General features: G+C 38.3%; 11 protein-coding genes across 13 annotated transcripts in view; all 11 read right to left on the bottom strand.

Moving 5' to 3' along the window:
• Positions 1-384, bottom strand: part of LOC141763049 (uncharacterized) — a 6558-nt gene extending 6174 nt beyond the window's left edge. Inside the window, exon 1 of one of the 2 annotated variants that reach the window (XM_074627295.1) lies at positions 322-384. In XM_074627295.1, the coding sequence (XP_074483396.1) occupies positions 322-376 (55 nt within the window). In that variant the 5' untranslated portion in view covers positions 377-384. The remainder of the gene's footprint in view (positions 1-321) is intronic. The other variant, XM_074627296.1, reaches the window with a different exon arrangement.
• Positions 385-1923: 1539 nt separating this feature from the next.
• On the bottom strand, positions 1924-4380 carry LOC141763325 (uncharacterized). Its single transcript, XM_074627895.1, has 6 exons — positions 4319-4380; positions 3747-4085; positions 3394-3666; positions 3086-3185; positions 2832-2894; positions 1924-2056 (listed from the first exon to the last, which is right to left on the bottom strand). Exons 1-6 carry the CDS (start codon positions 4371-4373, stop codon positions 1924-1926), a joined length of 963 nt encoding a protein of 320 aa, XP_074483996.1. The 5' UTR covers positions 4374-4380.
• Positions 4381-10436: 6056 nt separating this feature from the next.
• Positions 10437-16193, bottom strand: LOC141763324 (uncharacterized). The gene is made up of 11 exons (XM_074627894.1): positions 16139-16193; positions 15568-15906; positions 15215-15487; positions 14907-15006; positions 14653-14715; positions 13807-13877; positions 11095-11433; positions 10936-11012; positions 10740-10788; positions 10639-10668; positions 10437-10531 (listed from the first exon to the last, which is right to left on the bottom strand). Exons 1-11 carry the CDS (start codon positions 16191-16193, stop codon positions 10437-10439), a joined length of 1491 nt encoding a protein of 496 aa, XP_074483995.1.
• A 2529-nt stretch (positions 16194-18722) lies between these two features.
• LOC141763052 (OX-2 membrane glycoprotein-like) lies at positions 18723-21519 on the bottom strand. The gene is made up of 6 exons (XM_074627298.1): positions 21425-21519; positions 20854-21192; positions 20493-20765; positions 20193-20286; positions 19917-19979; positions 18723-19787 (listed from the first exon to the last, which is right to left on the bottom strand). Exons 1-5 carry the CDS (start codon positions 21477-21479, stop codon positions 19955-19957), a joined length of 786 nt encoding a protein of 261 aa, XP_074483399.1. The 5' UTR covers positions 21480-21519; the 3' UTR covers positions 18723-19787; positions 19917-19954.
• Positions 21520-26064: 4545 nt separating this feature from the next.
• Positions 26065-29684, bottom strand: LOC141763323 (uncharacterized). The gene is made up of 6 exons (XM_074627893.1): positions 29630-29684; positions 29070-29408; positions 28712-28981; positions 28404-28500; positions 26267-26670; positions 26065-26069 (listed from the first exon to the last, which is right to left on the bottom strand). Exons 1-6 carry the CDS (start codon positions 29682-29684, stop codon positions 26065-26067), a joined length of 1170 nt encoding a protein of 389 aa, XP_074483994.1.
• A 2726-nt stretch (positions 29685-32410) lies between these two features.
• Positions 32411-33893, bottom strand: LOC141763322 (OX-2 membrane glycoprotein-like). The gene is made up of 3 exons (XM_074627891.1): positions 33839-33893; positions 32798-33136; positions 32411-32709 (listed from the first exon to the last, which is right to left on the bottom strand). Exons 1-3 carry the CDS (start codon positions 33891-33893, stop codon positions 32411-32413), a joined length of 693 nt encoding a protein of 230 aa, XP_074483992.1.
• A 1554-nt stretch (positions 33894-35447) lies between these two features.
• Positions 35448-37896, bottom strand: LOC141763321 (uncharacterized). Its single transcript, XM_074627890.1, has 6 exons — positions 37842-37896; positions 37271-37609; positions 36918-37190; positions 36610-36709; positions 36356-36418; positions 35448-35580 (listed from the first exon to the last, which is right to left on the bottom strand). The coding sequence occupies exons 1-6, from the start codon at positions 37894-37896 to the stop codon at positions 35448-35450; spliced, it is 963 nt and encodes a 320-aa protein (XP_074483991.1).
• A 2529-nt stretch (positions 37897-40425) lies between these two features.
• LOC141762787 (OX-2 membrane glycoprotein-like) lies at positions 40426-43222 on the bottom strand. Its single transcript, XM_074626848.1, has 6 exons — positions 43128-43222; positions 42557-42895; positions 42196-42468; positions 41896-41989; positions 41620-41682; positions 40426-41490 (listed from the first exon to the last, which is right to left on the bottom strand). The coding sequence occupies exons 1-5, from the start codon at positions 43180-43182 to the stop codon at positions 41658-41660; spliced, it is 786 nt and encodes a 261-aa protein (XP_074482949.1). The 5' UTR covers positions 43183-43222; the 3' UTR covers positions 40426-41490; positions 41620-41657.
• Positions 43223-45750: 2528 nt separating this feature from the next.
• On the bottom strand, positions 45751-52095 carry LOC141763320 (uncharacterized). The gene is made up of 11 exons (XM_074627889.1): positions 52041-52095; positions 51485-51823; positions 51124-51396; positions 50850-50937; positions 50598-50660; positions 49759-49829; positions 47539-47877; positions 47179-47451; positions 47081-47107; positions 46883-46970; positions 45751-45844 (listed from the first exon to the last, which is right to left on the bottom strand). The coding sequence occupies exons 1-11, from the start codon at positions 52093-52095 to the stop codon at positions 45751-45753; spliced, it is 1710 nt and encodes a 569-aa protein (XP_074483990.1).
• Positions 52096-58094: 5999 nt separating this feature from the next.
• LOC141762786 (OX-2 membrane glycoprotein-like) lies at positions 58095-60842 on the bottom strand. 2 transcript variants are annotated; one of them, XM_074626847.1, is made up of 6 exons: positions 60758-60842; positions 60198-60536; positions 59837-60109; positions 59539-59629; positions 59294-59356; positions 58095-58495 (listed from the first exon to the last, which is right to left on the bottom strand). In XM_074626847.1, the coding sequence occupies exons 1-5, from the start codon at positions 60813-60815 to the stop codon at positions 59320-59322; spliced, it is 798 nt and encodes a 265-aa protein (XP_074482948.1). In that variant the 5' UTR covers positions 60816-60842; the 3' UTR covers positions 58095-58495; positions 59294-59319. The 2 variants fall into 2 exon arrangements, with proteins under 2 accessions (XP_074482948.1, XP_074482947.1); XM_074626846.1 differs by lacking the exon at positions 58095-58495 and adding an exon at positions 58722-59188.
• Positions 60843-65694: 4852 nt separating this feature from the next.
• Positions 65695-67788, bottom strand: LOC141763318 (uncharacterized). Its single transcript, XM_074627888.1, has 6 exons — positions 67734-67788; positions 67178-67516; positions 66817-67089; positions 66509-66608; positions 66255-66317; positions 65695-65830 (listed from the first exon to the last, which is right to left on the bottom strand). Exons 1-6 carry the CDS (start codon positions 67786-67788, stop codon positions 65695-65697), a joined length of 966 nt encoding a protein of 321 aa, XP_074483989.1.
• Positions 67789-68966: the final 1178 nt, after the last annotated feature.

Below are 68966 nucleotides of genomic sequence, written 5' to 3'. Positions count from 1 at the left end.
CTTACAGAACTGACATAATAAAGACATGTAGTGAACATAAATGATAACATTAAAACATCATTGCTTTATTAACCAAACAAATATAAATTAATATGTGTAACGAATCAGAGAATAAATGATTAAAACACATCAACTATACTACTATGATATAAATAATGAATTAACCAATGCAAAATCATTAGCCACCCAAACGATGCGTAATTACGCAGCAACAACAGACTAAACATGCAGGAATCACACAGCTGTGCTTTCAGATTATCAGAATTATATATGACATAATGGCTAGACCTTTATAACATTGCTGTATCATCTCTTTCTCACCTTTCTGAAAGACTCCCAACACACAAAGGAAATGTAAGACTGCACGGTGCGCCATCCTGATACTGTACTGAATCTACCGCCAAATCTACAGAAAGTGAAAGTATCTGTACAACCAGGCCGTGGACCAATCAGGGAGAAGGAAGGACACCTCAACCAAATGAATCATTAACAGACTGCTGTTCAGCTACTCAGTACACTGAACTACTGATTCAAATCAACAGTTGTCTAATATCATGGCAAAGATGATAATTACAACCACAGGCTATGAGCTATTAAAGTCCAGGTTTATAAATGAATTAAAATGCATGAATGTAGGTCTATCATTGACATGAACAGGTGCCACATGCACATTTAAAGAGGTAACTTTCCCAATCAAAACAGGAGGGATAAATCCTGCCTACATGTGTGTTGACTCAGCAGAGATCACATTAAATGAGAAAAAGTTGATCTACAGGAGAACAGATTAAATATCTGAAAGCACTACAGAATACCTGAGAGCCTTACTGCATTATATTCCATTATATTTTGTCACTTGCCACCTGAATTTTGTGTTTTCCTTTACATAAATAAGATACATATCCACCATAAAAGGATGCAGATGTGCACGAGACATTTTCGCCACAGCTGGTTCAGTCCCAGAGGACAGATGTTATGTTATTTATTCTCATAATCATGTCAATTATGTGGATGTAAATCTTTCTCTTGCAACGTTTAACACATGAAAGTCATAAAACAATTAATTGATAAAACATTATAGTAACACATATAACAACTTAACCCAAAAATAAATATTAAAAAATATTCTAGTCAGGGACACTAAGAAAAATATCAACTGCTTCAGAAATATTTATTAAAAAAATAGAACAAGTTTAATATTTTGTGGCAAAGTTACAAGTCAATTAACGCATACATGGATTTAAAGTTAAGTCGCTGACACAGATATGAGTTCATGATGAGGGAACAAAACTACTATAAAAAAAAGCATATCTTCACCATTAAAAGTTATAAAAAATAATTTAGATATGTTGACATTCCTGGATTAAGTAAACCAACTAGTACCATTTCAAGATATTCCAAATCAAGTTTGCTGCAACTAAAAGACATGAAACTTACCAGCTGACAGATGAAAGTCCACAAAGACAAAGTGAGCTCCCTGTGCTTGAGGTGCTCTCTGTGCTACAGGTAATGTGAGACTGGAGCAGGAGAATCCATGCTTCAGAGATTTAACTACGACTGAACTGTTTCCAGTTTCCTGCTGCTGACTTTCAGCCCCTGATCTGTCTGAACAGCCTCAACTCTACTGCAGTACATGAGAGGAAAGCAGGACCTCTAGTGGCCATGTTGTGCACCTGCTGCTAAAAATATGCAGCAGACATTCAATGCAAACTCTGTTAAAAAACAAAAAGCAGAAGCAGAAAATGTATGTATATAAAGACGTACAAAACAAAGGATTCTTCATCTGGATGCAACAGTGAATTAAAACTATCACCTAAATTATATTTCAAGATCAAAACTACTGATCTGCTGGAATCAATGAACTGGTGCAGACATGTTCTCTGTGTTGGGGCATTAACAGTCTTATGGGTTATTCTGTGGTACTAATTAGTTAACTGAGTTGAAAGATAACTTTCTTCCTTTCAGAGATGATGGTTTTGGGTGGTTACGGTTTTTATCTTTCTCAGTAGACGTCTGTAGCCGCAGCTCGTTCTCTTCCTTCTTTAAAGGTGTTTTGAACCTTCAGATAAAAAACAAGATATTAGTGAGTTTCCAAATCATTCAGAACAACAGTGATGTGGATAAACATGCAGACTGTGAATACACAATGTATCGTAAGTTGGTAGCCTGGTTCACCTCCAACATCTCCCATTTGATCAGTGATTCCTCCAATTCAGTCTGATTATCAAGCTAGTTGGTAGGTAGGAAAGTGAAGCCCCCAAATAGACAGAGTGAAGACGGATTAAAGAGGACCTATTGTGCTCAGTTTCAGGTGCATACTGTATTTTGGGTTTCTACTAGTACATGTTTACATATTTTAAAGTTAAAAAAACTCTTTATTTTTCTCATACCGGCTGTGATGCAGCACCTCTTTTCACCCTCTGTCTGAAACGCTCTGTTTGAGCTCCCACCCTCCCAAAAAGCCCAGTCTGCTCTGATTGGTCAGCTGGTCCACTCTGTTGTGATTGGTCAACCGGACCAAACTCTTCAGAATCTGCTCCAGCTCCGTATTAACTTGCTTTGTTTGAGGGCGTGCCAAACTAGCAGTTATGCAAACGTGTTACTTAGTGACATCACCACGTTACAGAAGAAAAGTTGGGGCTTCAAACAAGGTGTTTCAGGCAGCTCAGGAGCAGAGTTTCTCTCTTTGGCGTGGACTTTGGGCTTTATAACTTTGCAGATATTTTACATGCACAAAAAACTATATAACACACTAAAGTAAAAAGCACAAAAGCATAATAGGTCCTCTTTAAATCATTTTTGCAAAGAAGTGAAAAATGAATAAATTGACTCACTCATGAGTGTCTTTGATTAATTGTTGTGGTGTCTTGTTCTCCTCAGAGTCCCTGTCTGACCGACTGAAGGATTTAAGAAAAGTCAAAGATTAATTTGTGGGTTTTGTCTGAAAAGATCTCAATCAATCATGAGCATAATAACTGTGAGACAGCGATATTATAACAAGACAGGTGTTCAGTGCTTCTTAAAGTGAAAAACATAGGTGCCAGTACTCTCTTATTCACATGTTTCACAGTAATAAGGTTATAATTACCGGTTCCGATGTTTCCGTATAAGCATGGCGATGACGACTGCAGCAACAACACAAACATAGGCCACAACCACGGACAACACGATGATCATGTTGGTGAAATCTGAAAGAAAAGAGGGAAATTAGTGACACTCATTCATAAAGCAACTACAGATCAAATGGTGTTATCGATCTGAGACCACCTAAAGGTAAAATTATAGAAATCCTCACTGTTATTAGATCCAGATTCCGCATCAAAACCTGGAAAATAAAAACAACAGACATGAGCTATAGTGTATTTATGAATCAGGATGTTTGGAAGTGTTTCTCACCATCATCAGACGACTGTTTGACCTCAGGAATCATCATAGACACCTCTATCTGAGGACCAGAGAGCACTCTCACTGCACATCCAACCTGTGTGCTTTTGCCATGGAGACCAGACAGCCCAGCTGTAGTGGTGACAGTGACTGTGCCGTTGGTGTTGGTGACGCTGGTAGAGTTGTAGTGAGGGACAGTCAGTGTTACTGTGGGAGCAGGTCGAGCTGTGGCTGAGCAGGACACAACTGTTGATTCTGTGACGTGAAGAAAGGGTCCATGCAGCTCTGCAAAGATAAAATATGATAAAACATTACAGAGAAGACAGAGTTATAGATATGTCTCTAATAAGACAACAGGTTCTCACCATACAGCTGCAGGCAGGTTGTAGCAATGAGAGCACCTTCAGAGAAGGTGTTAAACAAACAGCGATAGCACCCTTCATCCTCCTCCATCACCCTCCTGATAACTATGGAGCTGTTCTGCAGTCCAGCATATCTAAACTCCAGTTTACTTTCAAAACCAGCATTCACTCTTTCACCAAATCGTTCACTGTAAGTAGCCATGTTCTTCTCCCCCTCTGGTAAAATCTTCTGCCATGTGACTTGCAGAACATCTCTAGATTGCATCAGGCAACAGTTTAAGCAGGCTTCGTCTCCTACAGCTGCCTCCACAGTGTGCTGGGTTTCTATCAGAGCTGTTAGACCTGCAGGAGATGACAGCACACATTGTGTTAGGATGTATTTTTCTCTTTGCAAAATATGATATAAATAATGATTTAACCAATGCAAAATCATTAGCCACCGAAATGATGCATAATTACACAGCAACAACAGACTAAACATGCAGGAATCACACAGCTATGCTTTCAGATTATCAGAATAATAAATGACATAACGGCTAGACCTTTATAACATTGCTGTATCATCTCTTTCTCACCTTTCTGAAAGACTCCCAACACACAAAGGAAATGTATAACTGCACGGTGCGCCATCCTGATACTGTACTGAATCTACCGCCAAAACTACATAAAGGGAAAGTTTGAATAAAGTCTTCCTCCCTGTAATGATACATCCAGGCAGCAGACCAATCAGGGAGAAGGAAGGACACCTCAATCAATCAATCATTAACAGACTGCTGTTCAGCTACTCAGTACACTGAACTAATGATTCAACAGTTGTTTCTAATATCCTGGAAGATATATAGCTAAATTATTAGTCTGTATTTATCCATTAGGTGTTATTAATTCTAAGGTCTCAGGTCTTTCTGACAGGTGAAGAGGAAGATAAAAGGTTTATGTACACTAGTCTCATATATTTTCACATATATATTTTGGAAGGAAGATGGACTTTGTTTCTGTGTCCCATGATGTATATTTACAGATAATTAAATGGTCCTATAACTATCGATATGTATACATACACATATAATGTATATACACATATAGATACATACATATAAACACATATACTGTATACATATATATAAACATATATACATATATATATAAATAAATATATATACATATATACACACACTTATATGTTATTATATAGTTACATATATACATATAAACACATATAAGTGCTGTAATGATACAATATGTGACAGGGACTGCATCAGTTCACAACTTCTCCTCAGACTACTGTGAGGGAAACATAAAATAACAATTTTAAATAAATGCAAAATAAACTAAATATGCTCTGCCTCACATGTCAATGCAATTACAGGGTAAACACAGTGACTCCACGCATGTACACACACAACATTAGAAGAGTAACGACACACACATTAGTTTTATGCAAATCCCACAAGAAACTACATTACCCATAATGCCACGGGTCAGGAGGCGCAACTCTTAAACCAGCGGCGGCACTTCAAACGAACACAGTAGGCAACAATGCGATGCTAACTCTGCAGTAACTTTAAAACACCTTGCAGTACAGACTTCCACTTTATACATTACAACTGTCTTCTATCATTCTTTCAGAATATAGTCACGGTATCGTGAATTAACACTGAAATGACATTTAGAAACGTGATTCTCCGTCAACATAACTGTTTCTGTATCAGGTCCAAACACACACTGACAGACACCTTCTCACATCTCGCATGTACCACAGTTCAACTGAGGGGTTCAACAATGAAAATACCAACATACTTATATGAAAATAAAGGATAGATTATATATTACCCCTTTTGTTTGTGTTGACAACAATCTCACGACATTGTTAAGATTAATCTAGCATAATCATTCAATATTAAATAAAATTGTAAGAGTACTAGAAATCCGTACCCCCCTCTCATCATTGGCAAATGGAATATCCCCTTTTTGAGACAATACCATTTCACACAGTTTAAGGGGAGTTAAAGTTAGCTGGAATACCAAAACACACCATTACATATATAAAACAAACAAAAACATGTAGTGAACAAAAGTTAAATCACTTATAACATTAAAACATCATTGCTTTAATAACCAAACAAGTACAAATTAATATATGGAACGAATCAGAGAATAAATTATTAAAAACACATCAACTAATAGTAACACACATACAGTAGAATCTTTACTACAGTTAATGTGCATCAGAGGTTCATTGAGAAATAAATAACTTGAGAACACAAACATCAAACATTAAAGCGCAAAGAAAAGTGCAACACATTTATATATTATGTCTATTTTGTAATATATTGTGAAGAAATTATCACTACATATGTAGCTAGATATAAATATGCTGGATTTGGAATAAAACAATCACCTGATTGCTTCACACAACTTTCACAATAAATTAATTCATAAGTAGATTTAAACATATTTAAATTTTTAGTACAGGTCACTGATACAGATATATGAGTTTATTATAAGAGTATTCTAAAAAAAAAAGTGCATGTTATTATCAGTAAAACATTTATATCTTCATAGACAGGTCCTGGAGAGTTTCAACATAAAAAGTTAGACAAACTAATTTAGATATGTTGACATTCCTGGATTAAGTAAACCAACTAGTACCATTTCATGTTATTCCAAATCAAGTTTGCTGCAACTAAAAGACATCAAATTTACCAGCTGACAGATGAAAGTCCACAAAGACAAAGTGAGCTCCCTGTGCTCTCTGTGCTACAGGTAATGTGAGACTGGAGCAGGAGAACTGAACTGTTTCCAGTTTCCTGCTGCTGATTTTCAGCCCCTGATCTGTCTGAACAGCCTCAACTCTCCTGCAGTACATGAGAGGAAAGCAGGACCTCTAGTGGTCATGTTGTGCACCTGCTGCTAAAAATATTCAGCAGACATTCAATGCAAACTCTGTTAGTGTTTCAACTCCTACTCTATATTCTTTTATCTTCATATGAAGTTTATATTCTAAGTATAAAGAGCAGCAGCAGAAAATGTATTTAAAAAGACGTACAAAACAAAGGATGCTTCATCTGGATGCAACAGTGAATTAAAACTATCACCTAAATTATATTTCAAAATCAAAACTACTGATCTGCTGGAATCAATGAACTGGTGCAGACATGTTCTCTGTGTTGTGGCACTAACAGTCTTGTGGGTTATTCTGTGGTACTAATTAGTTGACTGAGTTAAAGAAATAATTTTCTTCTTCCTTTCAGAGATGATGGTTTTGGGCGGTTGTGGTTTCCATTTCTCCCAGTAGGCGTCTGTGGCCGCAGCTCGTTCAGTTCTGTCTTTAAAGGTGTTTTGAACCTTCAGATAAAAACAAGATATTAGTCAGTTTTCAAATCATTCAGAACAACAGTGATGTGGATAAACATGCAGACTGTGAATACACAATGTATCGCAAGTTGGTAGCCTGCTTCACCTCCAACATCTCCCATTTGGATTCCTCCAATTCAGTCTGATTATCAAGCTAGTTGGTAGGTAGGAAAGTGAAGCCCCCAAATAGACAGAGTGAACACGGATTAAAGAGGACCTATTGTGCTCATTTTCAGGTGCATACTTGTATTTCGGGTTTCTACTAGAACATTTTTACATATTTTAAAGTTCAAAAAACACTTTATTTTTCTCATACCGGCTGTGCTGCAGCACCTCTCCACCCCTCCCTCCCAAAAAGCCCAGTCTGCTCGGATTGGTCAGCTGGTCCACTCTGTTGTGATTGGTCAACCGAACCAAACTCTTTGGACTCCGCTCCAACTCCGCTCTAACCAGATTTGTTTGAGAGCGAGCCAAACTAGCTGTTATGCAAACGTGTTACTTGGTGACATCACCACGTTACGGAAGAAAAGGCAGGACTTCAAGCGAGGTGTTTCAGGCAGTTCAGGAGCAGTGTTTCTCTCTTTGGCGTGGACTTTGGGCATTGTAACTTTGCAGACATTTTACATGCACAAAAAACTATATAACACACTAAAGGAAAAAGCACAAAAGCATAATAGCTCCTCTTTAAATCATTTTTGCAAAGAAGCATAAATATGTACAAGTGTAAAATGAATAAATTAACTCACTCATCAGTGTCTTTGATTGCTTTTTGTGGTGTCTTGTTGTCCTCAGAGTCCCTGTCTGACAGACTGAAGGATTTAAGAAAAGTCAAAGATTTATTTTTGGGTTTTGTCTGAAAAGATCTCAATCAATCATGAGCATAATAACTGTGAGACAGCGGTATTATAACAAGACAGGTGTTCAGTGCTTGAAGTGGAAAAACACAAGTGCCAGTACTCTCTTATTCTCATGTTGGCATGTGTATTATTTTTTTAAGCATGTTATACTGTCAGTCATAATCAGCTGTGATTATTATACCTGGGCTGTGCATCTTCCATAGTAGGCCTATAATACTCCAATAATATTCCAACTGGAACATTATAGGGTTAAGGTGGTGTGTTTAGTGTTAATAGTTGAAGTGTTTTCCTGTTATTTGTAGCCTATAGTAGGGGATCATTCAGGTTTTTGGAGCAGTACCCCGGTCAAGATGCTCCCCCCCTCCCAAAAAGCCCAGTCTGCTCTGATTGGTCAGCTGGTCCACTCTGTTGTGATTGGTCAACCGGACCAAACTCTTCGGACTCCGCTCCAGCTCCACTCTAACTAGCTTTGTTTGAGGGCGTGCCAAACTAGCTGTTATGCAAACGTGTGACTTCAAGCGAGGCTTTTCAGGCTGTTCTCTCTTTGGTGTGGACTTTGGGCTTTTTAACTTTGCAGACATTTTACATGCACAAAAATAATACTCAAAAGCATAATAGGTCCTCTTTAAACAATTTTTGCAAAGAGGCATAATTATGTACAAGTGAAAAATGAATAAATTGACTCACTCATCAGTGTCTTTGATTGCTTTTTGTGATGTCTCGTTGTCCTCAGAGTCCCAGTGTGACTGACTGAAGGATTTAAGAAAAGTCAAAGATTTATTTATGGGTTTTGTCTGAAAAGATCTCAATCAATCATCAGCATAATAACTGTGAGACAGCAGTATTATAACAAGACAGGTGTTCAGTGCTTCTTGAAGTGGAAAAACATAAGTGTCAGTACTCTCTTATTCTCATGTTGGCGTGTGTATCGGCCGTTATCAGCAATCTGTTGCGACTATTCCTATTTATTCATTATTTCTTTAAAGGGACTGTTTGTAACTTCTTACACTTGCACTCTTATAAATCATTGCGGGTTCCAACACAAACTACACAGAAGCACCAAAACCACAAAGTTATATCTAGTGAAGCCCGTCTTGCAAAACAGTGTCAACTAATCCTGCTCCAGCCCCGGACCACAGCCAGAAGACACAGGTGAGACTGTAACCCTGGTCTCCAGGGCCGGAGTCGACACTGCACTCTGCTCCTCTGCTCCTCTGCCTGCCTGCCTGCCTGCCTTCCCTCACACACCGCGCTCGTTCTCACTTGCTCCACCTCTCACGTGCATGCGCGCACACTACACACTGCAGAAGAGTTACGTTATTGTCTCTGACCAAAACTCCGATGTCTCCCCTGTTTCTTCTGAACACAGTCGGGAGGCTGAAGCAGGAAACACAGTATCAGCATTGATTCATGGAGAGACCTTCGTCTGGTCAGCTAACATTACTGCCAAGCAGCTGAAATATAGAGTGATATTGTCCATTTAGCTGATGTGTGTCACCTCACTGTTTTGACCGATGCTCGTTCATGTCTATGTAGAGTGAGCACAATTGCGAGCGCGAGCAACAGGACGCTGACTTTCGTTGACTTAACAGCCACAGGTGTCGCTGTCAACAAGCAGTTTCTGATTCTTAAAAACAGTCCCTTTAAGCATGTTATACTGTGTCAGTCATAATCAGCTGTGATTATTATACCTGGGCTGTGCATCTTCTATAGTAGGCCTATAATACTCCAATAATATTCCAACTGGAACATTATAGGGTTAAGGTGGTGTGTTTTGTATATTTACCCGTGGTGTTAATCGTTAAAGTGCTTTCCTATGTTATTTGTAACCTATAGTAGGGTATCATTCAGGTTTTTGGAGCAGTGTCCCAGTCAGGATGCCACCCCCTCCCAAAAAGCCCAGTCTGTTCTGATTGGTCAACCGAACCAAACTCTTTGGACTCCGCTCCAGCTCCGCTCTAACTAGCTTTGTTTGACGGTGTGCCAAACGAGCCGTTATGCAAACGTGTTACTTGGTGACATCACAATGTTACGGAAGAAAAGGCGGGACTTCAAACAAGGCGTTTCAGGCAGTTCAGGGGCAGTATTTCTCTCTTTGGCGTGGGCTTTGGGTTTTGTAACTTTGCAGACATCTTACATGCACAAAAAACTATATAACACACTTAAGTAAAAAGCACAAAAGCATAATAGGTCCCCTTTAAATCATTTTTGCAAAAAAAAATGGATAAATTGACTCACTCATCAGTGTCTTTGATTGCTTTTTGTGGTGTGTTTTTCTTCTCAGTTCTTCTCAGACTGAAGGATTTAAGAAAAGTCAAAGATGAATTTGTGGGTTTTGTCTGAAAAGATCTCAATCAATCATGAGCATAATAACTGTGAGACAGCGGTATTATAACAAGACAGGTGTTCAGTGCTTCTTGAAGTGAAAAACATAAGTGCCAGTACTTTCTTATTCACATGTCTCACAGTAATAAGTTTATATTTACCGGTTCCGATGTTTCCGTATAAGCAGGGCGATGACGACTGCAGCAACACAAACACAGGCCAGAACCACGGACACGATGATCAGAGTGAAATCTGTAAGAAAAGAGGGAAATTAGTGACACTCATTCATAAAGCAACTACAGATCAAATGGTATTATTGATCTGAGACCACCTAAAGGTAAAATTATAGAAATCCTCACAGTTATTAGATCCAGATTCCTCATCAAAACCTGGAAAATAAAAACAACAGACATGAGCTATAGAGTATTTATGAACCAGGATGTTTGCAAGTGTTTCTCACCATCATCAGACGACTGTTTGACCTCAGGAATCATCATAGACACCTCTATCTGAGGACCAGAGAGCACTCTCACTGCACATCCAACCCGTGTGCTGTTGCCATGTAGACCAGACAGCCCAGCTGTAGTGGTGACAGTGACTGTGCCGTTGGTGTTGGTGACGCTGGTAGAGTTGTAGTGAGGGACAGTCAGTGTTACTGTGGGAGCAGGTCGAGCTGTGGCTGAGCAGGACACAACTGTTGATTCTGTGACGTGAAGAAAGGGTCCATGCAGCTCTGCAAAGATAAAATATGATATAACATTACAGAGAAGACAGAGAGTTATAGAAATGTCTCTAATAACACAGCAGGTTCTCACCATAGAGCTTCAGGCAGATTGTAGCTTTGAGAGCACCTTCAGAGAAGGTGTTAAACAAACAGCGATAGCACCCTTCATCCTCCTCCATCACCCTCCTGATAACTATTGAGGTGTTTTGCAGTCCAGCATATTTAAACTCCATTTTATCTCTAAAGTCAGGATTCACTTGTTGACCAGAGTCTTTGCGGCTAGCAGCAAGGTTCTTCTCCCCCCCAGGTAAAATCTTCAGCCATGTGACTGTCTCAACATCTGTAGATTGCATCAGGTGACAGTATAAGCAGGCTTCCTCTCCTACAGCTGCCTCCACAGTGTGCTGGGTTTCTATCAGAGCTGTTAGACCTGCAGGAGACACAACTCATATAAATTATTATAAGATACACCATAGAAATCAATTCAAGACATGTTTAAAATGTGATCAGAAATCTGTCTGTATTATAACTATGCACACCCATTAGACACTGAATGTATGTACAGTATATAGTAGTCTTTTGTTATGATGACCCCAGTTAGGTCCACTCATTGCCACACCCCGTTCTTTAAATATTCAGTTTTCTCTTTAATCTGACTTAATTTACTTTGTTTAAATATAGCTAATATATTTTGTTAAACTTTCAAAATGATAAAATATGAATTAACCAATGCAAAAGTATTAACAAAGCGTAATGAAGCAGTTGCCATAAATAATAAACATACTGTAGTCACACAGCTACACTTGCAGTTACTTACAGAACTTACATAATAAAGACATGTAGTGAACATAAATTATAACATTAAAACATCATTGCTTTATTAACCAAACAAATATAAATTAATATGTGTAACGAATCAGAGAATAAATGATTAAAAACACATCAACTATACTACTATGATATAAATAATGAATTAACCAATGCAAAATCATTAGCCACCGAAACGATGTGTAATTACGCAGCAACATCAGACTAAACATGCAGGAATCACACAGCTGTGCTTTCAGATTAAGACAAACAAATGACATAATGGCTAGACCTTTATAACATTGCTGTATCATCTCTTTCTCACCTTTCTGAAAGACTCCCAACACACAAAGGAAATGTAAGACTGCACGGTGCGCCATCCTGATACTGTTTTGAATCTACCGCCAAAACTACAGAAAGTGAAAGTATCTGTACAACCAGGCCGTGGACCAATCAGGGAGAAGGAAGGACACTTCATCTCAATGAATCATTACCAGACTGCTGTTCAGCAACTCAGTACACTGAACTAATGATTCAAATCAACAGTTGTCTAATATCATGGCAGAGGATGATAATTACAACCACAGGCTATGAGCTATTAAAGTCCAGGTTTATAAATGAATTAAAATGCATGAATGTAGGTCTATCATTGACATGATGAACAGGTGCCACATGCACATTTAAAGAGGTTACTTTCCCAATCAAAACAGGAGGGATAAATCCTGCCTACATGTGTGTTGACTCAGCAGAGATCACATTAAATGAGAAAAGTTGATCTACAGGAGAACAGATTAAATATCTGAAAGCACTACAGAATACCTGAGAGCCTTACTGCATTATATTCCATTATATTTTGTCACTTGCCACCTGAATTTTGTGTTTTCCTTTACATAAATAAGATACATATCCACCATAAAAGGATGCAGATGTGCACGAGACATTTTCGCCACAGCTGGTTCAGTCCCAGAGGACAGATGTTATGTTATTTATTCTCATAATCATGTCAATTATGTGGATGTAAATCTTTCTCTTGCAACGTTTAACACATGAAAGTCATAAAACAATTAATTGATAAAACATTATAGTAACACATATAACAACTCAACCCAAAAATAAGTATTAAAAAATATTCTACAGTCAGGAACACTAAGAAAAATATCAACTGCTTCAGAAATATTTATTAAAAAAATAGAACAAGTTTAATATTTTGTGGCAAAGTTACAAGTCAATTAACGCATACATGGATTTAAACTTAAATCACTGATACAGGTATATGAGTTCATGATGAGGGAACAAAACTACTATAAAAAAAAGCATATCTTCACCATTAAAAGTTATAAAAAATAATTTAGATATGTTGACATTCCTGGATTAAGTAAACCAACTACTACCATTTCAAGTTATTCCAAATCAAGTATGCTGCAACTAAAAGACATCAAACTTACCAGCTGACAGATGAAAGTCCACAAAGACAAAGTGAGCTCCCTGTGCTTGAGGTGCTCTCTGTGCTACAGGTAATGTGAGACTGGAGCAGGAGAATCCATGCTTCAGAGATTTAACTACGACTGAACTGTTTCCAGTTTCCTGCTGCTGACTTTCAGCCCCTGATCTGTCTGAACAGCCTCAACTCTACTGCAGTACATGAGAGGAAAGCAGGACCTCTAGTGGCCATGTTGTGCACCTGCTGCTAAAAATATGCAGCAGACATTCAATGCAAACTCTGTTAAAAAACAAAAAGCAGAAGCAGAAAATGTATGTATATAAAGACGTACAAAACAAAGGATTCTTCATCTGGATGCAACAGTGAATTAAAACTATCACCTAAATTATATTTCAAGATCAAAACTACTGATCTGCTGGAATCAATGAACTGGTGCAGACATGTTCTCTGTGTTGGGGCATTAACAGTCTTATGGGTTATTCTGTGGTACTAATTAGTTAACTGAGTTGAAAGATAACTTTCTTCCTTTCAGAGATGATGGTTTTGGGTGGTTACGGTTTTTATCTTTCTCAGTAGACGTCTGTAGCCGCAGCTCGTTCTCTTCCTTCTTTAAAGGTGTTTTGAACCTTCAGATAAAAAACAAGATATTAGTGAGTTTCCAAATCATTCAGAACAACAGTGATGTGGATAAACATGCAGACTGTGAATACACAATGTATCGTAAGTTGGTAGCCTGGTTCACCTCCAACATCTCCCATTTGATCAGTGATTCCTCCAATTCAGTCTGATTATCAAGCTAGTTGGTAGGTAGGAAAGTGAAGCCCCCAAATAGACAGAGTGAAGACGGATTAAAGAGGACCTATTGTGCTCAGTTTCAGGTGCATACTGTATTTTGGGTTTCTACTAGTACATGTTTACATATTTTAAAGTTAAAAAAACTCTTTATTTTTCTCATACCGGCTGTGATGCAGCACCTCTTTTCACCCTCTGTCTGAAACGCTCTGTTTGAGCTCCCACCCTCCCAAAAAGCCCAGTCTGCTCTGATTGGTCAGCTGGTCCACTCTGTTGTGATTGGTCAACCGGACCAAACTCTTCAGAATCTGCTCCAGCTCCGTATTAACTTGCTTTGTTTGAGGGCGTGCCAAACTAGCAGTTATGCAAACGTGTTACTTAGTGACATCACCACGTTACAGAAGAAAAGTTGGGGCTTCAAACAAGGTGTTTCAGGCAGCTCAGGAGCAGAGTTTCTCTCTTTGGCGTGGACTTTGGGCTTTATAACTTTGCAGATATTTTACATGCACAAAAAACTATATAACACACTAAAGTAAAAAGCACAAAAGCATAATAGGTCCTCTTTAAATCATTTTTGCAAAGAAGTGAAAAATGAATAAATTGACTCACTCATGAGTGTCTTTGATTAATTGTTGTGGTGTCTTGTTCTCCTCAGAGTCCCTGTCTGACCGACTGAAGGATTTAAGAAAAGTCAAAGATTAATTTGTGGGTTTTGTCTGAAAAGATCTCAATCAATCATGAGCATAATAACTGTGAGACAGCGATATTATAACAAGACAGGTGTTCAGTGCTTCTTAAAGTGAAAAACATAGGTGCCAGTACTCTCTTATTCACATGTTTCACAGTAATAAGGTTATAATTACCGGTTCCGATGTTTCCGTATAAGCATGGCGATGACGACTGCAGCAACAACACAAACATAGGCCACAACCACGGACAACACGATGATCATGTTGGTGAAATCTGAAAGAAAAGAGGGAAATTAGTGACACTCATTCATAAAGCAACTACAGATCAAATGGTGTTATCGATCTGAGACCACCTAAAGGTAAAATTATAGAAATCCTCACTGTTATTAGATCCAGATTCCGCATCAAAACCTGGAAAATAAAAACAACAGACATGAGCTATAGTGTATTTATGAATCAGGATGTTTGGAAGTGTTTCTCACCATCATCAGACGACTGTTTGACCTCAGGAATCATCATAGACACCTCTATCTGAGGACCAGAGAGCACTCTCACTGCACATCCAACCTGTGTGCTTTTGCCATGGAGACCAGACAGCCCAGCTGTAGTGGTGACAGTGACTGTGCCGTTGGTGTTGGTGACGCTGGTAGAGTTGTAGTGAGGGACAGTCAGTGTTACTGTGGGAGCAGGTCGAGCTGTGGCTGAGCAGGACACAACTGTTGATTCTGTGACGTGAAGAAAGGGTCCATGCAGCTCTGCAAAGATAACATATGATAAAACATTACAAAGAAGACAGAGTTATAGATATGTCTCTAATAAGACAACAGGTTCTCACCATAGAGCTTCAGGCAGGTTGTAGCAATGAGAGCACCTTCAGAGAAGGTGTTAAACATACAGCGATAGCATCCTTCATCCTCCTCCCTCACCCTCCTGATAACTATGGAGCTGTTCTGCAGTCCAGCATATCTAAACTCCAGTTTACTTTGAAAACCAGCATTCACTCTTTCACCAAATCGTTCACTGTAAGTAGCCATGTTCTTCTCCCCCTCAGGTAAAATCTTCTGCCATGTGACTTGCAGAACATCTCTAGGTTGCATCAGGCAACAGTTCAAGCAGGCTTCCTCTCCTACAGCTGCCTCCACAGTGTGCTGGGTTTCTATCAGAGCTGTTAGACCTGCAGGAGATGACAGCTAAACATTGTATTAGGATGTATTTTTCCCTTTGCAAAATATGATATAAATAATGAATAAATGCAAAATCATTAGCCGCCAAAACGATGCGTAATTACGCAGCAACAACAGACAATAAACATGCAGGAATCACACAGCTGCGCTTTCAGATTATCAGAATAATAAATGACATAATGTCTAGACCTTTATAACATTGCTGTATCATCTCTTTCTCACCTTTCTGAAAGACTCCCAACACACAAAGGAAATGTATAACTGCACGGTGCGCCATCCTGATACTGTACTGAATCTACCGCCAAAACTACATAAAGGGAAAGTTTGAATAAAGTCTTCCTCCCTGTAAGGTACATCCAGGCAGCAGACCAATCAGGGAGAAGGAAGGACACCTCAATCAATCAATCATTAACAGACTGCTGTTCAGCTACTCATTACACTGAACTAATGATTCAACAGTTGTGTTTAATATCATGGCAGAGATGTGGCTAAATTATTAGGCTATATTTATCCATTAGGTGTTATTAATTCTAAGGTCTCAGGTCTTTCTGACAGGTGAAGAGGAAGATAAAAGGTTTATGTACACTAGTCTCATATATTTTCACATAATTTATATATTTTGGAGGGAAGATGGACTTTGTTTCTGTGTCCCATGATGTATATTTACAGATAATTAAATGGTCCTAGAACTATCCATATGTATACATACACATACTGTATATATACACACACATGTGTGTATATACACATATATGCACACACACACACACACATATATACTGTATGTGTGTATGTACATATATATGTTTGTATATGTATATATATGTATACATATATATATATATACTGTATACTGTATATACATATCAACACATATACTGTATACATACATATAAACACATATATACACCCACACTCACACACATATACATATATACTGTATATATAAAACAAACAAAACATGTAGTGAACATAAGTGAAATCACTTATAACATTAAAACATCATTGCTTTAATAACCAATCAAGTACAAATTAATATATGGAACGAATCAGAGAATAAATGAAAACACATCAACTATTAGAAACTCCTTGCACACAGTACACATTATTAATCCAGTGTTTGACAGGGATGAGTTAAAACAATATTAACACACTTAATATAGTAAGATCTTTACTACAGTTACAGCCATACAGTTAATGTGCATCAGCTTAACTGAGAAATAGAATGCTCTCATGCTCAAATAGAACATGAGAACACAAACATCAAACATTAAAGTGCAAAGAAAAGTGCAACACATTTTTATATTATGTCTATTTTGGAAGATATTATGAATAAATTATCAATACATATATAGCTAGATATAAATATGCTGGATTTGGAATAAAATAATCACCTGATTGCTTCACACACCTTTCACAATTAATTCATTCATAAGTAGATTTAAACATATTTCAATTTTTAGTACAGGTGACTGATACAGATATATGAGTTTATTATAAGAGTATTCTGAAAGAAAAAAGTTAAATGTTATTATCAGTAAAACATCTATATCTTCATAGACAGGTCCTGGAGAGTTTCACCATAAAAAGTTAGACAAACTAATTTAGATATGTTGACATTCCTGGATTAAGTAAACCAACTAGTACCATTTCAAGTTATTCCAAATCAAGTTTGCTGCAACTAAAAGACATCAAACTTACCAGCTGACAGATGAAAGTCCACAAAGACAAAGTGAGCTCCCTGTGCTTGAGCTGCTCTCTGTGCTACAGGTAATGTGAGACTGGAGCAGGAGAACTGAACTGTTCCCAGTTTCCTGCTGCTGATTTTCAGCCCCTGATCTGTCTGAACAGCCTCAACTCTACTGCAGTACATGAGAGGAAAGCAGGACCTCTAGTGGTCATGTTGTGCACCTGCTGCTAAAAATATGCAGCAGACATTCAATGCAAACTCTGTTAGTGTTTCAACTCCTACTCTATATTCTTTTATCTTCATATGAAGTTTATATTCTAAGTATAAAGAGCAGCAGCAGAAAATGTATTTAAAAAGTCGTACAAAACAAAGGATGCTTCATCTGGATGCAACAGAGAATTAAAACTATCACCTAAATTATATTTCAAAATCAAAACTACTGATCTGCTGGAATCAATGAACTGGTGCAGACATGTTCTCTGTGTTGTGGCACTAACAGTCTTGTGGGTTATTCTGTGGTACTAATTAGTTGAGTTAAAAAAATTATTTTCTTCTTCCTTTCAGAGATGATGCGTTTGGGTGGTTGCGTTTTTTATTTCTCCCAGTAGGCGTCCGTGGCCGCAGCTCGTTCAGTTCTGTCTTTAAAGGTGTTTTGAACATTCAGATAAAAACAAGATATTAGTCAGTTTCCAAATAATTCAGAACAACAGTGATGTGGATAAACATGCAGACTGTGAATACACAATGTATCGCAAGTTGGTAGCCTGGTTCACCTCCAACATCTCCCATTTGGATTCCTCCAATTCAGTCTGATTATCAAACTAGTTGGTAGGTAGGAAAGTGAAGCCCCCAAATAAACAGAGGGAACACAGATTAAAGAGGACCTATTGTGCTCATTTTCAGGTGCATACTTGTATTTTGGGTTTCTACTAGTACATGTTTACATATTTTAAAGTTCAAAAAACGCTTTATTTTTCTCATACCGGCTGTGCTGCAGCACCTCTTTACACCCTGTCTGAAAACGCTGTTTGACATCCCCATGTTACGGAAGAGAAGGCGGGACTTCTGTTACAACCCGGCTCTTAGGTTGCAACAAAAATGGGAGTGGAGACGAGGTAAATGCAAAAAGTAACAAAGTTTATTACAAAACACTAATTCATGAATAAATGTAAAGATCAGTATCAGTAATCAGTGGTGTAGGAGTGCATGGATGCGTGTGTGTGTGGGTGCATGGAGAAAAAGAGGAAGAATAGCCGCGCCGCGATGTCCACACAAATGGAGTGATGTCCTCATGTCCCCGCCTCAACCAGAGCCTGCAAGAAACAAAGAGACCAGCGAGCCAACACACACCTAGTGGGGGGGAGGGGTCGTCACACTTCCCCCCATCAAAAAAGGAGTTCCAATAAGAACACCGCAACCGCTATTCACTAAATCAACTACAAAACAATTTACTTTACCCACGATTGATGTTTTTCATTTGTAATATCATTTCTAAACTATAGTTGTAACACTATACTTAAAACTATATCAAAATCCATACTGACCGTTTGTAGTTTATTCCCCAGCAGCCAACCAACCTCCGTCCCGCCCACTCAGCAACTTCGGCGCCTGAAGAAGCATTTAAGGTGACAGAACCTGGACATAGCAGACCAGAGGGGTTAACAATTCAGTCAGACAAATATTTAAGAGCTAGGCGCTCTAGATAAGGCATCGACCACAACATTATCAGAGCCTTTGATGTGGCGAATGTCCAAACAATAAGATTGCAAATACAACATCCATCGCATCAACCTGCGATTTGGGCAATGTACTGAGTGCAAAAAAGTTATGGGATTATGATCTGTGTACGCAACCAGAGGAACACTAGAGCCTACATAAACATCAAAATGCTGTAAGGCCCAGATGAGTGCCAGGGTCTCTTTCTCAATCACCGAGTAGTTCAACTGAAATGAGTTAAACTTTTTTGAGTAGAAACTCACGGGACGATCCACACCACTACCATCCGTCTGGAACAGCACCGCCCTTGCCCCCACATCACTTGCATCCACCTGCAGTTTGAAAGGTTGATCCACGCAAGGAGCACCTCCAGCAGGTAAACACACTTCAACGAGGCATTTCAGGCAGTTCAGGAGCAGTGTTTCTCTCTTTGGCGTGGGCTTTGGGCTTTGTACCTTTGCAGACCTTTGACATGCACAAAAAACTATATAACACACTAAAGTAAAAAGCACAAAAGCATAATAGGTCCCCTTTAAATAATTTTTGCAAAGAAGCATAAATATGTACAAGTGAAAAATGAATAAATTGACTCACTCATCAGTGTCTTTGATTTCTTTTTGTGGTGTCTTGTTCTACTCAGAGTCCCTGTGTGACAGACTGAAGGATTTAAGAAAAGTCAAAGATTAATTTGTGGGTTTTGTCTGAAAAGATCTCAATCAATCATGAGCTTAATAACTGTGAGACAGCAGTATTATAACAAGACAGGTGTTCAGTGCTTCTTGAAGTGAAAAATATAAGTGCCAGTACTCTCTTATTCACATGTCTCACACTAATAAGTTTATAATAAATATAATAAATAATAATAAATACCGGTTCCGATGTTTCCGTGTAAGCAGGGTGATGACGACTGCAGCAACAACAAAAACACAGGCCACAACCACGGACACGATGATCAGAGTGAAATCTGAAAGAAAAGGGAAATTAGTGACACTCATTCATAAAGCAACTACAGATCAAATGGTATTATTGATCTGAGACCACCTAAAGGTAAAATTACAGAAATCCTCACTGTTATTAGATCCAGATTCCTCATCAAAACCTGGAAAATAGAAACAACAGACATGAGCTAAAGAGTATTTATGAATCAGGATGTTTGGAAGTGTTTCTCACCATCATCAGACGACTGTTTGACCTCAGGAATCATCATAGACACCTCTATCTGAGGACCAGAGAGCACTCTCACTGCACATCCAACCTGTGTGCTTTTGCCATGTAGACCAGACAGCCCAGCTGTAGAGGTGACAGTGACTGTGCCGTTGGTGTTGGTGACACTGGTAGAGTTGTAGTGAGGGACAGTCAGTGTTACTGTGGGAGCAGGTCGAGCTGTGGCTGAGCAGGACACAACTGTTGATTCTGTGACGTGAAGAAAGGGTCCATGCAGCTCTGCAAAGATGAAATATTTGAATGTTAAAACATTACAGAGAAGACAGAGAGTTATGGAAATGTCTCTTATAACACAGCAGGTTCTCACCATAGAGCTGCAGGCAGGTTGTAGCAATGAGAGCACCTTCAGAGAAGGTGTTAAACATACAGCGATAGCACCCTTCATCCTCCTCCATCACCCTCCTGATAACTATGGAGGTGTTCTGCAGTCCAGCATCTTTAAACTCCAGCTTACTCTGAAAACCAGCAAGCACTCTTTCACCAAATCGTTCACTGTAAGTAGCCATGTTCTTCCCCCCCTCAGGTAAAATCTTCTGCCATGTGACTTGCAGAACATCTCTAGGTTGCATCAGGTGACAGTATAAGCAGGCTTCGTCTCCTACAGCTGCATCCACAGTGTGCTGGGTTTCTATCAGAGCTGTTAGACCTGCAGGAGATGACAGCTAAACATTGTATTAGGATGTATTTTTCCCTTTGCAAAATATGATATAAATAATGAATAAATGCAAAATCATTAGCCACCCAAACGATGCGTAATTACGCAGCAACAACAGACAATAAACATGCAGGAATCACACAGCTGCGCTTTCAGATTATCAGAATAATAAATGACATAATGGCTAGACCTTTATAACATTGCTGTATCATCTCTTTCTCACCTTTCTGAAAGACTCCCAACACACAAAGGAAATGTAAGACTGCACGGTGCGCCATCCTGATACTGTACTGAATCTACCGCCAAAACTACATAAAGGGAAAGTTTGAATAAAGTCTTCCTCCCTGTAAGGTACATCCAGGCAGCAGACCAATCAGGGAGAAGGAAGGACACCTCAATCAATCAATCATTAACAGACTCCTGTTCAGCTACTCAGTACACTGAACTATGATTCAACAGTTGTGTCTAATATCCTGGAAGATATATAGCTAAATTATTAGTCTATATTTATCCATTAGGTGTTATTAATTCTAAGGTCTAAGGTCTTTCTGACAGGTGAAGAGGAAGATAAAAGGTTTATGTACACAGGTCTCATATATTTTCAAATAATTTATATATTTTGGAGGGAAGATGGACTTTGTTTCTGTGTCCCATGATATATATTTACAGATAATTAAATGGCCCTAGAACTATCCATATTTATACATACACATATATACACACATATAATGTATATACACACATAGATACATACATATAAACACATATACTGTATACATATATATATAAACATATATATATAAATAAATATATATACAAATATACACACACTTATGTTATTATTATATAGTTATATATATACATATAAACACACATATATATACACGCACACACACACAGATACTGTATATATGTAGCGTATTTGAGACACACCACAAAATCACCACAACTTTCTTTGGGGTCTTTTTTTACTGTAGTGCTTTAATGATACAACATAAAATAACAATGTAAAATAAATGCAAAATAAACTAAATATGCTCTGCCTCACATGTCAATGCAATTACAGGGTGAACACAGTGACTCCACGCATGTACACACACAACATTAGAAGAGTAACGACACACACATTAGTTTTATGCAAATCCCACAAGAAACTACATTACCCATAATGCCACGGGCCAGGAGGCGCGACTCTTAAACCAGCGGCGGCACTTCAAACGAACACAGTAGGCAACAATGCGATGCTAACTCTGCAATAACTTTAAAACACCTTGCAGTACAGACTTCCACTTTATACATTAAAACTGTCTTCTATCATTCTTTCAGAATATAGTCACGGTATCGTGAATTAACACTGAAATGACATTTAGAAACGTGATTCTCCGTCAACATAATTGTTTCTGTATCAGGTCCAAACACACACTGACAGACACCTTCTCACATCTCGCATGTACCACAGTTCAACTGAGGGGTTCAACAATGAAAATACCAACATACTTATATGAAAATAAAGGATAGATTATATATTACCCCTTTTGTTTGTGTTGACAACAATCTCACGACATTGTTAAGATTAATCTAGCATAATCATTCAATATTAAATAAAATTGTAAGAGTACTAGAAATCCGTACCCCCCTCTCATCATTGGCAAATGGAATATCCCCTTTTTGAGACAATACCATTTCACACAGTTTAAGGGGAGTTAAAGTTAGCTGGAATACCAAAACACACCATTACATATATAAAACAAACAAAAACATGTAGTGAACAAAAGTTAAATCACTTATAACATTAAAACATCATTGCTTTAATAACCAAACAAGTACAAATTAATATATGGAACGAATCAGAGAATAAATTATTAAAAACACATCAACTAATAGTAACACACATACAGTAGAATCTTTACTACAGTTAATGTGCATCAGAGGTTCATTGAGAAATAAATAACTTGAGAACACAAACATCAAACATTAAAGCGCAAAGAAAAGTGCAACACATTTATATATTATGTCTATTTTGTAATATATTGTGAAGAAATTATCACTACATATGTAGCTAGATATAAATATGCTGGATTTGGAATAAAACAATCACCTGATTGCTTCACACAACTTTCACAATAAATTAATTCATAAGTAGATTTAAACATATTTAAATTTTTAGTACAGGTCACTGATACAGATATATGAGTTTATTATAAGAGTATTCTAAAAAAAAAAGTGCATGTTATTATCAGTAAAACATTTATATCTTCATAGACAGGTCCTGGAGAGTTTCAACATAAAAAGTTAGACAAACTAATTTAGATATGTTGACATTCCTGGATTAAGTAAACCAACTAGTACCATTTCATGTTATTCCAAATCAAGTTTGCTGCAACTAAAAGACATCAAATTTACCAGCTGACAGATGAAAGTCCACAAAGACAAAGTGAGCTCCCTGTGCTCTCTGTGCTACAGGTAATGTGAGACTGGAGCAGGAGAACTGAACTGTTTCCAGTTTCCTGCTGCTGATTTTCAGCCCCTGATCTGTCTGAACAGCCTCAACTCTCCTGCAGTACATGAGTGGAAAGCAGGACCTCTAGTGGTCATGTTGTGCACCTGCTGCTAAAAATATGCAGCAGACATTCAATGCAAACTCTGTTAGTGTTTCAACTCCTACTCTATATTCTTTTATCTTCATATGAAGTTTATATTCTAAGTATAAAGAGCAGCAGCAGAAAATGTATTTAAAAAGTCGTACAAAACAAAGGATGCTTCATCTGGATGCAACAGTGAATTAAAACTATCACCTAAATTATATTTCAAAATCAAAACTACTGATCTGCTGGAATCAATGAACTGGTGTAGACATGTTCTCTGTGTTGTGGTACTAACAGTCTTGTGGGTTATTCTGTGGTACTAATTAGTTGAGTTAAAAAAATGATTTTCTTCTTCCTTTCAGAGATGATGCGTTTGGGTGGTTGCGTTTTTTATTTCTCCCAGTAGACGTCCGTGGCCGCAGCTCGTTCAGTTCTGTCTTTAAAGGTGTTTTGAACATTCAGATAAAAACAAGATATTAGTCAGTTTCCAAATCATTCAGAACAACAGTGATGTGGATAAACATGCAGACTATGAATACACAATGTATCTCAAGTTGGTAGCCTGGTTCACCTCCAACATCTCCCATTTGGATTCCTCCAATTCAGTCTGATTATCAAGCTAGTTGGTAGGTAGGAAAGTGAAGCCCCCAAATAGACAGATGGAACACGGATTAAAGAGGACCTATTGTGTTCATTTTCAGGTGCATACTTGTACTTTAGGTTTCTACTAGAACATGTTTACATATTTTAAAGTTCAAAAAACGCTTTATTTTTCTCATACCGGCTGTGCTGCAGCACCTCGTTCACTCTCTGTCTGAAACGCTCTGTTTGAGCCCCCCCCCCTCCCAAAAAGCCCAGTCTGCTCTGATTGGTCAGCTGGTCCACTCTGTTGTGATTGGTCAACCGAAACAAACTCTTTGGACTTCGCTCTAGTTCCACTCTAGCTTTGTTTGAGGGCGTGCCAAACAAGCCGTTATGCAAACGTGTTACGTGGTGACATCCCCATGTTACGGAAGAGAAGGCGGGACTTCTGTTACAACCCGGCTCTTAGGTTGCAACAAAAATGGGAGTGGAGACGAGGTAAATGCAAAAAGTAACAAAGTTTATTACAAAACACTAATTCATGAATAAATGTAAAGATCAGTAATCAGTGGTGTAGGAGTGCATGGATGCGTGTGTGTGTGGGTGCATGGAGAAAAAGAAGAATAGCCGCGCCGCGATGTCCACACAAATGGAGTGATGTCCTCATGTCCCCGCCTCAACCAGAGCCTGCAAGAAACAAAGAGACCAGCGAGCCAACACACACCTAGTGGGGGGAGGGGTCGTCACACTCCCCCCCATCAAAAAAGGAGTTCCAATAAGAACACCGCAACCGCTATTCACTAAATCAACTACAAAACAATTTACTTTACCTACGATTGATGTTTTTCATTTGTAATATCATTTCTAAACTATAGTTGTAACACTATACTTAAAACTATATCAAAATCCATACTGACCGTTTGTAGTTTATTCCCCAGCAGCCAACCAACCTCCGTCCCGCCCACTCAGCAACTCCGGCGCCTGAAGAAGCATTTAAGGTGACAGAACCTGGACATAGCAGACCAGAGGGGTTAACAATTCAGTCAGACAAATATTTAAGAGCTAGGCGCTCTAGATAAGGCATCGACCACAACATTATCAGAGCCTTTGATGTGGCGAATGTCCAAACAATAAGATTGCAAATACAACATCCATCGCATCAACCTGCGATTTGGGCAATGTACTGAGTGCAAAAAAAGTTATGGGATTATGATCTGTGTACGCAACCAGAGGAACACTAGAGCCTACATAAACATCAAAATGCTGTAAGGCCCAGATGAGTGCCAGGGTCTCTTTCTCAATCACCGAGTAGTTCAACTGAAATGAGTTCAACTTTTTTGAGTAGAAACTCACGGGACGATCCACACCACTACCATCCGTCTGGAACAGCACCGCCCTTGCCCCCACATCACTTGCATCCACCTGCAGTTTGAAAGGTTGATCCACGCAAGGAGCTGCGAGAACAGGAGGTGAACACAAAACAGACTTAACATTGTCAAAAGCCTGCTGACACGAGGCTGACCACACAAATCGAGCTTTTCCTTTCAGCAAATCAGTCAGAGGGGCTACCACAGTCGAAAAGTTTTTACAGAAGCTGCGATAGTACCCGACTAGGCCAAGGAAACGCTGAAGTTCTTTTTTCGTGGTGGGAACTGGATATTTCCAAGATACCTCCAACCTGCATGGCTCTCCAATGTTAACCTGTCGAAAGGGAGAGACAACAGGGACAGGTTCCACAGATACAGCACAAGCACCAGAGTTCATCCGACCCCCGCTATACCCTCTTCCAGCATTAGCTCTGGGACAGTCAGCTTTCCAGTGCCCTCTACCCTTGCAAAAGTTACATACTCTTGAAGAGTCAAAATGCGTCTGACCTCGTGTACAGTGTTCCAACCTACCAAGGCGTGGATGAGGTTTCTCCTCTCGTCTACCCGAGGCCCGATACATACCACCTCCGTCTGGGACCCTGAAGTTGCGTTCACCTCTGTGCGTCAGCACGTAGTCATCAGCCAGGGTGGCGGCCTCAGCAGCAGTCTTCACTTTATACTCACCGATGTAAACTGGGTCTCGCTCACTAAATTGAGGAACTAACCGCAGATTACTGGCAACATCAAATGACGAAGTCGATCTACCAGAGAAGTCAGAGGCACGGCTAGCACCTCCAGCAGGTAAACTCAACCTGTGCTCTATCTCCAGCCTTTTAAGTTCTGCCTCTCTCCTCAGTTTCTCCACTGCCAGCTTCTCCATCTCTGTCTGCAGTAGCAACAGCTCTCTCCTCTGCTCAAAAGTCAAACCTGCATCTCTGCAGCCAGACACATCAACACTGTCCACCTCAGGACCAACAGTATACATTTTACCTCTGAAAATACCCCTATCAGTGAGATTTGCTTTAACAATACCTTTAATGTTGTCCTTCATCCTCTTATCACCAACATCTAAATTAAAATGTTCGGCAATACGGATTAACTGTTCACGTGAGCAGCTGTCCAGCAGCTCCTCCGATGGCGCTCTCAAAAACGCCTCTACACTCGCCATAACTCACTAGCACTCACTTACCTACACGCACAATCCTCTACTGACGCGACAAAAACACACCCGGCACGCTGAGCTCACACAGCCCGCACAGCCGTGACGTCACCGTGCACCGTCCCTCTAACTGCCTGACAGAGAACTAGGTAAACTCCCCCCTAGTCTTCAGGTGCTAGTTGCGGTGGGTATTTATGCACTCTCTACCGCAAACCCGGCGAAGCAACCGGCAACCGGCGACTTCCCCCGCAGCCTCAGCCGTGCTCCCGAGCTGACAGCAGCACTAACCGCGTTCACACCACACTAACACCCCCCTACGAACTCCAAAGGGAGTCCGCACTGAAGCCTAACAGGGACAGAAACACCGGTAACTTACAGTGGCTGGACTTGACTGCTGAACTCACTGCCAAACATCACCAGCACATCAAACCTGGCGAAACTAACAAACAACCAGCGGCTTCACTGAAATGACCACAAACAGCACTTACCCTCGTCAACGCTACTCCCAAACATTTATCTGAGCGCTCATTGACAAAAAACGCTCCTGAAATTGGCAACAGCTGTGTGTCGACGTCACACTACAACCGGTCCCTCTTACTAACTCCGCCCAACAGACCTCTTACTACCTGAGAAACTAGGTCCACCAAAATAGACGAGCCCCCATTTGTTACAACAAAAATGGGAGTGGAGACGAGGTAAATGCAAAAAGTAACAAAGATTATTTACAAAACACTAATTCATGAATAAATGTAAAGATCAGTAATCAGTGGTGTAGGAGTGCATGGATGCGTGTGTGTGGGTGCATGGAGAAAAAGAGGAAGAATAGCCGCGCCGCGATGTCCACAGGAATGGAGTGATGTGCGTGCATGGAGCGAGAGCGTTCTGAATGGCGAAGAGGGTTTTATAGTCAGCGCTACACCGGGCCCAGGTGTAGCTCATCAACCCATCATGTCCTCATGTCCCCGCCTCAACCAGAGCCTGCAAGAAACAAAGAGACCAGTGAGCCAACACACACCTAGTGGTGGGGAGGGGTCGTCACACTTCAACAAGGCGTTTCAGGCAGTTCAGGAGCAGTGTTTTTCTCTTTGGCGTGGGCTTCGGGCTTTGTAACTTTGCAGACCTTTGACATGCACAAAAAACTATATAACACTCTAAAGGAGAGATGAAAAGCACAAAAGCATAATAGGTGCTCTTTAAATAATTTTTGCAAAGAAGCATAAATATGTACAAGTGAAAAATGAATAAATTGACTCACTCATCAGTGTCTTTGATTGCTTTTTGTGGTGTCTTGTTCTACTCAGAGTCCCTGTGTGACCGACTGAAGGATTTAAGAAAAGTCGAAGATTAATTTGTGGGTTTTGTCTGAAAAGATCTCAATCAATCATGAGCATAATAACTGTGAGACAGCGGTATAATAACAAGACAGGTGTTCAGGGCTTCTTGAAGTGAAAAACATAAGTACCAGTTCTCTCTTATTCACATGTCTCACAGTAATAAGTTTATAATTACCGGTTCCAATGTTTCCGTATAAGCAGGGTGGTGACGACTGCAGCAACACAAACACAAACACAGGCCAGAACCACGAACACGATGATCAGAGTGAAATCTGTAAGAAAAGAGGGAAATTATTAGTGACACTCATTCATAAAGCAACTACAGATCAAATGGTATTATTGAACTGAGACCACCTAAAGGTAAAATTATAGAAATCCTCACTGTTATTAGATCCAGATTCCTCATCAAAACCTGGAAGATAAAAACAACAGACATGAGCTATAGAATATTTATGAATCAGGATGTTTGGAAGTGTTTCTCACCATCATCAGACGACTGTTTGACCTCAGGAATCATCATAGACACCTCTATCTGAGGACCAGAGAGCACTCTCACTGCACATCCAACCTGTGTGTTGCCATGGAGACCAGACAGCCCAGCTGTAGTGGTGACAGTGACTGTGCCGTTGGTGTTGGTGACGCTGGTAGAGTTGTAGTGAGGGACAGTCAGTGTTACTGTGGGAGCAGGTCGAGCTGTGGCTGAGCAGGACACACCTGTTGATTCTGTGATGTGAAGAAAGGGTCCATGCAGCTCTGCAAAGATAACATATTTAAATGATAAAACATTACAGAGAAGACAGATAATTAAAGAAATGTCTCTAATAACACAGCAGGTTCTCACCATAGAGCTGCAGGCAGGTTGTAGCAGTGAGAGCACCTTCAGAGAAGGTGTTAAACATACAGCGATAGCACCCTTCATCCTCCTCCATCACCCTCCTGATAACTATGGAGCTGTTCTGCAGTCCAGCATCTCTAAACTCCAGCTTACTCTGAAAACCAGCAAGCACTCTTTCACCAAATCGTTCACTGTAAGTAGCCATGTTCTTCTCCCCCTCTGGTAAAACCTTCTGCCATGTGACTTGCAGAACATCTCTAGGTTGCATCAGGCAACAGTATAAGCAGGCTTCGTCTCCTACAGCTGCATCCACAGTGTGCTGGGTTTCTATCAGAGCTGTTAGACCTGCAGGAGATGACAGCACACATTGTGTTAGGATGTATTTTTCCCTTTGCAAAATATGATATAAATAATAAATTAACCAATGCAAAATTATTAGCCGCCAAAACGATGTGCAACAGACAATAAACATGCAGGAATCACACAGCTGTGCTTTCAGATTATCAGAATAATAAATGACATAATGGCTAGACCTTTATAACATTGCTGTATCATCTCTTTCTCACCTTTCTGAAAGACTCCCAACACACAAAGGACATGTAAGACTGCACGTTGTGCCATCATGATACTGAATCTACCGCTAAAACTACATAAAGTGAAAGTATCTGTAAGTACATCCGGGTCGCGGACCAAGAGCGCGAAGGAAGGACACCTCAACTCCAGCGGTTTATAAATGAATTAAAATGCATGAATGTAGGTCTATCATTGACATGATGAACAGGTGCCACATGCACATTTAAAGAGGTAACTTTCCCAAACAAAACAGGAGGATAAATCCTGCCTACATGTGTGTTGACTCAGCAGAGATCACATTAAATGAGAAAAGTTGATCTACAGGAGAACAGATTAAATATCTGAAAGCAATACAGAATACCTGAGAGCCTTACTGCATTATATTCCATTATATTTTGTCACTTGCCACCTGAATTTTGTGTTTTCCTTTACATAAATAAGATACATATCCACCATAAAAGGATGCAGATGTGCACGAGACATTTTCGCCACAGCTGGTTCAGTCCCAGAGGACAGATGTTATGTTATTTTTTTCACATAATCAAGCCAATTATGTGGATGTAAATCTTTCTCTTGCCACATTTACCATATGAAAATCATAAAACAATCGATTGATAAAACACTATAGTAACACATATAACAACTCAACCCAAAAATAAATATTAAAAAATATTCTAGTCAGGAACACTAAGAAAAATATCAACTGCTTCAGAGATATTTATTAAGAAAAGTAAAACAAGTTTAATATTTTGTGGCAAAGTTACAAGTTAATTAACGCATACATGGATTTAAACTTAAGTCACTGATACAGATATATGAGTTCATGATGAGGGAAGAAAACTACTTTAAAAAAAGCATATATCTACACCATTAAAAGTTAAACAAACTAATTTAGATATGTTGACATTCCTGGATTAAGTAAACCAACTACTATCATTTAAAGTTATTCCAAATCAAGTTTGCTGCAACTAAAAGACATGAAACTTACCAGCTGACAGATGAAAGTCCACAAAGACAAAGTGAGCTCCCTGTGCTTGAGGTGCTCTCTGTGCTACAGGTAATGTGAGACTGGAGCAGGAGAATCCATGCTTCAGAGATTTAACTACGACTGAACTGTTTCCAGTTTCCTGCTGCTGACTTTCAGCCCCTGATCTGTCTGAACAGCCTCAACTCTACTGCAGTACATGAGAGGAAAGCAGGACCTCTAGTGGCCATGTTGTGCAACTGCTGCTAAAAATATACAGCAGACATTCAATGCAAACTCTGTTAGTGTTTCAACTCCTACTCTATATATCTTGATCTTCATATGAAGTTTAATGCAGTTTATAGTCTAAATATGAAAAAAACAAAAAGCAGCAGCAGAAAATGTATATATAAAAACAAAGGATGCTTCATCTGGATGCAACAGTGAATTAAAACTATCACCTAAATTATATTTCAAAATCAAAACTACTGATCTGCTGGAATCAATGAACTGGTGCAGACATGTTCTCTGTGTTGGGGCATTAACAGTCTTGTGGGTTATTCTGTGGTACTAATTAGTTAACTGAGTTAAAAGATAATTTTCTTGCTTTCCCAGGTGATGCTTTTGGGTGGTTGTGGTTTTTATCTTTCTCAGTAGACGTCTGTAGTCGCAGCTCGTTCTCTTCCTTCATTAAAGGTGTTTTGAACCTTCAGATAAAAACAAGATATTAGTCAGTTTCCAAATCATTCAGAACAACAGTGATGTGGATAAACATGCAGACTGTGAATACACAATGTATCGCAAGTTGGTAGCCTGGTTCACCTCCAACATCTCCCATTTGATCAGTGATTCCTCCAATTCAGTCTGATTATCAAACTAGTTACATGCTAGGTAGGTTCAGCCTCCATTTGGTAAAGAGGACCTATTGTGCTCATTTTCAGGTGCATACTTATATTTTAGGTTTTTACTAGAATGTGTTTACATACTTTAAAGTTAAAAAAATGCTTTATTTTTGTCATACCGGATGTGCTGCAGCACCTCTTTTCACCCTCTGTCTGAAACGCTCTGTTTGAGCGTTTCAGGAGCAGTGTTTCTCTCTTTGGCGTGGACTTTGGGCTTTATAACTTTGCAGACATTTTACATGCACAAAAAACTTTATAACACTCTAAAGGAGAGATGAAAAGCACAAAAGCATAATAGGTCCCCTTTAAATCATTTTTGCAAAGAAGCATAAATATGTACGTGTAAGTGAAAAATGAATAAATTGACTCACTCATGAGTGTCTTTGATTGCTTTTTGTGGTGTGTTCTTCTTCTCATAGTCCCTGTGTGACCGACTGAAGAATTTAAGAAAAGTCAAAGATTAATTTGTGGGTTTTGTCTGAAAAGATCTCAATCAATCATGAGCATAATAACAGCAGTATTATAACAAGACAGGTGTTCAGTGCTTCTTAAAGTGAAAAACATAAGTGCCAGTACTCTGTTATTCACATGTCTCACAGTAATAAGTTTATAATTACCAGTTCCAATGGTCCCGTATAAGCAGGGCGGTGACGATTGCAGCAACGCCACAAACACAAGCAAACACAAACACAAACACAAACACAAACACAAACACCGGCCACAACCACGGACACGATGATCAGAGTGAAATCTGTAAGAAAAGAGGGAAATTAGTGACACTCATTCATAAAGCAACTACAGATCAAATGGTGTTATTGATCTGAGACCACCTAAAGGTAAAATTCCAGAAATCCTCACTGTTAATAGATCCAGATTCCAACAGACCTGAACTATAGTGTATTTATGAATCAGGATGTTTGGAAGTGTTTCTCACCATCATCAGACGACTGTTTGACCTCAGGAATCATCATAGACACCTCTATCTGAGGACCAGAGAGCACTCTCACTGCACATCCAACCCGTGTGCTGTTGCCATGGAGACCAGACAGCCCAGCTGTAGTGGTGACAGTGACTGTGCCGTTGGTGTTGGTGACACTGGTAGAGTTGTAGTGAGGGACAGTCAGTGTTACTGTGGGAGCAGGTCGACCTGTGGCTGAGCAGGACACAACTGTTGATTCACTGAAATGAAGAAAGGGTCCATGCAGCTCTGCAAAGATAAAATATTGAAATGTTAAAACATTGCAGAGACGACAGAGAGTGATATAAATGTCTCTAATAACACAGCAGATTCTCACCATAGAGCTGCAGGCAGGTTGTAGCATTGAGAGCACCTTCAGAGAAGGTGTTAAACAAACAACGATAGCACCCTTCATCCTCCTCCATCACCCTCCTGATAACTATTGAGGTGTTTTGCAGTCCATTATATCTAAACTCCATTTTATCTGTAAAGTCAGGATTCACTCTTTGACCGTAGATTCTGTGGTAATAAGCAAGGTTCTTCTCTCCCTCAGGTAAAATCTTCAGCCATGTGACTTGCAGAACATCTCTGGATTGCATCAGGTGACAGTATAAGCAAGCTTCGTCTCCTACAGCTGCCACCACAGTGTGCTGGGTTTCTATCAGAGCTGTTAGACCTGCAGGAGACACAACTCATATAAATTATTATAAGATACACCATAGAAATCAATTCAAGACATGTTTAAAATGTGATCAGAAATCTGTCTGTATTATAACTACGCACACCCATTAGACACTGAATGTATGTACAGTATGTAGTAGTCTATTGTTATGATGACCCCAGTTAGGTCCACTCATTGCCACACCATGTTCTTTAAATATTCAGTTTTCTCTTTAATCTGACTTAATTTACTTTGTTTAAATATAGCTAATATATTTTGTTAAACTTTCAAAATGATAAAATATGAATTAACCAATGCAAAAGTATTAACAAAGCGTAATGAAGCAGTTGCCATAAATAATAAACATACTGTAGTCACACAGCTACACTTGCAGTTACTTACAGAACTTACATAATAAAGACATGTAGTGAACATAAATTATAACATTAAAACATCATTGCTTTATTAACCAAACAAATATAAATTAATATGTGTAACGAATCAGAGAATAAATGATTAAAAACACATCAACTATACTACTATGATATAAATAATGAATTAACCAATGCAAAATCATTAGCCACCGAAACGATGCGTAATTACGCAGCAACATCAGACTAAACATGCAGGAATCACACAGCTGTGCTTTCAGATTAAGACAAACAAATGACATAATGGCTAGACCTTTATAACATTGCTGTATCATCTCTTTCTCACCTTTCTGAAAGACTCCCAACACACAAAGGAAATGTAAGACTGCACGGTGCGCCATCCTGATACTGTTTTGAATCTACCGCCAAAACTACAGAAAGTGAAAGTATCTGTACAACCAGGCCGTGGACCAATCAGGGAGAAGGAAGGACACTTCATCTCAATGAATCATTACCAGACTGCTGTTCAGCAACTCAGTACACTGAACTAATGATTCAAATCAACAGTTGTCTAATATCATGGCAGAGGATGATAATTACAACCACAGGCTATGAGCTATTAAAGTCCAGGTTTATAAATGAATTAAAATGCATGAATGTAGGTCTATCATTGACATGATGAACAGGTGCCACATGCACATTTAAAGAGGTTACTTTCCCAATCAAAACAGGAGGGATAAATCCTGCCTACATGTGTGTTGACTCAGCAGAGATCACATTAAATGAGAAAAGTTGATCTACAGGAGAACAGATTAAATATCTGAAAGCACTACAGAATACCTGAGAGCCTTACTGCATTATATTCCATTATATTTTGTCACTTGCCACCTGAATTTTGTGTTTTCCTTTACATAAATAAGATACATATCCACCATAAAAGGATGCAGATGTGCACGAGACATTTTCGCCACAGCTGGTTCAGTCCCAGAGGACAGATGTTATGTTATTTATTCTCATAATCATGTCAATTATGTGGATGTAAATCTTTCTCTTGCAACGTTTAACACATGAAAGTCATAAAACAATTAATTGATAAAACATTATAGTAACACATATAACAACTCAACCCAAAAATAAGTATTAAAAAATATTCTACAGTCAGGAACACTAAGAAAAATATCAACTGCTTCAGAAATATTTATTAAAAAAATAGAACAAGTTTAATATTTTGTGGCAAAGTTACAAGTCAATTAACGCATACATGGATTTAAACTTAAATCACTGATACAGGTATATGAGTTCATGATGAGGGAACAAAACTACTATAAAAAAAAGCATATCTTCACCATTAAAAGTTATAAAAAATAATTTAGATATGTTGACATTCCTGGATTAAGTAAACCAACTACTACCATTTCAAGTTATTCCAAATCAAGTATGCTGCAACTAAAAGACATCAAACTTACCAGCTGACAGATGAAAGTCCACAAAGACAAAGTGAGCTCCCTGTGCTTGAGGTGCTCTCTGTGCTACAGGTAATGTGAGACTGGAGCAGGAGAATCCATGCTTCAGAGATTTAACTACGACTGAACTGTTTCCAGTTTCCTGCTGCTGACTTTCAGCCCCTGATCTGTCTGAACAGCCTCAACTCTACTGCAGTACATGAGAGGAAAGCAGGACCTCTAGTGGCCATGTTGTGCACCTGCTGCTAAAAATATGCAGCAGACATTCAATGCAAACTCTGTTAAAAAACAAAAAGCAGAAGCAGAAAATGTATGTATATAAAGACGTACAAAACAAAGGATTCTTCATCTGGATGCAACAGTGAATTAAAACTATCACCTAAATTATATTTCAAGATCAAAACTACTGATCTGCTGGAATCAATGAACTGGTGCAGACATGTTCTCTGTGTTGGGGCATTAACAGTCTTATGGGTTATTCTGTGGTACTAATTAGTTAACTGAGTTGAAAGATAACTTTCTTCCTTTCAGAGATGATGGTTTTGGGTGGTTACGGTTTTTATCTTTCTCAGTAGACGTCTGTAGCCGCAGCTCGTTCTCTTCCTTCTTTAAAGGTGTTTTGAACCTTCAGATAAAAAACAAGATATTAGTGAGTTTCCAAATCATTCAGAACAACAGTGATGTGGATAAACATGCAGACTGTGAATACACAATGTATCGTAAGTTGGTAGCCTGGTTCACCTCCAACATCTCCCATTTGATCAGTGATTCCTCCAATTCAGTCTGATTATCAAGCTAGTTGGTAGGTAGGAAAGTGAAGCCCCCAAATAGACAGAGTGAAGACGGATTAAAGAGGACCTATTGTGCTCAGTTTCAGGTGCATACTGTATTTTGGGTTTCTACTAGTACATGTTTACATATTTTAAAGTTAAAAAAACTCTTTATTTTTCTCATACCGGCTGTGATGCAGCACCTCTTTTCACCCTCTGTCTGAAACGCTCTGTTTGAGCTCCCACCCTCCCAAAAAGCCCAGTCTGCTCTGATTGGTCAGCTGGTCCACTCTGTTGTGATTGGTCAACCGGACCAAACTCTTCAGAATCTGCTCCAGCTCCGTATTAACTTGCTTTGTTTGAGGGCGTGCCAAACTAGCAGTTATGCAAACGTGTTACTTAGTGACATCACCACGTTACAGAAGAAAAGTTGGGGCTTCAAACAAGGTGTTTCAGGCAGCTCAGGAGCAGAGTTTCTCTCTTTGGCGTGGACTTTGGGCTTTATAACTTTGCAGATATTTTACATGCACAAAAAACTATATAACACACTAAAGTAAAAAGCACAAAAGCATAATAGGTCCTCTTTAAATCATTTTTGCAAAGAAGTGAAAAATGAATAAATTGACTCACTCATGAGTGTCTTTGATTAATTGTTGTGGTGTCTTGTTCTCCTCAGAGTCCCTGTCTGACCGACTGAAGGATTTAAGAAAAGTCAAAGATTAATTTGTGGGTTTTGTCTGAAAAGATCTCAATCAATCATGAGCATAATAACTGTGAGACAGCGATATTATAACAAGACAGGTGTTCAGTGCTTCTTAAAGTGAAAAACATAGGTGCCAGTACTCTCTTATTCACATGTTTCACAGTAATAAGGTTATAATTACCGGTTCCGATGTTTCCGTATAAGCAGGGCGATGACGACTGCAGCAACAACACAAACATAGGCCACAACCACGGACAACACGATGATCATGTTGGTGAAATCTGAAAGAAAAGAGGGAAATTAGTGACACTCATTCATAAAGCAACTACAGATCAAATGGTGTTATCGATCTGAGACCACCTAAAGGTAAAATTATAGAAATCCTCACTGTTATTAGATCCAGATTCCGCATCAAAACCTGGAAAATAAAAACAACAGACATGAGCTATAGTGTATTTATGAATCAGGATGTTTGGAAGTGTTTCTCACCATCATCAGACGACTGTTTGACCTCAGGAATCATCATAGACACCTCTATCTGAGGACCAGAGAGCACTCTCACTGCACATCCAACCTGTGTGCTTTTGCCATGGAGACCAGACAGCCCAGCTGTAGTGGTGACAGTGACTGTGCCGTTGGTGTTGGTGACGCTGGTAGAGTTGTAGTGAGGGACAGTCAGTGTTACTGTGGGAGCAGGTCGAGCTGTGGCTGAGCAGGACACAACTGTTGATTCTGTGACGTGAAGAAAGGGTCCATGCAGCTCTGCAAAGATAACATATGATAAAACATTACAAAGAAGACAGAGTTATAGATATGTCTCTAATAAGACAACAGGTTCTCACCATAGAGCTTCAGGCAGGTTGTAGCAATGAGAGCACCTTCAGAGAAGGTGTTAAACATACAGCGATAGCATCCTTCATCCTCCTCCCTCACCCTCCTGATAACTATGGAGCTGTTCTGCAGTCCAGCATATCTAAACTCCAGTTTACTTTGAAAACCAGCATTCACTCTTTCACCAAATCGTTCACTGTAAGTAGCCATGTTCTTCCCCCCCTCAGGTAAAATCTTCTGCCATGTGACTTGCAGAACATCTCTAGGTTGCATCAGGCAACAGTTCAAGCAGGCTTCCTCTCCTACAGCTGCCTCCACAGTGTGCTGGGTTTCTATCAGAGCTGTTAGACCTGCAGGAGATGACAGCTAAACATTGTATTAGGATGTATTTTTCCCTTTGCAAAATATGATATAAATAATGAATAAATGCAAAATCATTAGCCGCCAAAACGATGCGTAATTACGCAGCAACAACAGACAATAAACATGCAGGAATCACACAGCTGCGCTTTCAGATTATCAGAATAATAAATGACATAATGTCTAGACCTTTATAACATTGCTGTATCATCTCTTTCTCACCTTTCTGAAAGACTCCCAACACACAAAGGAAATGTATAACTGCACGTTGCGCCATCCTGATACTGTACTGAATCTACCGCCAAAACTACATAAAGGGAAAGTTTGAATAAAGTCTTCCTCCCTGTAAGGTACATCCAGGCAGCAGACCAATCAGGGAGAAGGAAGGACACCTCAATCAATCAATCATTAACAGACTGCTGTTCAGCTACTCATTACACTGAACTAATGATTCAACAGTTGTGTTTAATATCATGGCAGAGATGTGGCTAAATTATTAGGCTATATTTATCCATTAGGTGTTATTAATTCTAAGGTCTCAGGTCTTTCTGACAGGTGAAGAGGAAGATAAAAGGTTTATGTACACTAGTCTCATATATTTTCACATAATTTATATATTTTGGAGGGAAGATGGACTTTGTTTCTGTGTCCCATGATGTATATTTACAGATAATTAAATGGTCCTAGAACTATCCATATGTATACATACACATACTGTATATATACACACACATGTGTGTATATACACATATATGCACACACACACACACACATATATACTGTATGTGTGTATGTACATATATATGTTTGTATATGTATATATATGTATACATATATATATATATACTGTATACTGTATATACATATCAACACATATACTGTATACATACATATAAACACATATATACACCCACACTCACACACATATACATATATACTGTATATATAAAACAAACAAAACATGTAGTGAACATAAGTGAAATCACTTATAACATTAAAACATCATTGCTTTAATAACCAATCAAGTACAAATTAATATATGGAACGAATCAGAGAATAAATGAAAACACATCAACTATTAGAAACTCCTTGCACACAGTACACATTATTAATCCAGTGTTTGACAGGGATGAGTTAAAACAATATTAACACACTTAATATAGTAAGATCTTTACTACAGTTACAGCCATACAGTTAATGTGCATCAGCTTAACTGAGAAATAGAATGCTCTCATGCTCAAATAGAACATGAGAACACAAACATCAAACATTAAAGTGCAAAGAAAAGTGCAACACATTTTTATATTATGTCTATTTTGGAAGATATTATGAATAAATTATCAATACATATATAGCTAGATATAAATATGCTGGATTTGGAATAAAATAATCACCTGATTGCTTCACACACCTTTCACAATTAATTCATTCATAAGTAGATTTAAACATATTTCAATTTTTAGTACAGGTGACTGATACAGATATATGAGTTTATTATAAGAGTATTCTGAAAGAAAAAAGTTAAATGTTATTATCAGTAAAACATCTATATCTTCATAGACAGGTCCTGGAGAGTTTCACCATAAAAAGTTAGACAAACTAATTTAGATATGTTGACATTCCTGGATTAAGTAAACCAACTAGTACCATTTCAAGTTATTCCAAATCAAGTTTGCTGCAACTAAAAGACATCAAACTTACCAGCTGACAGATGAAAGTCCACAAAGACAAAGTGAGCTCCCTGTGCTTGAGCTGCTCTCTGTGCTACAGGTAATGTGAGACTGGAGCAGGAGAACTGAACTGTTCCCAGTTTCCTGCTGCTGATTTTCAGCCCCTGATCTGTCTGAACAGCCTCAACTCTACTGCAGTACATGAGAGGAAAGCAGGACCTCTAGTGGTCATGTTGTGCACCTGCTGCTAAAAATATGCAGCAGACATTCAATGCAAACTCTGTTAGTGTTTCAACTCCTACTCTATATTCTTTTATCTTCATATGAAGTTTATATTCTAAGTATAAAGAGCAGCAGCAGAAAATGTATTTAAAAAGTCGTACAAAACAAAGGATGCTTCATCTGGATGCAACAGTGAATTAAAACTATCACCTAAATTATATTTCAAAATCAAAACTACTGATCTGCTGGAATCAATGAACTGGTGCAGACATGTTCTCTGTGTTGTGGCACTAACAGTCTTGTGGGTTATTCTGTGGTACTAATTAGTTGAGTTAAAAAAATTATTTTCTTCTTCCTTTCAGAGATGATGCGTTTGGGTGGTTGCGTTTTTTATTTCTCCCAGTAGGCGTCCGTGGCCGCAGCTCGTTCAGTTCTGTCTTTAAAGGTGTTTTGAACATTCAGATAAAAACAAGATATTAGTCAGTTTCCAAATAATTCAGAACAACAGTGATGTGGATAAACATGCAGACTGTGAATACACAATGTATCGCAAGTTGGTAGCCTGGTTCACCTCCAACATCTCCCATTTGGATTCCTCCAATTCAGTCTGATTATCAAACTAGTTGGTAGGTAGGAAAGTGAAGCCCCCAAATAAACAGAGGGAACACAGATTAAAGAGGACCTATTGTGCTCATTTTCAGGTGCATACTTGTATTTTGGGTTTCTACTAGTACATGTTTACATATTTTAAAGTTCAAAAAACGCTTTATTTTTCTCATACCGGCTGTGCTGCAGCACCTCTTTACACCCTGTCTGAAAACGCTGTTTGACATCCCCATGTTACGGAAGAGAAGGCGGGACTTCTGTTACAACCCGGCTCTTAGGTTGCAACAAAAATGGGAGTGGAGACGAGGTAAATGCAAAAAGTAACAAAGTTTATTACAAAACACTAATTCATGAATAAATGTAAAGATCAGTATCAGTAATCAGTGGTGTAGGAGTGCATGGATGCGTGTGTGTGTGGGTGCATGGAGAAAAAGAGGAAGAATAGCCGCGCCGCGATGTCCACACAAATGGAGTGATGTCCTCATGTCCCCGCCTCAACCAGAGCCTGCAAGAAACAAAGAGACCAGCGAGCCAACACACACCTAGTGGGGGGGAGGGGTCGTCACACTTCCCCCCATCAAAAAAGGAGTTCCAATAAGAACACCGCAACCGCTATTCACTAAATCAACTACAAAACAATTTACTTTACCCACGATTGATGTTTTTCATTTGTAATATCATTTCTAAACTATAGTTGTAACACTATACTTAAAACTATATCAAAATCCATACTGACCGTTTGTAGTTTATTCCCCAGCAGCCAACCAACCTCCGTCCCGCCCACTCAGCAACTCCGGCGCCTGAAGAAGCATTTAAGGTGACAGAACCTGGACATAGCAGACCAGAGGGGTTAACAATTCAGTCAGACAAATATTTAAGAGCTAGGCGCTCTAGATAAGGCATCGACCACAACATTATCAGAGCCTTTGATGTGGCGAATGTCCAAACAATAAGATTGCAAATACAACATCCATCGCATCAACCTGCGATTTGGGCAATGTACTGAGTGCAAAAAAGTTATGGGATTATGATCTGTGTACGCAACCAGAGGAACACTAGAGCCTACATAAACATCAAAATGCTGTAAGGCCCAGATGAGTGCCAGGGTCTCTTTCTCAATCACCGAGTAGTTCAACTGAAATGAGTTAAACTTTTTTGAGTAGAAACTCACGGGACGATCCACACCACTACCATCCGTCTGGAACAGCACCGCCCTTGCCCCCACATCACTTGCATCCACCTGCAGTTTGAAAGGTTGATCCACGCAAGGAGCACCTCCAGCAGGTAAACACACTTCAACGAGGCATTTCAGGCAGTTCAGGAGCAGTGTTTCTCTCTTTGGCGTGGGCTTTGGGCTTTGTACCTTTGCAGACCTTTGACATGCACAAAAAACTATATAACACACTAAAGTAAAAAGCACAAAAGCATAATAGGTCCCCTTTAAATAATTTTTGCAAAGAAGCATAAATATGTACAAGTGAAAAATGAATAAATTGACTCACTCATCAGTGTCTTTGATTTCTTTTTGTGGTGTCTTGTTCTACTCAGAGTCCCTGTGTGACCGACTGAAGGATTTAAGAAAAGTCAAAGATTAATTTGTGGGTTTTGTCTGAAAAGATCTCAATCAATCATGAGCTTAATAACTGTGAGACAGCGGTATTATAACAATACAGGTGTTCAGTGCTTCTTGAAGTGAAAAATATAAGTGCCAGTACTCTCTTATTCACATGTCTCACACTAATAAGTTTATAATAAATATAATAAATAATAATAAATACCGGTTCCGATGTTTCCGTATAAACACGGTGATGACGACTGCAGCAACAACAAAAACACCGGCCACAACCACGGACACGATGATCAGAGTGAAATCTGAAAGAAAAGGGAAATTAGTGACACTCATTCATAAAGCAACTACAGATCAAATGGTATTATTGATCTGAGACCACCTAAAGGTAAAATTATAGAAATCCTCACTGTTATTAGATCCAGATTCCTCATCAAAACCTGGGAAATAAAAACAACAGACATGAGCTATAGAGTATTTATGAATCAGGATGTTTGGAAGTGTGTCTCACCATCATCAGACGACTGTTTGACCTCAGGAATCATCATAGACACCTCTATCTGAGGACCAGAGAGCACTCTCACTGCACATCCAACCTGTGTGCTTTTGCCATGTAGACCAGACAGCCCAGCTGTAGCGGTGACAGTGACTGTGCCGTTGGTGTTGGTGACACTGGTAGAGTTGTAGTGAGGGACAGTCAGTGTTACTGTGGGAGCAGGTCGAGCTGTGGCTGAGCAGGACACAACTGTTGATTCTGTGACGTGAAGAAAGGGTCCATGCAGCTCTGCAAAGATAACATATTGAAATGATAAAACATTACAGAGAAGACAGAGAGTTATGGAAATGTCTCTTATAACACAACAGGTTATCACCATAGAGCTTCAGGCAGGTTGTAGCAATGAGAGCACCTTCAGAGAAGGTGTTAAACATACAGCGATAGCACCCTTCATCCTCCTCCATCACCCTCCTGATAACTATGGAGCTGTTCTGCAGTCCAGCATCTTTAAACTCCAGCTTACTCTGAAAACCAGCAAGCACTCTTTCACCAAATCGTTCACTGTAAGTAGCCATGTTCTTCTCCCCCTCTGGTAAAATCTTCTGCCATGTGACTTGCAGAACATCTCTAGGTTGCATCAGGTGACAGTATAAGCAGGCTTCGTCTCCTACAGCTGCCTCCACAGTGTGCTGGGTTTCTATCAGAGCTGTTAGACCTGCAGGAGATGACAGCTAAACATTGTATTAGGATGTATTTTTCCCTTTGCAAAATATGATATAAATAATGAATAAATGCAAAATCATTAGCCGCCAAAACGATGCGTAATTACGCAGCAACAACAGACAATAAACATGCAGGAATCACACAGCTGTGCTTTCAGATTATCAGAATAATAAATGACATAATGGCTAGACCTTTATAACATTGCTGTATCATCTCTTTCTCACCTTTCTGAAAGACTCCCAACACACAAAGGAAATGTATAACTGCACGTTGCGCCATCCTGATACTGTACTGAATCTACCGCCAAAACTACATAAAGGGAAAGTTTGAATAAAGTCTTCCTCCCTGTAAGGTACATCCAGGCAGCAGACCAATCAGGGAGAAGGAAGGACACCTCAATCAATCAATCATTAACAGACTCCTGTTCAGCTACTCAGTACACTGAACTAATGATTCAACAGTTGTTTCTAATATCCTAGAAGATATATAGCTAAATTATTAGTCTATATTTATCCATTAGGTGTTATTAATTCTAAGGTCTCAGGTCTTTCTGACAGGTGAAGAGGAAGATTAAAGGTTTATGTACACTAGTCTCATATATTGTCACATAATTTATATATTTTGGAAGGAAGATGGACTTTGTTTCTGTGTCCCATGATATATATTTACAGATAATTAAATGGCCCTAGAACTATAAACATATATATATAAATAAATATATATACACACTTGTTATTATTATATAGTTACATATAAACATATAAACACATATATATACATCCACACACACAGATATATACTGTATATATATATATATATATACAATGTATATATTATTATTTTCAGATTATATATATATATATATATATATATATAATTATACACACTGTATATATGTAGCGTATTTGGGACACCACAAAATCACCACGGCTTTTTTTTGGGTCTTTTTTTACTGTAGTGCTGTAATGATACAACATGTGACAGGGACTGCATCAGTTCACAACTTCTCCTCAGACTACTGTGAGGGAAACATAAAATAACAATGTAAAATAAATGCAAAATAAACTAAATATGCTCTGCCTCACATGTCAATGCAATTACAGGGTGAACACAGTGACTCCACGCATGTACACACACAACATTAGAAGAGTAACGACACACACATTAGTTTTATGCAAATCCCACAAGAAACTACATTACCCATAATGCCACGGGTCAGGAGGCGCGACTCTTAAACCAGCGGCGGCACTTCAAACGAACACAGTAGGCAACAATGCGATGCTAACTCTGCAATAACTTTAAAACACCTTGCAGTACAGACTTCCACTTTATACATTACAACTGTCTTCTATCATTCTTTCAGAATATAGTCACGGTATCGTGAATTAACACTGAAATGACATTTAGAAACGTAATTCTCCGTCAACATACCTGTTTGTGTATCAGGTCCAAACACAGACTGACACACCTTCTCACATCTCGCATGTACCACAGTTCAACTGAGGGGTTCAACAATGAAAATACCAAAATACTTACATGAAAATAAAGGATAGATTATATATTACCCCTTTGTTTGTGTTGAAAACAATCTCACGACATTGTTAAGATTAATATAATACAATCATTCAATATTAAACAAAATTGTAAGAGTACTAGAAATCTGTCCCCCCCTCTCAATCATTGGCAGATGGAATATCCCCTTTTTGAGACGATACCATTTCACACACAGTGTAAGGGGAGTTAAAAAAACAAACAAAAACATGTAATGATCAGTGAAATCACTTATAATATTAAAACAGCATTGCTTTAATAACCAAACAAGTACAAATGAATATATGAAATGAATCAGAGAATACATTATTAAAAACACATAAACGATTAGAAACTCCTTGCACCCCACAGATTATTAATCCAGAGTTTGACAGGGATGAGTTAAAACAATATGAACACACTTAATATAGTAAGATCTTTACTACAGTTACAGCCATAAATGTAATGTGCATCAGAGGTTAATTGAGAAATAAATAACATAAGAACACAAACATCAAACATTAAAGTGCAAAGAAAAGTGCAACACATTTATATATTATGTCTATTTTGTATATTGTGAATAAATTATCGCTACATATATAGCTAGATATAAATATGCTGTATTTGGAATATAACAATCATCTGATTGCTTCACACAACTTTCACAATAAATTAATTCATAAGTAGATTTAAACATATTTAAATTTTTAGTACAGGTCACTGATAAAGACATGAGTTTATTATAAGAGTATTCTAAAAAAAAAAATGCATGTTATTATCAGTAAAACATCTATATCTTCATAGACAGGTCCTGGAGAGTTTCACCATAAAAAGTTAGACAAACTAATTTAGATATGTTGACATTCCTGGATTAAGTAAACCAACTAGTACCATTTCAAGTTATTCCAAATCAAGTTTGCTGCAACTAAAAGACATCAAACTTACCAGCTGACAGATGAAAGTCCACAAAGACAAAGTGAGCTCCCTGTGCTTGAGCTGCTCTCTGTGCTACAGGTAATGTGAGACTGGAGCAGGATAATCCATGCTTCAGAGATTTAACTACGACTGAACTGTTTCCAGTTTCCTGCTGTTGACTTTCAGAAAATGTATATATAAAGACGTACAAAACAAAGGATGCTTCATCTGGATGCAACAGTGAATTAAATCCATCACCTAAATTAAATTTCAAAATCAAAACTACTGATCTGCTGGAATCAGTGAACTGGTGCAGACATGTTCTCTGTGTTGTGGCACTAACAGTCTTGTGGGTTATTCTGTGGAACTAATTAGTTAACTGAGTTCAAATCATTTTCTTCTTCATTTCAGAGATGATGGTTTTGGGTTGTCGTGGTTTTTATCGTGGACGTCTGTAGCCGCAGCTCGTTCTCTTCCTTCATTAAGTGTTTTGAACCTTCGGATAAAAACACGATATTATTCAGTTTCCAAATCATTCAGAACAACAGTGATGTGGATAAACATGCACACTATGAATACACAATGTATTGTAAGTTGGTAGCCTGGTTCACCACCAACATCTTCGATTTAATCAGTGATTCCTCCAAAAAGTCTGATTATCAAGCTAGTTACATGATAGGTACGTTCAGCCTTCATTTGGTAAAGAGGACCTATTGTGGTCAGTTTCAGGTGCATACTTGTATTTTAGGTTTCTACTAGAACATGTTTACAAGCTTTAAAGTTCAAAACACACTTTATTTTTCCTCATACCGTCTGTGCTGCAACACCTCTTTTCACCCTCTGTCTGAAACGCTCTGTTTGAGCTCCTGCCCTTCCCAAAAAAAGCCCAGTCTGCTCTGATTGGTCAGCCGGCCCACTGTTGTGATTGGTCAACCAAACCAAACTCTTTGGACTCCCCTCCAGCTCCACTCAATCTAGATTTGTTTGACAGCGTGCCAAACTAGCCGTTATGCAAACGTATTACTTGGTGACATCACCACGTTACGGAAGAAAAGGCCGGAATTCGAACAAGGTGTTTCAGGCAGTTCAGGAGTAGTGTTACTCCCTTTGGCGTGGACTTTGGGCTTTGTAACTTTGCATACTATATAACACAAACTATATAACACACTAAAGCAGAGAGGAAAAGCACAAAAGCATAATAGGTCCTCTTTAAATCATTTTTGCAAAGAACCAATGTAGGATAAATACGTATAAGTGAAAAATGAATAAATTGACTCACTCATCAGTGTCTTTGATTGCTTTTTGTGGTGTGTTCTTCTTCTCATAGTCCCTGTGTGAACGACTGAAGGATTTAAGAAAAGTCAAAGATGTATTTGTGGGTTTTGTCTGAAAAGATCTCAATCAATCATGAGCATAATAACTGTTAGACAGCGGTGTTACAACAAGACAGGTGTTCAGTGCTTCTTGAAGTGAAAAAACATAAGTGCCAGTACTCTCTTATTCACATGTCTCACACTAATAAGTTTATAATTACCGGTTCCGATGTTTCCGTATAAGCAGGGTGATGACGACTGCAGCAACACAAACACAAACCACGAACAACACGATGATCAGAATGAAATCTGTAAGAAAAGAGGGAAATTAGTGACACTCATTCATAAAGCAACTACAGATCAAATGGTATTATTGATCTGAGACCACCTAAAGGTAAAAGGTAAAAATAAATCCTCACTATTAAATCCAGATTCCTCATCAAAACCTGGAAAATAGAAACAACAGACATGAGCTATAGAGCATTTATGAATCAGGATGTTTGGAAGTGTTTCTCACCATCAGCAGACGACTGTTTGACCTCAGGAATCATCATAGACACCTCTATCTGAGGACCAGAGAGCACTCTCACTGCACATCCAACCTGTGTGCTGTTGCCATGTAGACCAGACAGCCCAGCTGTAGAGGTGACAGTGACTGTGCCGTTGGTGTTGGTGACGCTGGTAGAGTTGTAGTGAGGGACAGTCAGTGTTACTGTGGGAGCAGGTCGAGCTGTGGCTGAGCAGGACACACCTGTTGATTCTATGACATGAAGAAAGGGTCCATGCAGCTCTGCAAAGATAAAATATTTGAATGTTAAACATTACAGAGACCATAGTGAGTTATGGAAATGACCCTTATAAAACATCAGGTTATCACCATAAAGCTGCAGGCAGGTTGTAGCAATGAGAGCACCTTCAGAGAAGGTGTTAAACATACAGCGATAGCATCCTTCATCCTCCTCCATCACCCTCCTGATAACTATGGAGGTGTTCTGCAGTCCAGCATATCTAAACTCCAGCTTACTCTGAAAACCAGCAAGCACTCTTTCACCAAATCGTTCACTGTAAGTAGCCATGTTCTTCTCCCCCTCTGGTAAAACCTTCTGCCATGTGACTTGCAGAACATCTCTAGGTTGCATCAGGCAACAGTTCAAGCAGGCTTCGTCTCCTACAGCTGCCTCCACAGTGTGCTGGGTTTCTATCAGAGCTGTTAGACCTGCAGGAGATGACAGCACACATTGTGTTAGGATGTATTTTTCCCTTTGCAAAATATGATATAAATAATTAATTAACCAATGCAAAATCATTAGCCACCAAAACGATGCTTAATTACGCAGCAACAACAGACAATAAACATGCAGGAATCACACAGCTGCACTTTCAGATTATCAGAATAATAAATGACATAATGGCTAGACCTTTATAACATTGCTGTATCATCTCTTTCTCACCTTTCTGAAAGACTCCCAACACACAAAGGAAATGTATAACTGCACGGTAGGCCATCATTGTTCCACACTGTACTGAATCTACCGTCAAACCTACAGATAGTCAAAGTTGTCATTACGTAGGCTGCAGGTGTACGCAGGTAACGTCCAGGTAAATTGATCTCGGTGGGTGCCAAATAAACACCTATTGACCAACAATGTAGCAACCAATCCTTACCAAATAAATAAGGGCATAAAATATAATCATAACAAAAGTGTTATTAATCAATAAATGGCAAATTAGCTCTTTAAAATGTGATAGAAAGAGCTCCTATTGCCCCCCATGCCACTGCAATGGTACATCCAAGCCTCGGACCAACCAGGGAGAAGGAAGGACACCTCAACTCAATCGTCAACAGACTGCTGTTCAACTACTCAGTACACTGAACTAATGATTCAAATCAACAGTTGTCTAATATCATAGCAGAGGATGATAATTACAACCACAGGCTATGAGCTATTAAAGTCCAGCGGTTTATAAATGAATTAAAATGCATTAATGTAGGTCTATCATTGACATGAACAGGTGCCACATGCACATTTAAAGAGGTTACTTTGCCAAACAAAACAGGAGGGATTTGTTATTTTTTTCACATAATCAAGCGAATTATGTGGATGTAAATCTTTCTCTTGCCACATTTAACACATGAAAATCATAAAAAAAAGAAAATGGATTGATAAAACACTATAGTAACACATATAACAATCTAACCCCAAAAAAAATATTAAAGATATTCTAAAGCCAGGAACACTAAGAAAAATATCAACTGCTTCAGAAATGTTTATTAAGAAAAGGTTTAACAAGTTAAATATTTTGTGGCAAAGTTACAAGTTAATTAATGCATACATGGATTTTAAACTTAAGTCACTGATACAGATATATGAGTTCATGATGAGGGAACAAAACTACTATAAAAAAAAAGCATATCTTCACCATAAAAAGTTAGAAAAACTAATTTAGATATGTTGACATTCCTGGATTAAGTAAACCAACTACTACCATTTCAAGTTATTCCAAATCAAGTATGCTGCAACTAAAAGACATCAAACTTACCAGCTGACAGATGAAAGTCCACAAAGACAAAGTGAGCTCCCTGTGCTTGAGCTGCTCTCTGTGCTACAGGTAATGTGAGACTGGAACAGGAGAATCCATGCTTCAGAGATTTAACTACGACTGAACTGTTCCCAGTTTCCTGCTGCTGACTTTCAGCCCCTGATCTGTCTGAACAGCCTCAACTCTACTGCAGCACATGAGAGGAAAGCAGGACCTCTAGTGGCCATGTTGTGCACCTGCTGCTAAAAATATACAGCAGACATTCAATGCAAACTCTGTTAAAAAACAAAAAGCAGAAGCAGAAAATGTATGTATATAAAGACGTACAAAACAAAGGATGCTTCATCTGGATGCAACAGTGAATTGGTATAAAACTATCACCTAAATTATATTTCAAGATCAAAACTACTGATCTGCTGGAATCAATGAACTGGTGCAGACATGTTCTCTGTGTTGTGGCACTAACAGTCTTGTGGGTTATTCTGTGGTACTAATTAGTTAACTGAGTTGAAAGATAACTTTCTTCCTTTCAGAGATGATGGTTTTGGGTGGTTACGGTTTTTATCTTTCTCAGTAGACGTCTGTAGCCGCAGCTCGTTCTCTTCCTTCATTAAAGGTGTTTTGAACCTTCAGATAAAAACAAGATATTAGTCAGTTTCCAAATCATTCAGAACAACAGTGATGTAGATAAACATGCAGACTGTGAATACACAATGTATCGCAAGTTGGTAGCCTGGTTCACCTCCAACATCTCCCATTTGGATTCCTCCAATTCAGTCTGATTATCAAGCTAGTTGGTAGGTAGGAAAGTGAAGCCCCCAAATAGACAGAGTGAAGACGGATTAAAGAGGACCTATTGTGCTCATTTTCAGGTGCATACTGTATTTTGGGTTTCTACTAGAACATGTTTACATATTTTAAAGTTAAAAAAACTCTTTATTTTTCTCATACCGGCTGTGATGCAGCACCTCTTTTCACCCTCTGTCTGAAACGCTCTGTTTGAGCTCCCACCCTCCCAAAAAGCCCAGTCTGCTCTGATTGGTCAGCTGGTCCACTCTGTTGTGATTGGTCAACCGGACCAAACTCTTCAGAATCTGCTCCAGCTCCGTATTAACTTGCTTTGTTTGAGGGCGTGCCAAACTAGCAGTTATGCAAACGTGTTACTTAGTGACATCACCACGTTACAGAAGAAAAGTTGGGGCTTCAAACAAGGTGTTTCAGGCAGCTCAGGAGCAGAGTTTCTCTCTTTGGCGTGGACTTTGGGCTTTATAACTTTGCAGATATTTTACATGCACAAAAAACTATATAACACACTAAAGTAAAAAGCACAAAAGCATAATAGGTCCTCTTTAAATCATTTTTGCAAAGAAGTGAAAAATGAATAAATTGACTCACTCAGGAGTGTCTTTGATTGCTTGTTGTGGTGTCTTGTTCTCCTCAGAGTCCTTGTCTGACCGACTGAAGGATTTAAGAAAAGTCAAAGATTAATTTGTGGGTTTTGTCTGAAAAGATCTCAATCAATCATGAGCATAATAACTGTGAGACAGCGGTATTATAACAAGACAGGTGTTCAGGGCTTCTTGAAGTGAAAAACATGAGTGCCAGTTCTCTTATTCACATGTCTCACAGTAATAAGTTTATAATTACCGGTTCCGATGTTTCCGTACAAGCAGGGTGGTGACGACTGCAGCAACAAAACAAACATAAACCACGAACACGATGATCAGAATGAAATCTGTAAGAAAAGAGGGATATTATTGGTGACACTCATTCATAAAGCAACTACAGATCAAATGGTATTATTGATCTGAGACCACCTAAAGGTAAAATGATAGAAATCCTCGCTGTTATTAGATCCAGATTCCAACAGACCTGAGCTATAGAGTATTTATGAATCAGGATGTTTGGAAGTGTTTCTCACCATGAGCAGACAACTGTTTGACCTCAGGAATCATCATAGACACCTCTATCTGAGGACCAGAGAGCACTCTCACTGCACATCCAACCTGTGTGCTGTTGCCATGTAGACCAGACAGCTCAGCTGTAGTGGTGACAGTGACTGTGCCGTTGGTGTTGGTGACGCTGGTAGAGTTGTAGTGAGGGACAGTCAGTGTTACTGTGGGAGCAGGTCGAGCTGTGGCTGAGCAGGACACAACTGTTGATTCTCTGACGTGAAGAAAGGGTCCATGCAGCTCTGTAAAAATAAAATATTTAAATGAGAAAACATTACAGAGAAGACAGAGAGTTATGGAAATGTCTCTAATAACACAGCAGGTTCTCACCATAGAGCTGCAGGCAGGTTGTAGCAATGAGAGCACCTTCAGAGAAAGTGTTAAACATACAGCGATAGCACCCTTCATCCTCCTCCATCACCCTCCTGATAACTATGGAGCTGTTCTGCAGTCCAGCATCTTTAAACTGCAGCTTACTCTGAAAACCAGCATGCACTCTTTCACCAAATCGTTCACTGTAAGTAGCCATGTTCTTCTCTCCCTCTGGTAAAATCTTCTGCCATGTGACTTGCAGAACATCTCTAGGTTGCATCAGGTGACAGGTTAAGGAGGCCTCATCTCCTACAGCTGCCTCCACAGTGTGCTGGGTTTCTATCAGAGCTGTTAGACCTGCAGGAGATGACAGCACACATTGTGTTAGGATGTATTTTTCCCTTTGCAAAATATGATATAAATAAGAATTAAACAATGCAAAATCATTAGCCACCAAAACGATGTGCAACAGACAATAAACATGCAGGAATCACACAGCTGTGCTTTCAGATTATCAGAATAATAAATGACATGTCTAGACCTTTATAACATTGCTATATCATCTCTTTCTCACCTTTCTGAAAGACTCCCAACACACAAAGGAAATGTAAGACTGCACGGTCCGCCATTATTGTTCCACACTGTACTGAATCTACCACCAAACTTTAGTGGAAGTGAAAGTTTATGTAGATCTAGGCCGCGGACCAGTCAGGGAGAAGGAATGATCTTTTCTCCTTTCTTTTTTTCTCCAACAAGCACACTAGATGGTGCTATCACCTCACAGGACATTTCCTTGTTTTAACTCTCCAAAGTTCTATGTCTTGGTTTTTTTAAATTTGTGTCTGTGTTCCATGATGTATATTTACAGATAATTAAATGGCACTAGAACTATCCATATGTATACATATATATAAATATAGACACATATAGATATACATATATATGTGGTATACAGTATATTTGTATATATCTACACATACTGTAGATATACATATATACACACATATATATGTATACATTTATGCACATATATATACACACACACTAACTGTATCTGTATATATGTGTATACTGTTTATATGTATGTATAAGTGTGTGTATATACTGTATGTACTGTATAGATATATACACAGTATATACTGTATATACATATATAAACATATATACAAACATACTTATATGTTATTATTATATACTTATATACATACATATAAACACACATATACTGTATATATATATATATATATATAACAAAAACATGTAGTGAACATAAGTGAAATACCTTATAACATTAAAACATCATTGCTTTAATAACCAAACAAATACAAATTAATATATGAAATGAATAAGAGAATACATTATATTTATATTTATAAAAGATATAGAATTTTTTTTTTCTTCATATGAAGTTTATTGTCTAAATATAAAAATACAAAAAGCAGCAGCAGATAATGTATGTATAAAAAGACGTACAAAACAAAGGATGCTTCATCTGGATGCAACAGTGAATTAAAACTATCACCTAAATTATATTTCAAGATCAAAACTACTGATCTGCTGGAATCAATGAACTGGTGCAGACATGTTCTCTGTGTTGTGGCACTAACAGTCTTGTGGGTTATTCTGTGGTACTAATTAGTTAACTGAGTTAAAAGATAATTTTCTTCTTCCTTCCAGAGATGATGGTTTTGGGTTGTCGTTGTTTTGATTTCTCTCAGTAGGCGTCCGTTTCCGCAGCTCGTTCTCTTCCATCTTTAAAGGTGTTTTGGTCCTTCAGATAAAAACAAGATATTAGTCAGTTTCCAAATCATTCAGAACAACAGTGATGAGGATAAACATGCAGACTATGAATACACAATGTATCGCAAATTGGTAGCCTGGTTCACCTCCAACATCTCCCATTTGATCAGTGATTCCTCCAATTCAGTCTGATTATCAAGCTAGTTGGTGGGTAGGAAAATGAAGCCCCCAAATAAACAGAGTGAACACGGATTAAAGAGGACCTATTGTGCTCATTTTCAGGTGCATACTTGTATTTTGGGTTTCTACTAGAACATGTTTACATATTTTAAAGTTCAAAAAACGCTTTATTTTTCAGCCGCACCTCAAGCACAAAAGCATAATAGGTCCTCTTTAAATCATTTTTGCAAAGAAGCATAAATATGTACAAGTGAAAAATGAATAAATTGACTCACTCATCCGTGTCTTTGATTGCTTTTTGTGGTGTCTTGTTCTCCTCAGAGTCCCTGTGTGACCGACTGAAAGATTTAAGAAAAGTCAAAGATTAATTTGTGGGTTTTGTCTGAAAAGATCTCAATCAATCATGAGCATAATAACTGTGAGACAGCGGTATTATAACAAGACAGGTGTTCAGTGCTTCTTGAAGTGAAAAACATAAGTGCCATTACTCTCTTATTCACATGTCTCACACTAATACGTTTATAATTACCAGTTCCAATGTTTCCGTATAAGCAGGGCGGTGACGACTGCAGCAACAACACAAACACAAACACAGGCCACAACCACGGACAACACGATGATCAGAGTGAAATCTGTAAGAAAAGAGGGAAATTAGTGACACTCATTCATAAAGCAACTACAGATCAAATGGTATTACTGATCTGAGACCACCTAAAGGTAAAAGGTAAAAATAAATCCTCACTGTTAATAGATCCAGATTCCAACAGACCTGAGCTAAAGAGTATTTATGAATCAGGATGTTTGGAAGTGTTTCTCACCATCATCAGACGACTGTTTGACCTCAGGAATCATCATAGACACCTCTATCTGAGGACCAGAGAGCACTCTCACTGCACATCCAACCCGTGTGCTGTTGCCATGTAGACCAGACAGCCCAGCTGTAGTGGTGACAGTGACTGTGCCGTTGGTGTTGGTGACGCTGGTAGAGTTGTAGTGAGGGACAGTCAGTGTTACTGTGGGAGCAGGTCGAGCTGTGGCTGAGCAGGACACAACTGTTGATTCTGTGATGTGAAGAAAGGGTCCATGCAGCTCTGTAAAAATAAAATATGATATAACATTACAGAGAAGATAGAGTTATAGAAATGTTTCTAATAACACAGCAGGTTCTCACCATAGAGCTGCAGGCAGGTTGTAGCAATGAGAGCACCTTCAGAGAAGGTGTTAAACATACAGCGATAGCACCCTTCATCCTCCTCCATCACCCTCCTGATAACTATGGAGGTGTTCTGCAGTCCAGCATCTTTAAACTCCAGCTTACTCTGAAAACCAGCAAGCACTCTTTCACCAAATCGTTCACTGTAAGTAGCCATGTTCTTCTCCCCCTCAGGTAAAATCTTCTGCCATGTGACTTGAAGAACATCTCTAGATTGCATCAGGCAACAGTTCAAGCAGGCTTCCTCTCCTACAGCTGCATTCACAGTCTGCTGGGTTTCTATCAGAGCTGTTAGACCTGCAGGAGATGACAGCACACATTGTGTTAGGATCAGTGGCGGCTGGTGGAAATGTTTCTAGATAGGGCTGTGCCACATCGGATCAATTTCAGCAAACATCCCGGTATGATTTAATGCAAAAAAGTGAAGGTATCAAAAACACATTACTACTTTGCAGTTAAATAATCAACAATTATTTTATTCCAACAGGAGCAGTAATGAATGCTTAGAAAAACACAACACTATGACATGTACTCAGTGGTGGAAATTAACTAAGTACATTTACTCAAGTACTGCACTTAAGTACAATTTTGAGGTACTTGTACTTTATTTACTTTACGTATTTCCATGTTCTGATACTTTCTACTTCTACTCTACTACATCTCAGAGGGAAATATTGTACTTTTTACTCCACTACATTGATTTAATAACTTTAGTTACTTTACAGATTCAGATTATTAATACAAAATATAATCAAGGAATAAATGATGTATTATTATAGATTAAACTACCCAGCAGTATATAAAGTCATTAAAATGAGCTCCACGTTAACCAGCTGCAACATTAAAGTGATGAACACATTAATGCATCAATAAGTATAATCCAATAATACACATTATTCTGCATAATGTGTACTTTTATGTTTGGTACTTGAAAGATGAAGTAGGTGAGATTGAAGCAAATATGATTAAAACAAGTTTGGGGCGATAAATAATCGCCCCTCTCATTGTGGAAAGATGTTAATAATTTTATACTTGTTAACATTTTCTCAGATTTTGCACTGTACTATAGAAATATTATATTTGGTTACTATGCTATGATTACAGTGGCAAAGATAGTAATGCATTTTTTCTTATTAATTTAATTTTAAGTGTAAAATTACCCCCCAAAAAGCCTAATTTCTTTGTATTTATGAAAGAAATGGATCTACATCTGTCAACAATTTCTTCCTCACATAACAAAAAAGCAATGAAAACAATGAATGTATGCAATAAACTTAAAGTTTTTAAGTGAAATTATTGTCATACTCTCGCGTTTTTGTTTTTTTATTATTATCTACTTATTTATTTATTTTTATTGAGTGTTTTTTTTTAATTTTATGTTTGTTTTGTTTCATTTCTGTTGTCCTTTTATGTTTGGCATAGCTCTTTGTTTATGTTTTCGCTATGCTTCTTTTGTATGTAAATGTTTTTAATGTTTTCTGCTGTTACTATGGATACTGTCATTTTGAAATAAAAAAACAAACAATAATCGCCCCTCTCGTATCAGATTTGAGGACGCTGATTGGCTAAATTTAATGTCAATCGTTCATAGCTTGAATCAGTTATTGGCTGAGCTGAACTTCAGACATACAGAGAGGAGGGGAGTCAGGGGACCTGCAGGAAAACCATATATTTTGCACGGATGATTTTCTGTCATATTTAGCACATATTACTGGGAGCAATCCATATTTTAAACACACAAATATTGACAATTTGTATAATTTATTATTATTATTATTATTATTATTATTATTATTAATAGTAGTAATGTTTTTTTGTGTGTGGCTGTCTGGCCGGCCGCCCCTGTGACCATGATATTAATAATGAATTAACCAATGCAAAATCATTAACCGCCAAAACCATGCGTAATTACGCAGCAACATCAGACCAAACATGCAGGAATCACACAGCTGCGCTTTCAGATTAAGACAAACAAATGACATAATGGCTAGACCTTTATAACATTGCTGTATCATCTCTTTCTCACCTTTCTGAAAGACTCCCAACACACAAAGGAAATGTAAGACTGCACGGTGCGCCATCCTGATACTGTACTGAATCTACCGCCAAAACTACAGAAAGTGAAAGTATCTGTACAACCAGGCCGTGGACCAATCAGGGAGAAGGAAGGACACCTCAACCAAATGAATCATTACCAGACTGCTGTTCAGCTACTCAGTACACTGAACTATGATTCAAATCAACAGTTGTCTAATATCATGGCAGAGGATGATAATTACAACCACAGGCTATGAGCTATTAAAGTCCAGGTTTATAAATGAATTAAAATGCATGAATGTAGGTCTATCATTGACAGGATGAACAGGTGCCACATGCACATTTAAAGAGGTTACTTTGCCAAACAAAACAGGAGGGATAAATCATGCCTACATGTGTGTTGACTCAGCAGAGATCACATTAAATGAGAAAAGTTGATCTACAGGAGAACAGATTAAATATCTGAAAGCACTACAGAATACCTGAGAGCCTTACTGCATTATATTCCATTATATTCTTATATTTTGTCACCTGCCATCTGAATTTTGTGTTTTCCTTTACATAAATAAAAGACATTTTCACCATAAAAGGATGAAGAAAAATCCACCAGAACGCAGGACATTAAGTGTCTGACCCCCTAAAAACTTTACATTAAAGTACAAAACTGCAAGAAAAGTGCAAAAATACCAACACACTTAGAATATATATAATATACAGTATATATAATATATACAATTTTGAATAAAACCACCACCTTACTGCTTTACATAAATAGTTCTGATTTGCTGTGCAAAAAATTAACGGATTGAAATTTCTATTATATTTCTTGGAGAGACCTAATTGGCTTTTTGTGACCTTCTTTCCAAATTTATACCACATTTCTCTCTCTCCTTTCTCTTTTTCTCCAACAAGCACACTAGATGGTGCTATCACCTCACAGGACTCTTCCTTGTTTTAACTCTCCAAAGTTCTATGTCTTGGTTTTTGAACTTTGTTTCTGTGTCCCATGATGTATATTTACAGATAATTAAATGGCCGTAGAACTATCCATATGTATACATACATACACATATAGATATACATATATATGTGTGTATATATATACATATATACACATACTGTAGATATACATATATACACATACAGTATATGTATACATATATGCACATATATACACACACATACTGTATGTGTATATATGTATGTATAAGTGTGTGTATATACTGTATGTATACATACATACTGTATATGCTGTATATACATATATAAACACATATACAAACACACATATGTTATTATTATATACTTATATACATACATATAAACACACATATATATATATATAACAAAAACATGTAGTGAACATAAGTGAAATCACTTATAACATTAAAACATCATTGCTTAAATAACCAAACAAATACAAATTAATATATGAAATGAATAAGAGAATAAATTATATTTATATTTATAAAATTTATTTATTTTTTATCTTCATATGAAGTTTATATTCCAAATATAAAAAAAACAAAAAGTAGCAGCAGAAAATGTATATAAAAAAGGCGTACAAAACAAAGGATGCTTCATCTGGATGCAACAGTGAATTAAAACTATCACCTAAATTATATTTCAAAATCAAAACTACTGATCTGCTGGAATCAATGAACTGGTGCAGACATGTTCTCTGTGTTGTGGCACTAACAGTCTTGTGGGTTATTCTGTGGTACTAATTAGTTAACTGAGTTAAAATAATTTTTCTTCCTTTCAGAGATGATGCTTTTGGGTGGTCGTGGTTTTTATCTTTCTCAGTAGGCGTCCGTTTCCGCAGCTCGTTCACTTCCTTCATTAAAGGTGTTTTGAACCTTCAGATAAAAACAAGATATTAGTCAGTTTCCAAATGATTCAGAACAACAGTGATGTGGATAAACATGCAGACTATGAATACACAATGTATCTCAAGTTGGTAGCCTGGTTCACCTCCAACATCTCCCATTTGATCAGTGATTCCTCCAAATCAGTCTGATTATCAAGCTAGTTGGTAGGTGGGAAAGTGAAGCCCCCAAATAGACAGAGTGAACACGGATTAAAGAGGACCTATTGTGCTCAGTTTCAGGTGCATACTTGTATTTTGGGTTTCTACTAGAACATGTTTACATATTTTAAAGTTCAAAAAACGCTTTATTTTTCTCATACCGGCTGTGCTGCAGCACCTCTTTTCACCCTCTTTCTGAAACGCTCTGTTTGAGACCCCCCCCCTCCAAAAAAGCCCAGTCTGCTCTGATAGGTCAGCTGGACCACTCTGTTGTGATTGGTCAACCGAACCAAACTCTTTGGACTTCGCTACAGTTCCACTCTAACTGGCTTTGTTTGAGGGTGTGCCAAACAAGCCGTTATGCAAACGTGTTACTTGGTGACATCCCCATGTTATGGAAGAGATGGCGGGACTTCAACGAGGTGTTTCAGGCAGTTCAGGAGCAGTGTTTCTCTCTTTGGCATGGACTTCGGGCTTTGCAACTTTGCAGACCTTTTACATGCACAAAAAACTATATAACACACTAAAGGAGAGAGGAAAAAGCACAAAAGCATAAAAGGACCCCTTTAAATCATTTTTGCAAAGAAGCATAAATATGTACAAGTGAAAAATGAATACATTGACTCACTCATCATTGTCTTTGATTGCTTTTTGTTATGTCTTGTTCTCCTCAGAGTCCTTGTCTGACCGACTGAAGGATTTAAGAAAAGTCAAAGATGTATTTGTGGGTTTTGTCTGAAAAGATCTCAATCAATCATGAGCTTAATAACAGCAGTATTATAACAAGACAGGTGTTCAGTGCTTCTTGAAGTGAGAAACATAAGTGCACTACTCTCTTATTCACATGTCTCACAGTAATAAGTTTATAATTACCGGTTCCGATGTTTCCTTTTAAGCAGGGCGGTGACGACTGCAGCAACACAAACACAGGCCAGAACCACGAACACGATGATCAGAGGGAAATCTGTAAGAAAAGAGGGAAATTAGTGACACTCATTCATAAAGCAACTACAGATCAAATGTTATTTTTTGATCTGAGAACACCTAAAGGTATAATTACAGAAATCCTCAGTTATTAGATCCAGATTCCTCATCAAAACCTGGAAAATAGAAACAACAGACATGAGCTATAGAGTATTTATGAATCAGGATGTTTGGAAGTGTTTCTCACCATCATCAGACGACTGTTTGACCTCAGGAATCATCATAGACACCTCTATCTGAGGACCAGAGAGCACTCTCACTGCACATCCAACCTGTGTGCTGTTGCCATGGAGACGAGACAGCACAGCTGTAGCGGTGACAGTGACTGTGCCGTTGGTGTTGGTGACGCTGGTAGAGTTGTAGTGAGGGACAGTCAGTGTTACTGTGGGAGCAGGTCGAGCTGTGGCTGAGCAGGACACAACTGTTGATTCTCTGACGTGAAGAAAGGGTCCATGCAGCTCTGCAAAGATAAAATGTTTAAATGATAAAACATTACAGAGACCATAGAGAGTTATGGAAATGTCTCTTATAACACAGCAGGTTCTCACCATAGAGCTTCAGGCAGGTTGTAGCAATGAGAGCACCTTCAGAGAAGGTGTTAAACATACAGCGATAGCACCCTTCATCCTCCTCCATCACCCTCCTGATAACTATGGAGCTGTTCTGCAGACCAGCATATCTAAACTCCAGCTTACTCTGAAAACCAGCAAGCACTCTTTCACCAAATCGTTCACTGTAAGTAGCCATGTTCTTCTCCCCCTCAGGTAAAATCTTCTGCCATGTGACTTGCAGAACATCTCTAGGTTGCATCAGGTGACAGTATAAGCAGGCTTCGTCTCCTACAGCTGCCTCCACAGTGTGCTGGGTTTCTATCAGAGCTGTTAGACCTGCAGGAGATGACAGCTCACATTGTGTTAGGATGTATTTTTCCCTTTGCAAAATATGATATAAATGATAAATTAACCAATGCAAAATTATTAGCCACCAAAACGATGTGCAACAGACAATAAACATGCAGGAATCACACAGCTGAGCTTTCAGATTATCAGAATAATAAATGACATAATGGCTAGACCTTTATAACATTGCCGTATCATCTCTTTCTCACCTTTCTGAAAGACTCCCAACACACAAAGGAAATGTAAGACTGCACGTTGTGCCATCATGATACTGAATCTACCGCTAAAACTACAGAAAGTGAAAGTATCTGTAAGTACATCCGGGTCGCGGACCAAGAGCGCGAAGAAAGGACACCTCAACTCCAGCGGTTTATAAATGAATTAAAATGCATGAATGTAGGTCTATCATTGACAGGATGAACAGGTGCCACATGCACATTTAAAGAGGTTACTTTCCCAAACAAAACAGGAGGGATAAATCCTGCCTACATGTGTGTTGACTCAGCAGAGATCACATTAAATGAGAAAAGTTGATCTACAGGAGAACAGATTAAATATCTGAAAGCACTACAGAATACCTGAGAGCCTTACTGCATTATATTCCATTATATTTTGTCACTTGCCACCTGAATTTTGTGTTTTCCTTTACATAAATAAGATACATATCCACCATAAAAGGATGCAGATGTGCACGAGACATTTTCGCCACAGCTGGTTCAGTCCCAGAGGACAGATGTTATGTTATTTTTTTCACATAATCAAGCCAATTATGTGGATGTAAATCTTTCTCTTGCCACATTTACCATATGAAAATCATAAAACAATCGATTGATAAAACACTATAGTAACACATATAACAACTCAACCCAAAAATAAATATTAAAAAATATTCTAGTCAGGAACACTAAGAAAAATATCAACTGCTTCAGAGATATTTATTAAGAAAAGTAAAACAAGTTTAATATTTTGTGGCAAAGTTACAAGTTAATTAATGCATACATGGATTTAAACTTAAGTCACTGATACAGATATATGAGTTCATGATGAGGGAAGAAAACTACTTTAAAAAAAGCATATATCTACACCATAAAAAGTTAGACAAACTCATTTAAATATGTTGACATTCCTGGATTAAGTAAACCAACTACTATCATTTAAAGTTATTCCATATCAAGTTTGCTGCAACTAAAAGACATGAAACTTACCAGCTGACAGATGAAAGTCCACAAAGACAAAGTGAGCTCCCTGTGCTTGAGGTGCTCTCTGTGCTACAGGTAATGTGAGACTGGAGCAGGAGAATCCATGCTTCAGAGATTTAACTACGACTGAACTGTTTCCAGTTTCCTGCTGCTGACTTTCAGCCCCTGATCTGTCTGAACAGCCTCAACTCTACTGCAGTACATGAGAGGAAAGCAGGACCTCTAGTGGCCATGTTGTGCACCTGCTGCTAAAAATATACAGCAGACATTCAATGTAAACTCTGTTAGTGTTTCAACTCCTACTCTATATATCTTGATCTTCATATGAAGTTTAATGCAGTTTATAGTCTAAATATGAAAAAAACAAAAAGCAGCAGCAGAAAATGTATATATAAAAACAAAGGATGCTTCATCTGGATGCAACAGTGAATTAAAACTATCACCTAAATTATATTTCAAAATCAAAACTACTGATCTGCTGGAATCAATGAACTGGTGCAGACATGTTCTCTGTGTTGTGGCACTAACAGTCTTATGGGTTATTCTGTGGTACTAATTAGTTAACTGAGTTAAAATAATTTTTCTTCCTTTCAGAGATGATGCTTTTGGGTGGTCGTGGTTTTTATCTTTCTCAGTAGGCGTCCGTTTCCGCAGCTCGTTCACTTCCTTCATTAAAGGTGTTTTGAACCTTCAGATAAAAACAAAATATTAGTCAGTTTCCAAATAATTCAGAACAACAGTGATGTGGATAAACATGCAGACTATGAATACACAATGTATCGTAAGTTGGTAGCCTGGTTCACCACCAACATCTCCCATTTGGATTCCTCCAATTCAGTCTGATTATCAAGCTAGTTGGTAGGTAGGAAAGTGAAGCCCCCAAATAAACAGAGTGAAGACGGATTAAAGAGGACCTATTGTGCTCATTTTCAGGTGCATACTGTATTTTGGGTTTCTACTAGAACATGTTTACATATTTTAAAGTTCAACAAACGCTTTATTTTTCTCATGCTGGCTGTTCTGCAGCACCTCTTTCCACCCTTTGTCTGAAACACTCTGTTTGAGCCCCCCCCCCCTCCCAAAAAGCCCAGTCTGCTCTGATTGGTCAACTGGACCAAACTCTTCGGGATCTGCTCCAGCTCCGCATTAACTTGCTTTGTTTAAGGGCGTACCAAACTAGCAGTTATGCAAACGTGTTACTTAGTGACATCACCACGTTACGGAAGAAAAGGTGGGGCTTCAAACAAGGTGTTTCAGGCAGCTCAGGAGCAGAGTTTCTCTCTTTGGCGTGGACTTTGGGCTTTGTAACTTTGCAGACCTTTTACATGCACAAAAAACTATATATCACACTAAAGGAAAAAGGAAAAAACATAAAAGGTCCTCTTTAAATCATTTTTGCAAAGAAACAAAAATATGTACAAGTGAAAAATGAATAAATTGACTCACTCATCAGTGTCTTTGATTGCTTTTTGTGGTGTCTTGTTCTACTCAGAGTCCTTGTGTGACCGACTGAAGGATTTAAGAAAAGTCAAAGATTAATTTGTGGGTTTTATCTGAAAAGATCTCAATCAATCATGAGCATAATAACTGTGAGACAGCGGTATTATAACAAGACAGGTGTTCAGGGCTTCTTGAAGTGAAAAACATAAGTGCCAGTACTCTCTTATTCACATGTCTCACAGTAATAAGTTTATAATTACCGGTTCCGATGTTTCCATATAAGCAGTGCGGTGACGACTGCAGCAACAACACAAACATAAACCACGGACACGATGATCAGAGTGAAATCTGTAAGAAAAGAGGGATATTATTGGTGACACTCATTCATAAAGCAACTACAGATCAAATGGTATTATTGATATGAGACCACCTAAAGGTAAAATGATAGAAATCCTCGCTGTTAATAGATCCAGATTCCAACAGACCTGAGCTATAGAGTATTTATGAATCAGGATGTTTGGAAGTGTTTCTCACCATGAGCAGACGACTGTTTGACCTCAGGAATCATCATAGACACCTCTTCTGAGGACCAGAGAGCACTCTCACTGCACATCCAACCCGTGTGCTGTTGCCATGTAGACCAGACAGCCCAGCTGTAGTGGTGACAGTGACTGTGCCGTTGGTGTTGGTGACACTGGTAGAGTTATAGTGAGGGACAGTCAGTGTTACTGTGGGAGCAGGTCGAGCTGTGGCTGAGCAGGACACAACTGTTGTTTCTCTGACGTGAAGAAAGGGTCCATGCAGCTCTGCAAAGATGACATATGATATAAAATTACAGAGAAGATGGAGAGTTATGGAAATGTCTATAATAAGACAGCAGGTTCTCACCATAGAGCTGCAGGCAGGTTGTAGCATTGAGGTCACCTTCAGAGAAGGTGTTAAACAAACAGCGATAGCACCCTTCATCCTCCTCCATCACCCTCCTGATAACTATGGAGGTGTTCTGCAGTCCAGCATATCTAAACTCCATTTTATCTGTAAAGTCAGGATTCACTTTTTGACCGAAGTCTTTGTGGCTAGCAGCAAGGTTCTTCTCCCCCTCAGGTAAAATCTTAAGCCATGTGACTTGCAGAACATCTCTAGGTTGCATCAGGTGACAGGTTAAGCAGGCCTCATCTCCTACAGCTGCCTCCACAGTGTGCTGGGTCTCTATCAGATCTGTTAGACCTGCAGGAGATGACAGCTCACATTGTGTTAGGATGTATTTTTCCCTTTGCAAAATATGATATAAATAATAAATTAACCAATGCAAAATCATTAGCCACCAAAACGATGTGCAACAGACAATAAACATGCAGGAATCACACAGCTGCACTTTCAGATTATCAGAATAATAAATGACATAATGGCTAGACCTTTATAACATTGCTGTATCATCTCTTTCTCACCTTTCTGAAAGACTCCCAACACACAAAGGAAATGTAAGACTGCACGGTCCGCCATTATTGTTCCACGCTGTACTGAATCTACCGTCAAACTTTAGTGGAAGTGAAAGTTTATGAAGATCCAGGCCGCGGACCAGTCAGGGAGAAGGAATGACCTTTTCTCCTTTCTTTTTTTCTCCAACAAGCACACTAGATGGTGCTATCACCTCACAGGACATTTCCTTGTTTTAACTCTCCAAAGTTCTATGTCTTGGTTTTTTAAATTTGTGTCTGTGTTCCATGATGTATATTTACAGATAATTAAATGGCCCTAGAACTATCCATATGTCTACATACATATACATATAGACACATATAGATATACATATATATGTGGTATACAGTATATATGCATATATCTACACATACTGTAGATATATACATATATATACACATATATATGTATACATAAATGCTCATATATACACACACGTACTGTATCTATATATATCGGTATACTGTATATATGTATGTATGAGTGTGTGTATATACTGTATGTACTGTATACATATATACACAGTATATACTGTATATACATATATAAACACATATACAAACCTACTTATATGTTATTATTATATACTTATATACATACATATAAACACACATATACTGTATATATATATATATATATATAACAAAAACATGTAGTGAACATAAGTGAAATACCTTATAACATTAAAACATCATTGCTTTAATAACCAAACAAATACAAATTAATATATGAAATGAATAAGAGAATACATTATATTTATATTTATAAAAGATATAGAATTTTTTTTTTCTTCATATGAAGTTTATTGTCTAAATATAAAAATACAAAAAGCAGCAGCAGATAATGTATGTATAAAAAGACGTACAAAACAAAGGATGCTTCATCTGGATGCAACAGTGAATTGGTATAAAACTATCACCTAAATTATATTTCAAAATCAAAACTACTGATCTGCTGGGATCAATGAACTGGTGCAGACATGTTCTCTGTGTTGTGGCACTAACAGTCTTATGGGTTATTCTGTGGTACTAATTAGTTGAGTTAAAAGATAATTTTCTTCTTCCTTCCAGAGATGATGGTTTTGGGTGGTCGTCGTTTTGTTTTCTCCCAGTGGACGGCCGTTGCCGCAGCTCGTTCTCTTCCTTCTTTAAAGGTGTTTTGGTCCTTCAGATAAAAACAAGATATTAGTCAGTTTCCAAATCATTCAGAACAACAGTGATGTGGATAAACATGCAGACTGTGAATACACAATGTATCGCAAATTGGTAGCCTGGTTCACCTCCAACATCTCCCATTTGATCAGTGATTCCTCCAATTCAGTTTGATTATCAAGCTAGTTGGTGGGTAGGAAAATGAAGCCCCCAAATAAACAGAGTGAACACGGATTAAAGAGGACCTATTGTGCTCATTTTCAGGTGCATACTTGTATTTTGGGTTTCTACTAGAACATGTTTACATATTTTAAAGTTCAAAAAACGCTTTATTTTTCAGCCGCACCTCAAGCACAAAAGCATAATAGGTCCTCTTTAAATCATTTTTGCAAAGAAGCATAAATATGTACAAGTGAAAAATGAATAAATTGACTCACTCATCAATGTCTTTGATTGCTTTTTGTGGTGTCTTGTTCTCCTCAGAGTCCCTGTGTGACCGACTGAAGGATTTAAGAAAAGTCAAAGATTAATTTGTGGGTTTTGTCTGAAAAGATCTCAATCAATCATGAGCATAATAACTGTGAGACAGCGGTATTATAACAAGACAGGTGTTCAGTGCTTCTTGAAGTGAAAAACATAAGTGCCATTACTCTGTTATTCACATGTCTCACAGTAATAAGTTTATAATTACCGGTTCCGATGTTTCCGCATAAGCAGGGTGATGACGACTGCAGCAACACAAACACAAACACAGGCCACAACCACGGACAACACGATGATCAGAGTGAAATCTGTAAGAAAAGAGGGAAATTAGTGACACTCATTCATAAAGCAACTACAGATCAAATGGTATTATTGATCTGAGACCACCTAAAGGTAAAATTATAGAAATCCTCACTGTTATTAGATCCAGATTCCTCATCAAAACCTGGAAAATAAAAACAACAGACATGAGCTTTAGAGTATTTATGAATCAGGATGTTTGGAAGTGTGTCTCACCATCATCAGACGACTGTTTGACCTCAGGAATCATCATAAACACCTCTATCTGAGGACCAGAGAGCACTCTCACTGCACATCCAACCTGTGTGCTTTTGCTATGGAGACCAGACAGCCCAGCTGTAGTGGTGACAGTGACTGTGCCGTTGGTGTTGGTGACGCTGGTAGAGTTGTAGTGAGGGACAGTCAGTGTTACTGTGGGAGCAGGTCGAGCTGTGGCTGAGCAGGACACAACTGTTGATTCTCTGACGTGAAGAAAGGGTCCATGCAGCTCTGCAAAGATAACATATTGAAATGATAAAACATTGCAGAGAAGACAGAGAGTTATGGAAATGTCTCTAATAACACAGCAGGTTCTCACCATAGAGCTGCAGGCAGGTTGTAGCAATGAGAGCACCTTCAGAGAAGGTGTTAAACATACAGCGATAGCATCCTTCATCCTCCTCCCTCACCCTCCTGATAACTATGGAGCTGTTCTGCAGTCCAGCATCTTTAAACTGCAGCTTACTCTGAAAACCAGCATGCACTCTTTCACCAAATCGTTCACTGTAAGTAGCCATGTTCTTCTCTCCCTCTGGTAAAATCTTCTGCCATGTGACTTGCAGAACATCTCTAGGTTGCATCAGGTGACAGGTTAAGGAGGCCTCATCTCCTACAGCTGCCTCCACAGTGTGCTGGGTTTCTATCAGAGCTGTTAGACCTGCAGGAGATGACAGCACACATTGTGTTAGGATGTATTTTTCCCTTTGCAAAATATGATATAAATAAGAATTAAACAATGCAAAATCATTAGCCACCAAAACGATGTGCAACAGACAATAAACATGCAGGAATCACACAGCTGTGCTTTCAGATTATCAGAATAATAAATGACATGTCTAGACCTTTATAACATTGCTGTATCATCTCTTTCTCACCTTTCTGAAAGACTCCCAACACACAAAGGAAATGTAAGACTGCACGGTCCGCCATTATTGTTCCACGCTGTACTGAATCTACCACCAAACTTTAGTGGAAGTGAAAGTTTATGTAGATCTAGGCCGCGGACCAGTCAGGGAGAAGGAATGATCTTTTCTCCTTTCTTTTTTTCTCCAACAAGCACACTAGATGGTGCTATCACCTCACAGGACATTTCCTTGTTTTAACTCTCCAAAGTTCTATGTCTTGGTTTTTTTAAATTTGTGTCTGTGTTCCATGATGTATATTTACAGATAATTAAATAGCCCTAGAACTATCCATATGTATACATATATATAAATATATACACATATAGATATACATATATATGTGTGTGTATATATATATATATACACATACTGTAGATATTCATATATACACATATAGTATATGTATACATATATGCACATATATATATACACACATACTGTATGTGTATATATGTGTATACTGTATATATGTATGTATAAGTGTGTGTATATACTGTATGTAAACATACATACAGTATATGCTGTATATACATATATAAACACATATACAAACACACGTATATGTTATTATTATATATACTTATATACATACATATAAACACACATATATATATATATATAACAAAAACATGTAGTGAACATAAGTGAAATACCTTATAACATTAAAACATCATTGCTTTAATAACCAAACAAATACAAATTAATATATGAAATGAATAAGAGAATAAATTATATTTATATTTATAAAATATATTTATTTTTTTATCTTCATATGAAGTTCATATTCTAAATATAAAAATACAAAAAGCAGCAGCAGATAATGTATGTATAAAAAGACGTACAAAACAAAGGATGCTTCATCTGGATGCAACAGTGAATTAAAACTATCACCTAAATTATATTTCAAAATGAAAACTACTGATCTGCTGGAATCAATGATCTGGTGCAGACATGTTCTCTGTGTTGTGGCATTAACAGTCTTGTGGGTTATTCTGTGGTACTAATTAGTTAACTGAGTTAAAAGATAATTTTCTTGCTTTCCCAGGTGATGCTTTTGGGTGGTTGTGGTTTTTATCTTTCTCAGTAGACGTCTGTAGTCGCAGCTCGTTCTCTTCCTTCATTAAAGGTGTTTTGAACCTTCAGATAAAAACAAGATATTAGTCAGTTTCCAAATCATTCAGAACAACAGTGATGTGGATAAAC

Source organism: Sebastes fasciatus, chromosome 24, assembly GCF_043250625.1.
Source record: "Sebastes fasciatus isolate fSebFas1 chromosome 24, fSebFas1.pri, whole genome shotgun sequence".
NCBI lineage: Eukaryota > Metazoa > Chordata > Actinopteri > Perciformes > Sebastidae > Sebastes > Sebastes fasciatus.
Note: the sequence above shows the minus strand (reverse complement) of the source record. Positions and strands in the feature narration are given on the sequence as shown.

Bases quoted from the DNA above. Each gene is read 5' to 3' on its own strand.
- LOC141762786 (XM_074626847.1), bottom strand. From the start codon at position 60,815: ATGATGGCACAACGTGCAGTCTTACATTTCCTTTGTGTGTTGGGAGTC. The intron at 60,537-60,757 runs GTGAGAAAGAGA...CATCTCCTGCAG, and splicing joins GTTGGGAGTCTTTCAGAAAG to GTCTAACAGCTCTGATAGAA. The intron at 59,357-59,538 runs GTAATTATAAAC...TAAATCCTTCAG, and splicing joins AAAAGGAAACATCGGAACCG to TCGGTCAGACAAGGACTCTG.
- LOC141763323 (XM_074627893.1), bottom strand. From the start codon at position 29,684: ATGGCACAACGTGCAGTCTTACATGTCCTTTGTGTGTTGGGAGTCTTT. The intron at 29,409-29,629 runs GTGAGAAAGAGA...CATCTCCTGCAG, and splicing joins GTTGGGAGTCTTTCAGAAAG to GTCTAACAGCTCTGATAGAA. The intron at 28,982-29,069 runs GTGAGAACCTGC...TTATCTTTGCAG, and splicing joins AACCTGCCTGCAGCTCTATG to AGCTGCATGGACCCTTTCTT.
- LOC141763325 (XM_074627895.1), bottom strand. From the start codon at position 4,373: ATGGCGCACCGTGCAGTTATACATTTCCTTTGTGTGTTGGGAGTCTTT. The intron at 3,186-3,393 runs GTGAGAAACACT...CTTTTCTTTCAG, and splicing joins CAAACAGTCGTCTGATGATG to ATTTCACCAACATGATCATC. The intron at 2,057-2,831 runs GTGAGTCAATTT...TTTTATCTGAAG, and splicing joins TTAATCAAAGACACTCATGA to GTTCAAAACACCTTTAAAGA.
- LOC141762787 (XM_074626848.1), bottom strand. From the start codon at position 43,182: ATGGCGCAACGTGCAGTTATACATTTCCTTTGTGTGTTGGGAGTCTTT. The intron at 42,896-43,127 runs GTGAGAAAGAGA...CATCTCCTGCAG, and splicing joins GTTGGGAGTCTTTCAGAAAG to GTCTAACAGCTCTGATAGAA. The intron at 42,469-42,556 runs GTGATAACCTGT...TTATCTTTGCAG, and splicing joins AACCTGCCTGAAGCTCTATG to AGCTGCATGGACCCTTTCTT.
- LOC141763322 (XM_074627891.1), bottom strand. From the start codon at position 33,893: ATGGCGCACCGTGCAGTCTTACATTTCCTTTGTGTGTTGGGAGTCTTT. The intron at 33,137-33,838 runs GTGAGAAAGAGA...TGTCTCCTGCAG, and splicing joins GTTGGGAGTCTTTCAGAAAG to GTCTAACAGCTCTGATAGAA. The intron at 32,710-32,797 runs GTGAGAATCTGC...TTATCTTTGCAG, and splicing joins AACCTGCCTGCAGCTCTATG to AGCTGCATGGACCCTTTCTT.
- LOC141763318 (XM_074627888.1), bottom strand. From the start codon at position 67,788: ATGGCGGACCGTGCAGTCTTACATTTCCTTTGTGTGTTGGGAGTCTTT. The intron at 67,517-67,733 runs GTGAGAAAGAGA...CATCTCCTGCAG, and splicing joins GTTGGGAGTCTTTCAGAAAG to GTCTAACAGCTCTGATAGAA. The intron at 66,609-66,816 runs GTGAGACACACT...CTTTTCTTACAG, and splicing joins CAAACAGTCGTCTGATGATG to ATTTCACTCTGATCATCGTG.
- LOC141763324 (XM_074627894.1), bottom strand. From the start codon at position 16,193: ATGGCGCACCGTGCAGTTATACATTTCCTTTGTGTGTTGGGAGTCTTT. The intron at 15,007-15,214 runs GTGAGAAACACT...CTTTTCTTTCAG, and splicing joins CAAACAGTCGTCTGATGATG to ATTTCACCAACATGATCATC. The intron at 10,669-10,739 runs GTGAGAAACACT...TTTATTTTCCAG, and splicing joins CAAACAGTCGTCTGATGATG to GTTTTGATGAGGAATCTGGA.
- LOC141763052 (XM_074627298.1), bottom strand. From the start codon at position 21,479: ATGGCGCACCGTGCAGTCTTACATTTCCTTTGTGTGTTGGGAGTCTTT. The intron at 20,766-20,853 runs GTGAGAACCTGC...TCATCTTTGCAG, and splicing joins AACCTGCCTGCAGCTCTATG to AGCTGCATGGACCCTTTCTT. The intron at 20,287-20,492 runs GTGAGAAACACT...CTTTTCTTTCAG, and splicing joins CAAACAGTCGTCTGATGATG to ATTTCACTCTGATCATCGTG.
- LOC141763320 (XM_074627889.1), bottom strand. From the start codon at position 52,095: ATGGCGGACCGTGCAGTCTTACATTTCCTTTGTGTGTTGGGAGTCTTT. The intron at 51,824-52,040 runs GTGAGAAAGAGA...CATCTCCTGCAG, and splicing joins GTTGGGAGTCTTTCAGAAAG to GTCTAACAGCTCTGATAGAA. The intron at 51,397-51,484 runs GTGAGAACCTGC...TTATTTTTACAG, and splicing joins AACCTGCCTGCAGCTCTATG to AGCTGCATGGACCCTTTCTT.
- LOC141763321 (XM_074627890.1), bottom strand. From the start codon at position 37,896: ATGGCGCAACGTGCAGTTATACATTTCCTTTGTGTGTTGGGAGTCTTT. The intron at 36,419-36,609 runs GTAATTATAACC...TAAATCCTTCAG, and splicing joins ATACGGAAACATCGGAACCG to TCGGTCAGACAGGGACTCTG. The intron at 35,581-36,355 runs GTGAGTCAATTT...TTTTATCTGAAG, and splicing joins TTAATCAAAGACACTCATGA to GTTCAAAACACCTTTAAAGA.